This window comes from Leptonychotes weddellii, chromosome 7, assembly GCF_054177405.1.
Source record: "Leptonychotes weddellii isolate Sample4059 chromosome 7, ASM5417740v2, whole genome shotgun sequence".
In the NCBI taxonomy this organism is placed as follows: Eukaryota; Metazoa; Chordata; class Mammalia; order Carnivora; family Phocidae; genus Leptonychotes; species Leptonychotes weddellii.
The window spans coordinates 78,926,653-78,998,741 of record NC_138375.1 but is presented as its reverse complement, the minus strand read 5'-3'; positions in this window follow the sequence as shown (position 1 = coordinate 78,998,741).

The window sequence follows — 72,089 nt, the reverse complement described above, 5'->3', positions numbered from 1 at the left end:
TGTGGATGATTAGATTTTTATAAATCGACCTTCGGAAAATTGTCCTTATCCAGCTCTAGATTCATTCCCTGAAAGACAAGTGGACAAGGAAGAAAGGGCAGTTTGCCTAAGTCCCTAGGATGACTGGGATATGCCCCTCCAGGGAAGTATTATCACTATCTAAGTTAAGAGTCAATGCTTTAAAAGCTTCCAAATCAAATATGCACAAGGGGTATAATGTAGACTCAGGCAATCTAAGATATCTATATTTACTGAATGCTTATTCTGTGACTGAAACTATGCTATGCAGTTATCTCATTTAATATTCAAAGTAACTCTGCCAATTAGACATTATTTCTGTGAAGAAAGTACTGTGTAAAGAAGTTTTGTCATTTATACAAGGTGGCACATCTAGTATGTGAAGAAGATAAGAAAGGAACACAGTACTGCTGAACTCCCCAGCTGATGCCCATACACAGTATGCAAAGAAAATCTGGGGGAGTATGATGCAATCTAAGATAGCTATTTATAGTAATATGAAGGATATATGATAAGTATGATATGCAAGCTTTAGCATTCTTTAATGATGAGGTAAATAGAAGACCCTCAGGGAATCTTCACGGAAGGAGTAAAATAGTTTTGGAACTTTTTTGGAAGGGTGACATTTTTCGTACTTAAAAAATGGGAGAGAGGTATGAAACAGTAAGCATTTCTTCATTTCCATGATGCTAATTAAAATATATAAAGCTCTTAGCACAATGTCTGGCATATTTTAAATGCTAAAATATATTGTAATTTAAATAATGTTTAATAATATTGTTTAATATATTAATAATATCAAACACCAAAATATATTATTTGACATGATATGAGCAGGTAGGAAACATAACTAAGGTGGTTGGCATTTCCAAAATCAATGTAGTTTTACAAAAATTTGTCAGCATAGTTTTACAAAAATTTGTCAGCATAGTTTTACAAAAATTTGTCAGCAAAGTTACACCTCTTTGTTTCCACAGGAATCAGACTTACAGGCTTCAGCTCTTCCAGATGTGAAAAGGTATATATTGATTGAAAGTGTTGTGACAAATATTTTCCCATGTGATTTGCATGTTTTCAAACTCATAAAGTACATGAATGTGTTTGTAGACACGTGCTTATGTAAGTGTTAAAGCAACTTTCGTATTCAGAATCAACTTATCCCGGGGCAGGGAGAACAATCTTATCACTATAGCTTGCCCTGACGGGAAGTTAAGAAAGAGAGAGAGAGAAGGGGAGAATTAAAATCACCAGAAACATTAAAAACAAAACAAAGCCTGAATTTAGATCATAATATTTGAAGATTTTCAAAACTTATTGGGGATTTAAAGAGCTATTCAAGTTTTGTGAAAAACTGGAAAACAGTAAAGTATTTTGAAAAAAGCCTTTTTCACAAAAATATCACCCACACTGCAAATAATTGTTTAAAAGCAGAAATATGATGAAATTTCTACTCACATTTCATTATTATAGACTCTGATTTTACTCATGCAGGGAAACACACATCCCCTTTTAGGTAGGAGTAAATATTTTCTGTTAATGACCTTAAAAATTCATGTGTTCAATTTTAACAGTATTTCTGACTCTTCCATAATATTTTGATTTTCCTGCCCATTAATGCAATAAAATAACCTGTTTTTAAAACTATAAAATTTCTCTTTAAACACCAAACGGCTCTAAAAATCATTATTTTGAGGATTTCATTTAAATGAATCATAAACATATGGATTAGCTTTCACTGGATGACGATGATATTAAAAGTTAATGCAGTATGTTTTTGGTATAATACAGCTCATTTTTAATTCATCAAAAATGTCTGAAAAAACATTGATTCTATATTGTTCAAAACTATAAAATATGGCTGGGTGTGTCCCAAAGTTGAGAGAATTCTTTTCCAATTTTTTTAAGTCTCAAGAACAATCTCAAAATTTAACTTCTATAAGCATATTTTTATATTCAATATTGCTCTTGCATCTTTATTTTTTTTAAAGATTTTATTTGACAGAAAGAGAGAGCACAGCAGGGGGAGTGGCAGAGTGGAGGGAGAAGCAGGCTCCCCTCTGAGCAAGGAGCGAGCCAGGCGCAGGGCTCAATACCAGGACCCCAGGATCATGACCTGAGCCAAAGGCAGATGCCTAACTGCTTAACCGACTGAGCTACCCAGGTGCCCCACTCTTGTATCTTTAAATTGCTACATTTTAAAATCAACTAAATATTGTTTTACCTTAAATTACTACAGCTACATTATTTACCTAATAAATAGCATTTTGACCTTATCCCAAAAGATTTACAGTAGTGACTACATATGTTTCTAAGATTTTTGAGAGAGAGAGAATGCGTGAGCACAAGTGGGGGCGGGGGAGAGAAAGCGAGAAGCAGACTGCTGAGCAGGGAGCCGGATGCGGGGTTAGATCACACCCCTGGAATCATGACCTGAGCTAAAGGCAGATGTTCAACTGAGTCACCCAGGGGCCCTGGAATGACTACATATTTAATGCAGAAAATTTTAAGAAGCACAGAAGAGTCACTTCAGTTTCTTTCATAGACTTTTTATAGTTTGGGGGATGTAGGACTTTAACCTCCATGGTTAAGTTTATTCCTAGCTGCTTTATTATTTTTGGTGCAATTGTAAATGGGATTGCTTTCTTATTTTCACTCGCTGTGACTTCCTTATTAGTGTAAACAAATGCAATAGATTTCTGTATATTAACTTCTATCCTCTGACTTCACTGAATTCATTTAAGATTTTCTATGCTCATTACTGGAAGAGCCAGTATTGTTAAAATGTCCATTCTACCCAAAGCAATCTATGGACTTAATGCAATTACTATCAGAAGACCTACAATATTTTTCAGGGAACCAGAACAATTATCTTAAAATCTGTATGGAACCACGAAAGACCCCAAATAGCCAAAGCAATCTTAAAAAAGGAAGAACAAAGATAGAGGTATCTTAATCCCAGATTTCAAGATATACTACAAATTTTCAGTCATCAAAATAGTATGGTATGTATACAAAAATAAACACGTAGGTTAATGGAACAGAACAGACAGCCCAGAAATAAACGACAAATACATGGTCAAATAATCTAAGATGGTCAAATAAGGAGGCAAGAATATACAATGAGGAAAAAAGATAGTCCCTTTAATAAATGGTGTTGGGAAAACTGGATAGCTATATGCAAAGGAATGAAACTGGACCACTTCCTAATACCATACACAAAAACAAGCTTAAAATGGATTAAAGACCTAAACATGAGACCTGAAACCATAAAAAGTCTTAGAAGACAATTTTGTTGATGTGGGCCATAGAAATATTCTTCCAGATAGGTCTTCTCAGGCAGGGTAAACAAAAGTAAAATTAAACTCTTGGGACTACACCAAAATAAAAAGGTGTTGGGCAGCAAAGGAAACCATCAATGAAATACAAAGACAACCCACCAAATGGGAGAAGATATTATAAATGGTGTATCCAATAAGGGGTTAATATCCAAAATATATAAAGAATTCATACAACACCAAAAAAACAACCTGATTTTAAAAAATGGACAGGGGACCTGAACAGACATTTCTCCAAAGAAGACATCCAGATGGCCAACAGACACATGAAAAGATGCTCAGTGTCACTAGTCATCAGAAAAATGGTAATCAAAACTACAGTGAGGTATCTCTTCATACCTATCAGAATGGCTAAAATCAAAAACATAGCAAGTGTTGATAAGGATGTGGAGAAAAAGGAACCTTCGTGCATAGTTGGTGGGAACGCAAATTGGTGCAACCATTGTGGAAAACAGTAGAGGTTTGTCAAAAAAATAAAAATGCAATCATCATTTGATCCAGTAATTCCATTACTGGTATTTGTCCAAAGAAAACAAAAACACTAATTCAAAAAGATATGTGTACCCTATGTTTACTGCAGCATTATTTACAATAGCCAAGATTTGGAAGCAGCCCAAATGTCTATCTATAGATGAATGGATAAAGATGTGGATACACAATGCAATATTAGTCAGCCATAAAAAAGAATGACATCTTGCCATGTGCAACATGGATGGATCAGAGGGTATAATGCTGAATGAAATAAGTCAAAGAAAGACTAATACCCTATGATTTCACATATAAGTTGAATTTGAGAAACAAATGAACAAAGGGAAAAAAAGACAAAAAAAAAAAAAAAAAAAGACTTAAAAACGGAGAACCAACTGATGGTTGCCAGAGGGGAAGTGGGTGGGGGAGGATGGGTGAAACTGGTAAAGGAGATTAAGAGTACACTTACTGTGATAAACACTGACTAGAGATGAATCGTTATTAAAAAATGAGAGTACAGAAGAGTTCAAGGGAAGAAACACATGACAACAGCAATACTCACCATCTAGGTAGAGATAACCATTGTTAACATGTAATTATGTACACATTTTGGTATTTGCACCAAATACATACGAGTATTCCAGACAAATATACAAATATAAATAGTGTGAAGTCACACTATGAGGCCTCAACTTATAGGAGTACTGCTCTAAGTTCTTAGGGAAAAAGAAAGAAGGGTATCTGAAATATTCAAAAATAAAGGAATGGCAAGTGAAGCAAGGGAGTGAAAAAGGAAAAAAAAAAAAAAAGGAGAGAAAGAAAAAAGTGAAGGGGAGAGGGGGAAAAATAATAGTTTCCAAGTTGAAGTGATTCACCTGCCATCCCCTCCAAGAGCATCTTACCTGGAGTAAGCTGAAGGAGAAGCAAACCCATAGTCCTAGATTCTCATCCCCACTCCAGGAAGCTGTTGTTTATTTGTTGTTCAATGACTTGCCTGGAACAACTCTGTGGAGTCTGTCTCCCAGGGGTGCGCCAAAATGAAGACTCCTCAGTTTTGTTTTGTTTTTTTAATGATTTTTTTTTATTCTTAAGTCTGGCATCAATTACCAAAAAGTTAGGTTAGGATTTACTTTTGTGAGGGAGATAAAAGCTAGTGATTCATGGGGTGCAGGGGCTTTTGGTAAGTGGCAATATTCTATTTTTTGACCAGAGGGGTGGTTATGAGTGTTAGCTTTGTGATCAATCATTGAGTTATACAACTTTGTTTTGTGTAACTTTCTACATGCTTATTTATTTTACAACAAAAAGGTTATATTCATTATCTTGATTGTAGTGATGGTTTCATGGAGATATGTGTGTGTGTGTGTGTGTATACATACACACTCATATATATATCTTTAGCTGTAAATAAAGAAGAGCTTAAGATGTATTATTTCTTTAAAAGAGATCAGCACTATGTGTTGGGTAATAATCATAAGATTATTCAACCTCAAGAAATAAACTGCCAGTCCTCAAAATAGACTTTATTCCTCTATCTAGTATCTACTTTACTTGGTAGTAAGTATGAAAACTTGAACTGCACCTGGGAAGGCAGGGGTACACAATATTTTTTTAAAGATTTGATTAACACCTGCTTAAATATTTTCTCCCAATCTTTAATTAAACAGTTAAGGTAGGACTTCATTTCTAGATACACAATCAGACTGAGTCTGAGTAATACTCTACAGCTGTTAATTTCCCTTTCCAAAGAGAGTTAAACACCAAAAGATTCTTCACTTCCAAAAACAGTGCTCTTCACTTTCTGAAAGAAGCAAAAACCTCAGAATAAAAAAATACATACAAGTAGAGAAAACGATTCCAACCATTTTTTTAATTCTGAAAATTACAAATACATATTATTCCCTCATTCTAGGAGGATTGTCTAAAGATTCCAAAAAAAAAAAAAAAAACCTTAGCTCAATAAAATGAAAAGTGGAGATTTCTCCAAACATACCAACTATTAGTACCACCTTCAACACCTAAAAATAGTAACATCAAGAAATTAAGTTGCAAAATTTTAGTCCAGCCATCACTAAGGTAAGGACTTTATTATAACTCCTCAATTACCTTTAGCATCACCCAAGTTCTAGAAAGCAAAGTAAAAATGTATATAGAAGGCATTGATACTCTAAGTATATAATACTTAAGTCGATATTTATAAAATAGTTAAAGCCATACTATTTTTATAAGCATAGTATCAAATTTCTTGTCCCCTTTTCTGATTTGCAGAATTTTACAGCTCTTTCAAATCCTTGACCAGCTAATTTTCTTTTTAAATAGCACACTGTACTTGGGATAGAGAAAGAGAGGGAAAGGGAAGGGGCGGGTAGAGAAGGGACAGAGGAGGGAGCAGGGAAAGAGGGAGGGCAAGAGGAAGAACACCTGTGTGACACTGTCATCACAGCATCGCAGCAGGCTTAAGGGTAAAAGCCATAGTTTGGTTAAAGGAACAACTCTTTGCTGGTAATTTCCAAATCATAGTAGTGTGACCAAAAGCAATACTATCTCCTTGTGTATATGTAGATTGTCACTTGGGAAGGAAGAGTCTGATTCCTCATGAGAATGCTTTCGTTAATAAGGTGGCCAAGCACTCAGTTCTGAAGTCAGACCGTGTGCGTGAGTTGTGGCTCTCAAACTTGCTATGTGATCTCAAGCAAGTCACTTCATCACTCTGTACATTTGTCTTCTCATGTGTAAAATAAGGACACTAATCAGGCATACTTCATAGGATGGTTGGGAGGATTAAATATGTTCATGTATTGAAAAGGTTCAGATCATTGTTTGGCATATGTTCTATGTAAATGTTTGGTGTTATTCTTTTTACTATTATTACCTATGTGATGATTTTTGTTGCTTAATAAAATAAGAATTTGGTACAAAAATCCACATTTTTATTTATCTTGCATACTTCTTAACTTTACATCATTTATCCTACCCACAACAGTTAAGTTCCTATATAGTTCCAAGAAGCTTTAACACAACATATAATTTTTAAGGAGTTACTCTAAGAAATTGTGATTTATGCCATTATAGTATCCAAAATGCATTCATGAATCCAGATCCAAAATCCACTGAAAACTAGTATCAGCCCTTGAACTCTTCCAGAGGAAAAGGTCTTCTAATGTTTAGAATTAAAAACAAGTGAATCACAGAAGAGTTCAGAGACTTATCTAATCTGGGATCAAAAGGTCTTTAAGATTTTCTAAAATAAATTAATTCCATCCTAAAAATTATTAATATAAATATCCTCCATTAAAATATTAATTTTTAGTGAATCCCCAGTGACATAATAATGAATTTCAGTCAACATAATAGTACGTTATATATTATCAATATAATAACCATCTAGCCACACTTTGAGTTATGAATATAATGCTACAGTGAAGAGTGTAGAATAACAATAGAAGTCTACAGCTGTCATGGGACAGGTGGAACTCTCTGGTTATTGTCCCTTTATGTTAGTGTCAGTATTACCCTTGAGAAATCTGTGAAAACAAAGCTTAAGGTGAATATTTTGGGGAATAGTAAAATATTAATAAAAAGTATAATATTAATCAAAATAAGAATGCCTGACAACAGAAAAGTATTAATCATACCAAACTGTGTCAGATTACTTCAGTGAAGAATGTATACAACTTTAGTGGATATTGTCAGTATCTTACCAGATCCACTTAGTGGCAGATACACCAATCCCCAGCTGCTCTGAGTGTTGGCTATTAATGGTTTGTGAATGGCCTGTTCTCTGGACAACAGACCCCACCATTTGCGAGCTACTTCACCAAGAAGGTGCCTTCTCACCTGGCATGGCTAAAATCAGGTACAGCTTCAATCCTTTTCTCAGGTCTTGCCTCTAGAGAACCTAAGGGACCAATCATTTTCATTTCCTCCTCAAAATCAATCAAGAGGAAATAAATCTGGGATTTAAGTTAGAAGAAACAGCATTTAAATTTGTTAGTCCCTACAAAAGTGGTGCATCATTTTTTTTCCTATCATTATTATTTCAATAGGAATAAAATAGTCTTTTTTCAGCGTTGGAACACTTGTATGAATGGAAGTCAAGTATGTGTGTATGTGCCTGTGTGTGTGTGAAATTGTGTGTCCCTGTGTGTGCACATGTTTATACAGTATAATTTCTGAATCACAATTGTCATTCTCACACACACACATACACATGGCATTTTGCTATGTGGTCAGCTGATTGAAATCAACACATTTGAAAGTAAGAATTCAGGAGAAAATGGACTCAAAGTTTATCAGCATTATTTCAAACTTCCTTTCAAAGAGTTAATTTTCTATGACTGCTATTCTTGATGGATCTAAGTATTTTGCAAGTTGGATAGAATAAATTATATCTTTGTTACTCATCAAATACACCTGAATGACTATGGGCCCAGGAATTACAACATATTCACAGGTAATTTATAGGCCTCAAGTCAATTACCTATAGGGCTAAACTTAAAATTGCAGTTCTTTTCAGAATTTACAATAAATTATAAGAATTAAATAGACCTCTCCTCTTGTTTTTTATTTAAAGATTTTATTTATTTGACAGAGAGAGACACAGCGAGAGAGGGAACACAAGCAGGGGGAGTGGGAGAGGGAGAAGCAGGCTTCCCGAGGAGCAGGAGCCCCAATGCGGGTCTCTACCCCAGGACTCTGGGATCACACCCTGAGCCAAAGGCAGACTCTTAACAACTGAGCCACCCAGGTGCCCCGAGACCTCTCCTCTTTTACTACATTATCTGCTGAACTGTTAGAAATAGATATAGTCTTAATCTGCATAGTTATAATTCTCAAGGAGTTTGATATTGCTGACATTTTCAAAGATCTATGATCATTTAGTAATTAAATTATGCATCAATCCCTGTATAGATCAACTCTTCTCCCTCAGGTTAATAAGAAAAGGATAACAGAATAAATATTAAAGGAAGCAAATGCTGATCATGTTTCTTTCACTTGCTTGTCCACTGACTTATGGAAGGATAAGAAAATGCTATCCTTTCATGAATACAACCTCTCTTACCTGCACTTATCTCACCCCCCACAGGATTTTAGAGAGCGTGGCATATGGTCCTATTGTTATACACTCTGCCAGTTGGGCAAGTGGTGACTGATAGGATTCCTTAAGGCAGTTAGGTCCTGTAGGACTTGAGAGCAGAAAATAGAGCGAGTGAGGCCACTTCCTGTTGGCCGAACCAGCACTCACTTCAGGTCTCTTTTCTCTCAAGTCGCTATAAATAGAGTTATAAATTCCTGCATGTACGTGAAAGGAAGAAGGGATTATTGGATTTTCAAAGTGTTCTGATTTCACTTATTTTTGGTCCAACCTGCAATTGGACAATATCTAGTACTTTTCAAACTGAGGATGCACTGTTTAGGAAAGCTCTGTTTATTTTTTTTTTTTTAAGATCTTACTTGAGAGAGAGAGAGAGAGCGCGAGCGCGAGAGCACAAGTGGAGAGGGGGAAAGACAGAGGGAGAAGCAGACTCCCCACTGAGCAGGGAGCCGGATGCAGGGCTCCATCCCAGGACCCCAGGATCATGACCTGAGCTGAAGGCAGATGCTTAAGGGACTGAGCCACCCAGGCACCCCAAGGAAAGGTCTGTTTACATTGAAATAGGAAAATATTTTGATTCTAACACGGGATGCTTAGAAACACCAGGCTAACCCATGGAGGTAGTACCCAGATGGGGAAAGCGTGATGGGGGAGAACAGCGGAGGAAAGTGAAGGAGATTTAAGGGGAGACCAAGACTCAAATTGTTGAGGCACATATGATTTTTACAGTTATTGAGCTTACTGACAATTACCAGTATTTGTGTTAAAATTAACAAGAAAAGTCTGGACTTCAAAAGACCCATCAGATGGTTTTAAAGCAAAGGGGGATTTAGAGGGTTATAAATACAGAAATATCGAAGTTCAAAAATTCAAGAAGACAAGGAAAACAAATCTAACTTGGAAGTGATATCATACTTGGCAAAAGGACGAGGAAAGAAATATGACAAGTTCATTTGTTTCACAGAAAATTCTCCCTCTAATTCCCTCATTTTGGTGACATCTTAAAGAGTTAAAAAGTCCTTTAAATTCATCACCTTAGAATGTCTGTTTAAAAGGTTTTAACACCCCATGATGCCGCTTCTCCAAACTCTCCAAGGTATTAAAATATACCTATGAATATATATTTTAAGATGAGTTTTTTTTAAAGATTACAATCACAACATAAAGCCCTGTAGTAAATTCATCAGCAGATTCTTGAAGAAATTTCCATTAAAACCAGAATGAATGGATGGAGTTTACAAACAAATTTAATGAGCTATATATGCTTAGCTGCTGAAAACAGGAAAGCTGTTCAACTGAACCAAGATTAGAAAACCTTTCTTTCCCCGACCCTGACACATTTTAACTCTTAACTCTGAAGTCCAAGAGAATTATAACCTGAAAATTAGGCATCCATTTCTCTACTAAAAGATGTTTCTCCTAAGAAACTTAAAATGTCCCTCTGTAAGTACCTTTCATATATTTCCATTTAGTGGCTCAACTCTGATAACACAATTGTGCATAAAGAATGTGGGCTTTGAAAGAGGATTTGGGCACTTAGAGAAGCATAAACCTGTTGAGAGCCGAAACAGGAATTTCTGTGGAAATTTTTGTCTATCTTATATTGAGTGGACCAGGAATGTCCAAGAACCAACCAAGTAAAAGACTCTCAATTCAGCCCAATGTCTCTGTACCCCAAGAGAGCCCACCGGCCACCTGGTTGTACCTGTTGTACTCCCTCCTTACAACTGCAGAGCTGAGGAAGGCACTCAGTGAGTACCTGAGTGGATGGCAGGTGAAGTCAAGAACAAAATATTTGAATACATTATATGTGAAGATACCTATTTTAGACTAGAATGATGAATGAATAAAAAGCAATAATGGATTTAAAAGGACTATTATAAAATCTTAACAAAAGGAACATCATCCTGGCAACCATATCTTAAAACATACTTCTTACAAAACTCAGCAATTTTTTAAAAACCTTGGTATCCACAATAAAACATAAGAGGATATCACTACAAGGAAACCATACAGTGAAATTTAGAAAACAAAGATTCTTCAGGGGTTGGGGGTGGGGGGTGGGAAACAGAACAGTGAACTAGAGTTCATTTTTTTATTAATTTTACTTTGTACATTATATTGAACACTGAAAGACTGAAAGGAAAAAAGCTTAGCATAGAATAGCATTTCTTTAAAAATCCTTTTATAGGCTATTAATAGAAAAGTAGATATTGCTGTGGCGGTTTTGACTTGCATTTTCCTAATGATGAGTGATGCCAAGCATCTTTTCATGTGTCTTTTGGCCACCTGGATGTCTTCTCTGGAGAAATGTCTGTTCAAGCCTTCTACCCATTTTTTAATTAGATTATTTGGTTTTTTAGTACTGAGTTGTCTAAGTTCTTTATATATTTTAGATATTAACCCCTTATCAGATATACCATTTGCAAGTATCTTCTCGCATTTAGTGGGCTATCTTTTTGTTTTATTGGTGGTTTCCTTTGCTGTCCAACACCTTTTTTATTTTTTGTGTAGTCCCAATAGTTTAATTTTGCTTTTGTTTACCTTGCCTGAGGAGACATGTCTAGAAAATGTTTCTATGGCCGATGTTAACAAAATTACTTCCTATGTTGTCTTCTAGGATTTTTATGGTGTCAGGTCTCACGTTTAGGTCTTTCATCCATTTTGAGCTTGTTTCTGTGTATGGTATAAAAAAGTGGTCCAGTTTAATCCTTTGGCATGTAGCTGTCTAGTTTTCCCGACACCATTTGAAGAGACTATCACTTTCCCCAATGCATATTCTTGCCTTCTTTGTCATAGATTAATTGGCCATAACATCATGGGTTTATTTCTGGGCTCTCTAATCTGTTTCATTGATCTGTGTCTATTTTTGTGCCAATACCACACTGTTTTGATTTGCAGCTTTGTAGTGTATCTTGAAATCTGGGGTTATGATACCTCTAGTTTTGTTCTTCTTTTTTAAGACTGCTTTGGCTATTCAGGGTCTTTTGTGGTTCCACATGCTTTGGCTATTCAGGGTCTTTTGTGGTTCCACATATATTTTAGAATTGTTTTTTCTAGTTATATGAAAAATGTTGTAGGTCTTTTGAGAGGTATTACATTAAATCTGCAGATAGCTTTGGGTAGTAGGGACATAACCCCCCCAAAAAAACCCACCCAAGGGGCGCCTGGATGGCTCAGTCGGTTAAGCGACTGCCTTCAGCTCAGGTCGTGATCCTGGAGTCCCGGGATCGAGTCCCGCATCGGGCTCCCTGCTCGGCAGGGAGTCTGCTTCTCCCTCTGACCCTCCCCCCTCATGCTCTCTATCTCATTCTCTCCCTCAAATAAATAAAATCTTAAAAAAAAAAAAAAAAAACCCACCCAAATAATCCAATTAAAAATGGGCAGAAGATACTCAATGTCACTAATCATCAAGAAAATGCAAATCAAAATCACAATGAGCTATCACCTTACACCTGTCAAAATGGCTAAAATCAAACACACAAGAAACAACAAGTGTTGGTAAGGACATAGAGAAAAAAAGAACCCTGATGCACTGTTGGTGGTAAGCAAATTGGTGCTACCACTGTGGAAAACAAAATGGAGGCTCCTGAAAAATTAACAGAATTACTGTATGTTCCAAGAATTCCACTACTGAGTATTTACCCAAAGACGATCAATACACTAATTTGAAAAGATATATGCACCCCCTATGTTTACTGCAGCACTATTTACAATAGTTAAGATATGGAGGCAACCCAAGTGTCCATTGACGGATGAATGGGCAAAGATGTGATATTTATATATATATATATATACACATAAAAATATGGAATATTACTTAGCCATAACAAAGAATGACATCTTGCCATTTGCAACAACATGAATGAATCTAGAAGGTTTAATGCTAAGCGAATTAAGTCAGAAAAAGACAGATACCATATGATTTCACTTATATGTGGAATTTAAAAAACAAATGAGCAAATGAAAAAAGAGAGAGAGAAACCAAAAACAGATTCTTAACTATAGATGATAAACTGGTGGTTACCAGTGGGGAGGTAGGTGGGATAAAGGGGATTAAGAGTACATTGATCGTGATGAGCACTGAGCAGTGTATAGTCTTGTTAAATCACTATATTGTACACCTGAAACTAATATAACACTATGTTAACTATACTGGAATTAAAAAATAAAAAAATTTTAAAGTAGATATTGCTGAAATCAATAATGCAGAGGAAAAAGGCAAAGCGTTCCCAAAAGCAGAGGGAAAGGACAAAAAAGATGAAATCAAACAGAAATGAAGGTAGAGATCATACCTAAATGCATGGGGACCCTGAGAAAGAAAACAGACTAGAAGAGAAACAACCAAGATATATTAAGTACAGAAAATTTTCTAAGGTGGAAAAAAAAAAAAAACAAAGCCTGGGCAAAGGCTGGCAATTTCTGTAACATTTAATTATTTTTCTTTTAACTCAAGTAATACATATATAGTGGAAAATTTTTGGAAAGTGAGAGAACAAGAGGTACAGAGATAGGGTGTGTGAGGGAGAAAAAGATACACATATAGTGAGGAAGAGACGGGACAAAGAAAGAAGGAAAAGAGGGAGAGAGAAAGCATGGGGTGATCATATATAATCATAGCACCTTCATGAGAGAATCATGTTAAAATTTATGGCTCACTTACTAGAAATATTTGTGAGTGAATTCTGCTTCTTAGAACTCTGCGGTAATTCTGTTTATCTTTGTTACCTGTTTCCCCAACACACTTCAACAGCAGTATTACTAAAAATAATTAAATGACTATCTAGTTTGGTTGACTTATTTAACCAAGTTCCTATCTAGATAGTTACTTTGCAGTTTTCAACCACTGTATCATGATGCAATGATTTAAAGCAAAATAATGTTGCCATCCTTTTGTGCCAAAAAGTATGTAAAACCTGCTATCTATTTTATCCATACAACAACTTCATTAAACATTATCCTGTGGAGTTTTTATTTATATTAATATTAACCTTATCTCAGGGCACCTGGGTGGCTCACTCGGTTAAGCATCTGCCTTCTGCTCAGGTCATGATCCCTGGGTCCTGGGATTGCCCACAATGGGCTCGCTGCTGAGTCGGGAGCTTGCTTCTCCCTCTCCCTGCCATTCTCCTTGCTTGTGTTTGCTCTCTCTCGCTCTCTCTCTCTGTCAAATAAATAAAATCTTTAAATATATATTAACCTCATTTCTTGTGGCTGAGAAAAAGTTAGGACCACTGGAATCCCTGGTAAAAAAATCCTTATCTCATTATAAACAATTCTGTTATTTCCTTAAAGTAAGTTCCAAGGATAAGAATTATAGGGACAGGTTGAAAAATTTTAGTACACTGGTTGGACATTTCTATTTCCCTTTGAGAGAATTCTTTGTTCATTTTTTTTTTTTAAAGATTTTTATTTATTTATTTGAGACAGAATGAGAGAGACAGAGGGCACATGAGATGGGGGAGGGTCAGAGGGAGAAGCAGGCTCTCTGCCGAGCAAGGAGCCCGATGTGGGACTCGATCCTGGGACTCCAGGATCATGACCTGAGCCGAAGGCAGTCGCTCAACCAACTGAGCCACCCAGGCGCCCTCTTTGTTCATTTTTTATGAAGTGTTAGGTTTATGAGAGAATGAGAGAAAGCTTGTCTTTTTCAAAGTTGTAATCATTCATCTATTATGTTTCACAAATTTCTTATTTATTGAATACCTTTGTTTTCTAATTAATTTAATTAAACCTTTAAGATTGGACGATGAATCATTTTTCATTGTGAACTCTCTCTTTGGTTTAACTCCTATATATAAGGCATTCCTTGCTTAGGAGATCAGATAAATATACCAATATTTATTGCTATTTGAGGATTTTAATTTCTACATTTAATGTTTCCATCTGGAATTTGATATATTTTGGAAAGTATGCATCTCTTTTGATTCTATTATTCAAATAAACATCCCATCACCATTAATTGAACTCTATCCTTCCTGATTTTAAAGGTCATAATTATCAATCTCCAAATATACATATATATTAGTTTCTTCATGGCTGTGGCAGGAGAGGAAGAGTAATTACTGTGAAATAAGCCAAGAATGTTTTCCATAACAATGGCCTACTCTCCAAGGCAAAGACTTGCTTTCTTTTCTTGAAAAATATATTGGACATTATATTCTCTGTCTTCCACACCTTCCTTAGTTTTTTTTAAAAAAGATTTCATTCACTTATTTGAGAGAGAGAGAGTGCGAGAGAGCAGAGAGCACAAGCAGGGAGGTGGGGGGGAAGAGGGAGAGGCAGACTCCCCACCGAGCAGGGAGCCCTATGTGGGACTCAATCCCTGGACCCGGGGATCATGACCTGAGCCGAAGGCAGATGCTTAACCGAATGAGCCACCCAGGAGCCCCTCTTTAGTTCTTTTTCATGTCTATAATGTTATTCCTTTCCTCTTCATATTGTTTGAGAGTTTCTAAATGTTCCCTATATTTTTGATGTAATTTTCTGCAATATCCTCAAGCGTTCTATTGTTCTATTATATACGATATAGGAGTGATGTCCCTACTATAGGCTTGTTGAATCACTATATTTGTTGGATTAAAAAACTTGACACACAAGTCTAGAATTTACCAGTTTTAAAATACTGCTATCGGGCGCCTGGGTGGCTCAGTCGTTAAGCGTCTGCCTTCAGCTCAGGTCATGATCCCAGGGTCCTGGGATCGAGCCCCGCATCGGGCTCCCTGCTCGGCAGGAAGCCTGCTTCTCCCTCTCCCTCTGCCTGCCGCTCTGCCTACTTGTGCTCTCTCTCTGTCAAATAAATAAATAAAATCTTTAAAAAAATAAATAAATAAATAAAAAATAAAATACTGCTATCAGTGATAATGGAGTAAATGTATTTTATTATGTACTTCTCAGGAGTGAATTTTGAATTGGCTCTCAATGACGTGTCTGGTAGTATAGTCCTATCTCCCATATATCTGCTTGAAAAAAAAAAAAAAAACTCAAATTCTCTTTTAATGCCCTAAATTTCTTGTGGTATTATGCATTCTTCCCCATTCCCATCATTTTAAATCTTTAGTCATCATTTTAATGGATACCTACATGAGAAAAAGGGCGGAAAAGGAGGCAGGCAGGATTAAGAAATAATCCACACATTGGTTAAAAACATTTTTTAAAAACCCCAAAAATCAGCTGACTTCAAACTTCTCAGTATCAGTGGAAGCAAGAAAGGACTGGAGCACTATAGTGGAGTATAACAGCAAAGACTCAAGTCCAGGCTCTACAAATTTTTAAATTTATGACCCCAGGCAAGTTACATATTTTTTCCTAGTGGCATCATCTCTGAACAAGGACAATAATACCACCCTTATAGGATGATAGCAAAGCTAAAATGATACTGAGTACATAAACCACAGAGCACAGTAAATCATAAATACATATGTTATTAAATATAAGATTTCAAAGATTGTAAAATATACCACTATTTTATCGACTATTAAGTAAGGGAGCAAAAGACTGTCAATTAAACTGTGACATAATGCCTTAATGATAATCCTAAGTGACAATCCATCACACCAGCTTCTCGTTTGCTTTGAAATTAATTCCAGCTGCACCAAGATTTTTATGGCAGTTTCTCATACTTTCATTTGCATTCCTTTGAGTGTGACAGACAATATTTGTGCAAAAAAATCTGTAATAAATAAATAATTAATACACTTCAGTCCTCTACTTTAGGGTTTTGTCCTTTCTTTGAGAACATAAAGCACTGTTAGTTTTTACAAAAAAAAAAAAGAAAGAAACTATAGTCATTCCTCCAACAATTAAAATTTCTGCATTAATATCAAATTTATGCCTCTCTTCTCTGATCTATGACTTTCCTTATATTCAATAATTTTTAACTGCTGAATTAGTGTGTAATTATTTTGAAGACATTTGACATGGCATTTAAACTCAGTGTGGGCAGCAACACCAATGCATACGCTTAATTGAAGTAATGACAAAGAACTGTGACCACATTTGTGTATGCCTAACAAAACTGTCATTTCCATCTCAAAGTACCACCCCAAAATGCCATCCCAAAGTGACTGTATGAGGTTATTTTATGTTTCATCAGAATTTTAGAAATATTAAAACATAAAAAAATGTACATTTTAGAATTAATGAAATATACTCAGTAAATATTATCACTGTGTATTATGACAGAACATTGAGAGTCAAAGTTTATGTTAATAAAGATCTTCAACCCATTCAAATTTTAATTTTTTGAAAGGCATCAGAAAATTCTATGCAGATGAGCCAACACTCAAAACACGTACCTACTATGTACTGTTTTTTTATGAAAAAGATTACTTGAAGATTATCATCTATGAAATACCATGGTACAGCTATACAATGGGATATTATTCAACAATAAAAGAAGAAATATCAATTTATGTGAAAAGATATGATGAACTCAAAATGCATATTGCTAATTGAAAGAAACCATTTGGAAACAGCTGTATACTGTCTGATTCCAACTATCTGAGCTTCTGGAAAAGGCAATAGAATAGAAAGAGTAAAAATATCAGTGTTTGCCAGAGATGTCGAGTGGATAAGGTTAAGCTAGACAGAGTAGAGCACAAGTATTAGGTAGAGCACAGCATAGTTTTTAGGGCAGTGAAACTATTTTATATGATACTATAATGGTGAGTACACAGCACTACCCATTTGTCAAAACCCACATAATGTTACAGAACAAATGACAGGAATTACATTATTGAGGAGATCGAGGGATCCCAGGAAGGAATGCAAACTGGGACAAGAGAAGCTAACTGTATTACAAATGTATGCAATAACCTCACTAAAGAGGGTGGCTGTAAAAGGTTCTGACCTAAGTAATTTTGAACATAAACACAGTCCATACAATTAAAAACAAAAGTAACTGTGCATATGTACTCTGCTCTAGTTGACAAAATTGTTTCCCACATTGGTACTGGTTAACAATTCTGACAGTGATAGCACATGTAGACTAAAACTGAATAATTAAATAAAGGTCTGGTAGTATGAGACATTTCTCACTGTTGGACTAGAACTACAGATAAGCAAGAAGAGGAGGCTAGAATGATCCAGCTGTTAAGGGATTAGAGTTGGAAACATCAGTATGAACTCATGTTTAACTTTATATACAGATGGTTACATATAGAAATATTTATAAATGTGTGTATATACACAGGTTTTTACAAACACATTTCCTCACTCTGTCAGTTGAGAGGACCTAGAAAAAAATCACACTCCAGTAGCAATAAGTGCACTAGCACCCAGATCTTGGTTTCTAATGTCCCCTCCAATAAAAGGAACAAGGGTTCCTTGGAGAAATGGCTGATTCAAGAACAGGTTGGAAACATTTAAGAAGCACCCTGTAGTTCCATAAAGTAAAATTGTTATCTAAAAACAAAACACCAAAATCTTTTTTTGAAGGTATGTGAGAGGGACACAGGAGTCAACAGAAGGAGCCCCCAATGACCAATGCTAGAACAATTTAAGTGACCAAGTAAGTGGGCATTGGGTAACACAAAGTATGAAGAAAGTCCGTACTGATATAAATGACTGAATCAATAAGCAAATGGGGAAGGGATTAGACAAATCTCCCTTGCAAAATTTCAAATAATTTATGTAAATATTCTGCCCTTGAAAAGGGGAGAAGCATAAATCCCTACCCCTTAAGTGTGGGCTACATTTAATGCAAAAAAATGAGCAACTTTACAAATATTTCACAAGCCTGACAAATACTACCCCAGCCAGGTGATCTAAGTCAACAACAACAGTGATAAATCATGTTCACAGTAAGTACCTGTGATGATTAGTTCTATGTGTCTATTTGGTTTGGCTAAAGTAACCAGTCATTTAATCAAACACTAATCTAGACATTGCTGTTAAAGTATTCTGTAGATGTTGTTAACACCTACAATCAAATGACTTTAAGTAAAGGAGATTACCCATCATAATGTCGGTGGGCCTCATCTAATCAGTTGTATACCTTAAGAGCAAAATGAGTTCTCCCCTAGGAAAAGAAATCCTGCCTCAAGATTGCAACATCAAGGGCGCCTGGGTGGCTCAGTCGTTAAGCGTCTGCCTTCGGATCAGGTCATGATCCCAGGGTCCCGGGATCAAGTCCCACATCGGGCTCCCTGCTCGGTGGGAAGCCTGCTTCTCCCTCTCCCACTCTCCCTGCTTGTGTTTCTGCTCTCGCTCTCTCTCTGTCAGATAAATAAATAAAAGCTTTAAAAAAAAAAAAAGATTGCAGCATCAACTCTTGAGATTCTAGCCTGTGGCCCTACCCTACAAATTTCACAATTATGTGAGCCAATTCCTCACAGTAATTCTCTCTACACACATCCTGTTGGCTCTGGTTTTCTGGAGAACTCTGATACAGTATCCTTGATACAATGTGATAAAAAAATTGACACTTTGTCTCCATAGACTTCCTCTCAAAAACCCCTAACTCCATTTGCATCATTAGAAGAACAAGAGGCAAACTCCAACAGAGAGACATCCTACAAAATACTTTGCTAATACTCTTCAAAATTGTCAAGGTCACAAAAAAAAAAAAAAAAAAAAGTCTAAGAAACTATAACAGCCAAGAGGAGCCTAAGGAGATATGACAACTAAATGTAATGTGGTATCCTGGGTAGGACCCGGGAGCAAAAAATGATACTAGGTAAAACTAAGGAAATCTGAATACTGTAAGGGCTTTAACAATGATGTATCGGTTTTGGTTCATGAATTGTAACAAATGTACCATACTGACCTGACATGTTATTAATAGGGGAAATTGGCTGTGAGGGTATATGGGATTTCTCTGTAGTAGCTTCTCAATTTTCTCTAAATTTAAAACTGTCCTAAAAAACAGTCTATTATTAAAAGTAATTTACACTAGATAATAATCCTAGTCTATTGAGAAAGAAATAAAAATAATTCAAAATCTGGGAGATGTCAGTATAGATTTCTCATTTAGAAGTGAAATATACCAATTTTTAGTTTTGTAAGTATTTTAAGTAGTTTTAAAATAAAATGTAAATATAAAAGACATGAAAAAGAAAATGTGCTATGTAAAAAATGAACAATTTAACAATTTAAGAACACAAATATACAGGTTGAACATCCAGGTGTGTATTAGCAAAGTAGAAGAGGTAATGTTTGGGGAGTGGAATAATGGGAAAAGTAACATCTTGCTCAATCTGTGCCCAAAAGACAAAAGATTATTCTAAAGACTCAGTTTTCCTTGAATGTGAGAATTTAGATTAAAGGTTGCTTTTTTCTCCAAACTGCTACAAAATTTAAAAAGCACGGCAGTATCTATGTGAAAAGGAAACAGTAGGAAAATATGACAAATAGAAAGCAAAACAGAAATGACAGCTGTAGGATCAAAAGTAGTAGCCATGAAGATAAACACAGAAGTTTTAAACTTACTTATTAAATTCTAAGACTACAAATTTGGGTTAGAATTCTGCTTTCTGGAGAAATGAGTAAGATAAAATAAAACAGAAAAAATATTAAGAAATATAAAACAAATAAAAATTATCAGAAAAAATCTGTAAGATAGAGCAGAATGGCAATATTTATCTAAGGCAAATCGGAAATTCAATCACAGAGAAAACAAGGGAACAAAAAACTTTTAATTGATGAACATACACTATTTTCTAGTGACTAAAGTAAAAAATTCATTGTATACTTAAATGATATAATGTAGTCCAAAAAAATTCAGTATACAGAGCCATTTTTATTTTCAAATAAATGCTTAAGTGTTCAAATACTGTATTAGAAGTCTAATACCTTCCTATGGAGCACCTCTCCCAACACTTCAACTGTTCTCTTCTTTTTCCATCTACCAACCAGAAGAAGCCATATATTAGTTTACCACCTTCACTGCTTCTTGCTGACACATTGCTGTTCAAGACCGACTCTGCCCTCTGTCATGTCACCGCTTAGGCTCCCCTGGTTTTTGGATAGTCTGGCATGCTCTTAATGCACACAACTGGGATCCCAAGCGAAGGGACTTCAGACATCATTCCAGAACACATCGATTGCTCTAGATGCCCCAGCTGGGAAAATCACCTTGCATCAACCTCAAATTGTACTAGAGAAGCCCCCCCAAGACAACATTTTATGACAAAGATTTGACTTCATGCCAGATAAGACTTTTGATGTCTGAAATCACCATAAACAAAAATATAAGGGAAGTATAAACAACAACAACAAAACAAAAACAAAAAACCAACCAACCAACGAAACTGGAAACAAGGTAAAGGCCATGAAATAAGCAAAAGACACAAGCACCCTATCCCCCTCAACAAACATAACATGCATTCATGTACACACAAGCATACATCCACCTGACTACTAGGCATATGGGAAAATGCTTAACCTCTTTGGTAGAAAAATCCATGAAAATCATAAACCTACACACTTTTATTTAGCAAACTGGTAATTATTTGAAAACAATATTGTTATGATAAAGATCTGGTGAGATGGGCAGTGTCACATTCTGCCACAGAGTGTGAACTAGGAAGATGTTTCTGTGAGCAAATTGGAATATATGTCTAAAACCTTTATAATGTGCAAATGTTCCATGAAGTCAAGGTCTATAAATCTGTCCTATGAACATAGTTAGCAATGCACCAAATGACTGAAATATAAGGTATTTACAGTAGTATTTTTGAGAATAGCAGAACTTCAGACAACAATTGTTTAACTGAGACTGTTAGAGTTTTCCAAGATTGAAGACCCACCGGTGATATCATTTTCATTGTTTTCAAATTATTTTCAGTCTTCACCATTCTTGTTTTGTTGTTGCTTATGAGTTAAAGGTTGAAATACATAAATATTGAGTATCATATGTATGTTATGTTTACAAGTGTAGTCTTAAACATATGGTGGCAAAGAATTGAATGGTAACAGATAAACAGTTATGTTATAAAGTAATACTTGAAGGTAGTATGATTTATTAGGTTGTGCTATGATAGCTAGTGTTACAGTAATTTTGTCCATCTCAATGGAATTTGGTATTGTCTTAGCAAAAATTAATATCACCTTGGCTCAGGAATGCATAAAAATTTCTTACTGTAAAAGATGTCAATTATATATTTTTTTACTTTTGAAAATGACCTCTATGATATGTTTTTCCAAACTATATTACCCTCAGAAGATGGGGAAAATGGTCTGTATGGCTACTAGAATCAATAATGGCCATCAGTATATCTCCAAAAGAATTCTCTAATATGTCCCCACTCAAAGATGTAGGGGTCCCTGCCCCTCATAAAAACAAGACTTACCCAAGGGAGGAATGGATGAATATATCGAGGTAGGACATACCACTTTTTTCACTATATTATCACCAGTTTTACTCGAGGTAGAGCACTTGATTTACTACTCAGCTTTCATTGTAAACAAGGACCCAAGTTGGCTGATAAAGAGTTGAGTTTAAAAGCTGTGTCTAGAATAATATCTACAAGTTAGTACTCATTTGAGAACTATTTTTGGAATGAATAATTGGCCCCCACCTAATATTTAAGATACAGAAACTAGCATGGAGAGGAGAAAAGGACGGTGTGGTTTCACATAAGAGTCACCAATGCCTGGGACATGGCCTGGGATAGGAGTTTTTCCTCCTCTTTCCCACTTATTTCTCTTAATGATTATTACAAATAAGATCATCACTCAAATTTATTTCCTCCAAAAGAAAAGCTGACCAGGTCAAACGAGTATAGTATTATAGAGTGCCCATATGAGATATGGGTTTGCTGTGAAAAAGGCTGGGCCTTGCCTTACATCCCATGAACTTCTCTGTGAAAGAAGAGTCTCCCTGGATCGCTAATGTGTATTCCTGAGAACAGCCAAGCTATCAGGAGCTCCTGTAACCAAATAGCGTAGAAATAAACTTATGCTGTACATTCCAAATTTTCTACAATTAATTTTTTTCATCTATAATCACAAAGAAAATAAAGCACATATTCATTGACAAAAGCCACTAAACTTAAAGCCAAACACCACCACCTGGAATGATGTTTAAATATATTAGAATAATTCATTAAATGCCTAGAAAATACAACTCATACAGAACTTTAATATGAAGTGAACATAGATCTATGCTTCATCTGATCCTATGTATTTAAGTAATGCTTACATGTTATTCTATGCTTGGTTTTAAAATCACTTATTCTAAAATTACTGAGTAAAATAAACTGGAAAATTTTCATTTCATCTTAAAACTGCAACTGTAATAGGAAATTCCAAATAACAGAACCAATGCTTACTATTTATTCCAGGCAAAGTAAGAGGGAAAGTATGGCATAATTTGTGAAAGCACTGGAATTGCAACCAGAACATGTAAACATGAAAATGTTTTCAACTGCTTACAGCTCGTGTCCTCGGGTCCATCACTCACTTTCTTTGACCCTTGGTTCTCTTATCTCAAAACCAGGATAACAGTAACAACTCCAAAGTCTTGTTGAGAAGATTAGGTAAAGGAATTTGTTTTAAAGATGCTTAATTGACATTATTTCTCAGAAGAGGAACTCACTGTGTTGGAAGAGTAAAATGTACCGTGTTCACTTAGAATTAAATAATTAGATTCACAGGGATGGAAATTGGTCATGAGAACTTGGTGGAGGAAAAAAAAAAAAAACAGGAAGGAGGAAACCTCAGAACAACAGCTTCCCTGCCACATCCAGAATAGGATGAGCAAAGAACACAGCTGGAGTTTGGCAAAATAGAGCAGAGATCTAATGACACTAAACTGTGCACAGGGCATGGTCACCATGGCAATTAGCTTCTGCACCACAGAAATGATAGAATTTTAAGGGAAAAAATGTCAATGCATTAGGAATAGAACAATGAGTGGTCCAACTAGCTCCATCTTGAGCAGAAGACATTGGGAGGGTTGTATGCAGTAAGGCCTAAGAAGAAGGGAAGAATTTGCATTATATATTAAGTATTAGGTATAAAAGATTGAAACTAGGCCTATGTGCTCAAGGCATGGCAGCCTAGTGTATCCCCTGCTGTCTATTTGCAGAATAAATAAGCTGATTGTCTCCATGTTGTCTCCTCTGTCCTGTCTGATAACATTGCTACAGAAACTAAAAATGTCAGAAAAAAGATGCTATAAAACACTTTATTAATTTAATTGTTCATTATTGGTAGTACTTATATGAATAATATTATAATATTAAATGAATAATTTGGTAATATTTCATCTTTCTCTTTGTTCGACAAGGCTCTTCTAGACCAGAGTCAAAGGCAATGAAAAGGATATACCATTTCTAGTTCTTATTGTTGCTTGCTGTTATTCCTGATTTCTTTTACCCCAGGTCTACTCACTATAATATCTATACCCTATGGCAAACATCCCATTATCTGACTATTTTTAAATACCTTTGCTTTCCTGACCTTGGAATACATTCAGTCTCTGTTCCTTTCATTCAGGGCCCCACAAGTAAGGTAGCTCATCTGATAAACCAGGGAATCAGCACAATTATATAAATGACCCTTTCTCAAGGATACTGTATACATTTTAATACAGCCTTTCTAGATTTCATGACAAGGGAATGTTGAGAATGACTTGCTTTAAGAGGAAAAAAGCAGTCTACCCATTTTGCCTAAATGTGAAATCAGCCCAATATATAACCATCCAGATCTAGACTGAGGCTCATTGCTCAGCTGTTACCTGAGTTAAGGGGATGGTGGGAGCTGAGGAGGGGGTGGGCCATGGAGACAGAGAGAGAAGAGACCTGGGTCCTTCAGTAATTGCACGAAGCAGAATTCCATGCAGCACCATCCCCCCCCACCCCACCCCTGCCCCACCCACCGCCACCGCCACCGCCACCCTGGTCAACGGTTTGTAACACTGCTACTTCACTTTGGCCTGTGATGTGATTAAGGACTGAAGAGAGAAATTCTCCCACTGGCATTGAAGAAACATGTTGTGGAGAGAGACACGTACAGAGGATGGCAGGTGGCCTCTAGAAGCTGAGACTGCCCCCCTCCCCGACTCACCAGTTTACAGCCCGCAAGATATCTGACTTGCATCCTATAGCCGTAATGAACTAAATTCTGCCAACAACCAGAGAGCATGGACAAGGACTGTAAGTCTTAAATGTATTTGTAGGTCTCGCCAATACCTTCATTTCATCCTGGTGAGCGGAGAACCCAGCTACACCGTGCTCAGACTTCCAACCTAGAGATTCGTGAGATAGCACATGTGTTGTTTAAGCCCCTAAATTTGTCATAGTTTGTTCTAACAAGCAGCGATAGCAAAGCAGCGATAGTACAGTAGCTACGCCTATGTCGTAGATAGACAGTAGATAACATCTTATTACCAAGTGAGGAGTTGAAGAAACAATGTACAGCAAAACCATAAAATACAAGCATGTACTCAAACAGATTAGTCTTTCATGAAACAAAGCAAAATGAAATTATTTCCTCTTTTTCATCAATGGTACAGCAAGGACTGCAGAGGTTAATAATGCCTACTGGGTGTAATTTCAGAGAAAAAAAAAAGAATATGCCAAAACCCTATAATTCCTTAAATATTGTCATTAGTAATCACTAGCAGTTACTGAGTACCTACAGAAGGCCTATAACTGTGCACATACTTTTTCATTTAATCTTCTCATTATCACCACAATGCAGAGTTTTCCCCCACTTGGTAGATTAGAAAACTGAGGCTTAGGGAGTTTAGTGACCTACTTGAAGACATTCAGGTTATTCTGTCAGACCCCAAATCACTGATGGTTTTCCTATACTGCATTGCCTATGATAACTTTGCTTTAAGCCTTCAATCAAAATTAAAACACAAATACTAATGGAAAATGATAATGTGAACTAAAAACCAGTTTGGGAAGCATCAACAATTTATGTATATAGCACCTTCACACACACAAAAAAATCTCTCACTGTGATTTCAGGAGAATCCTGTGAGGTAGTCAGGGTAGGTATTATTGGTTTACCTATTTTATAGGTAAGAGAATTTTGGTTTAGAGAGTTATACCCAACTTGCCACTGGCTGGACATGATGCTGAGTGACAGTATTAGGTCTCAATCTCATGTCTGCTCTTCAGACAGAGTCTGATGTAGTGATCCACGATTCACTGTTTTCGTATAACACCCAGTGCTCCATGCAGTATGTGGATCACTACATCAAAAACTAATGATGTATTGTATGGTGACTAATATAATAAAATAAAAACAAAACAAAAAACAAATACAGAGTCTGTTTCCCCAAAATGGGATAGCTGCATGGAGGAGGAGGGCTGATGGGGAAGGAGGCTACAAAAATGGTGAAGAGAGCACCCATCTACTTCTTAGTTCTCAAAGGATCAGCCCTGGGATGGCTAGTCTACAAGACCAGCACACTGAAAACACTTATGTGCCTCAATATCAGAAAACCTAAAGCTTCTGCTGTACCTGTGAAGAGAAAAAGCTACAAGTCCTGGTGCTTTGGAATCCACCGTACTTTTATATAAAACAAGCACATTAGACCACTTTCATTTGTGATGATTAAACTACTTTCATTTGATAAGAATTGTCTTGAAAAAATTCCCAAAGCTATGCTATGATTTTAACAGTTAAATCTTTTTTATGTGGACTCTATTCTTCTACATCTGTTCATCTGACATCATTTGTGGAAATATAAAAAGAGAATAACCAAAACTAGAAACAATACAGGCTTCTCCATTGCACTGATTAACACTCACTAATGGTACTGATAAGAAGAATATTCAATCATATATTTTATTTTGCTAGTGAGTTGTAGTTAATAATATCACAAGTACTGTGATAATATTATGGAAGTAAATCCTATTTCTAATAGGTGGTAAAGCACAGTCAAATGCACCATCAACAATGTTGTCAATTAATTGTCAATTACTACTGCCAAGGTAAAGGCGAGCTGTTTGTTTTCTGAGCAGACAGTTCATTGAGAAGATTGTTTTAATTATAAATCTCTCACGTCCTTCCACATTAAGTGTCTTACTAGAAGTTGAATAGTCATTAATGTCTTACATAGTCGAGCCTTTGCAGCAACTGTTTAACAGCTATTTTGCAATTATAAGCAGCACAGTAGTTAAACAAAATTAGAGTCCACAATTATTTTTGTAATGAATTGGAAATAAAAAAATACATGCAACTCTCTGGAAGTCAAAGCATACTTAATTCTCCTTAGCTTCCCATGGAGTGAAGGGTTAATTTATTATGGAATGCAGTATGATTACAGTAATTATTGTGTATTTGGTTCTTGATAAGTGAGACTTTCATGAGTTTTAAATCCAGCATGGGAGAACATCTATGTGATTCCCTTAAAACTCCAGAAGGCACATTTTTATCTCTTATGTGCTGAAATACTGTGGGTACTCTTACCTTTAGCTAATGGACTTTTTACAAAACTAAGGACACTGGGTTTATCACTAAGAAACAATAAATACATTTTGGGTTCAGAATATTAATCCTGAGGAAGGACATTTTTTTTTTCCTTTCTGTAATTATATCATTATTTTAGGCTTACTGTACTCCAATAAAGTGAAATCATAATTTTTAAAAGCCCACTATGATTACTGTGCTTATTTCAATGCGTGTGGTACTTCATCAGCTCCCAGCTTGATAACACAATTGGTGCTATCTTGAAAACACAAGAACAAAAATGAGTTTTTTTAATCTCAGACTTTTCACACTGACTACTTAGAAAGTGCTACAGAACCCACACAATGTCGACAACCCAGGCCTAAAATGGAAACTGTTACCATTTTAATTCTACCTTCAGTCTGGGAATCTATATGCTCTTACCTCAAACGTTTCTTTCTGGAGAAGCTGAATTTGGCCACCTTACCTCAATTCTCTGTCCCATCCACCCATGCTATCACCTTAGAGCAGATAAAATTTGCAATCACCGTTGGGGGGGAAAAAAAAAAGAAAAAGAATGTACATGTTTATTATTGATGCCCTCTCTAGAATGTAAGCAACAGAGGTCTGGCACATTAACTTCTGTACTTTCAGGGCCCCATATGGGCTTGGTGTATGATACATTTTAATACAGAGATGTTAAATGGATAGATGAATAAATTAACGAGGGAGGGTTTGTGGCCCCAGCTTTTGCAACCTGCCGTCCATCTAGAGAAGTGGCAACAGTTGAGCCTGTAATGAACACTCTGTGAAGACAAGGATCAGCTCCCGCCAGGAGACATGTCTGAGAACACCTGGGCAATAGGGCAGAGTGCATCTCTCATTAAACGCACACCAGAACGTGGCTGTTAAACACTGCCACGTCACAGAGCTTGTTACCAGTTGCTGCAGAAGCACAAGTCATCGCAGCACCTAAAATGGCAACCAGGGGTGCAATCCAAAGGGATGTCTTTACATGCTGGAGAATATAAGGCAACTGCTAATCATGGATCTCTCTGTCTTATCCTTACACAAAATAGAAAATATAAAGATTAACAATAAGCCTGACTCATCTTTGAGGAAATTCTCAAGGAAGAGCTGAAGGAATGATTAAAGTGAATTTAATGTCATTTTATTCTCTATCCATGTGAACCAACTTCCCCATAATATTTCCATAGTCGAGGTGATAGAGAATTCACCCTCAAAGATGAACAAAACAGCAAAGCGCAGGATCACTCATGCTTGGAAAGAAGACCTAAGAAAGATTTGTATAAAACCAATAGTGCCAAATCATCGGGAGACATCAAAGAAAGCCATTACCAATGATAATCTCTTCCTGCTTGGATCCTCGGCAGCTCCCTCCTTAATGACATTTAGGGTCTATTTGATATTAGAGACACTTGTTTATTTGTCTTATTTTTCCCATGATTCTCTTGCCCCTGAAGGCAGTTCTGTGCCTTACCCCTTAAAGGTGTGACTGTCCTACGTTGCCTTATGTGGGGTGCACACTAAGTAGTTCCTGAAATAGGTTAAAAACTCCTTCACTATTTTGCAGATAAAGTATTGCCTCTAGAAAAACCACTGGTTATGGCAGTACAAGTACAAATCATTCCTTGAGGGTGTTCTCCTCTGCCCATTTCCATGAGCAGCTAGGAAATAACACATGATTAGGCCACTTCAGAGCAAGGCCTGCCTAGACTGGATGATTAGACCAACAGAACAAACACGAATCCAAAATACTCATTATATGTCCTATAGCATTTACACCGTATGCAGCACTTGTGCGTACAGCAAGCCGACTGCTCGCTGCTTCTAACCATCTCACACTTGGAACCATTCTCAAGTCATCACACGATACTGTGTGACTTAGACTTAAATGTACTTATATGGGCCCACTGGAAATACATATGTATTCTGCTAAAGAGTTAAAAGCCTCACAATAGAAATTTCTTTGGCAAAGAAGGAATATATATATATATATATATATATAATGCATATATATGTATATTATATACACGTATAATTCCTGCGGTATAGGAAAAACAATTAACAATTTTCCACTGCCATTTGGAAAACAAAATGAACTGAAGAAAAGGAGAAAAGGGGTAGTTAAACATGTTATGTGGAAGAATTACAAAAGCTAGATTGTAGTTTCCTTCATCAACTAGTCCACAGTAAGTCACAGATTACTAACAACTTATGCAAGTTTTACATGCTTAGTCCATCTGCTCTTCATTAAAAAAAAAAACTTGTCACCATAGCAACTGCCACATGCCATGGTATTTATGCTGCATCTGATGTACAAAGCATAGTTTGTGTAGGAAGGAGTGTGTGTATGTATATGATGTGGCAGCTGTCGTCTCTGCCATTTTGTTGCTGCTCTAGAATAAAACAAGTAGTGGTTAGGAATATTCATTTTAGTAGGGATACTAGTGCTCATTTAACTAAATCCTGACCAAAAAAAAAAAAAAAAAATCCGTATCTCATCATCACACTGGTCTGCTGACATGCTTTACTGAAAAGGGATCGTTTTAAATGGTCGTTTTAAGAGAAAACCCCACTACTTATCCTCATTTTTTTTTTAAAGATTTTATTTATTTGACAGAGAGACACAGCGAGAGAGGGAACACAAGCAGGGGGAAGGGGAGAGGGAGAAGCAGGCTTCCCGCGGAGCAGGGAGCCCGATGCGGGGCTCGATCCCAGGACCCCGGGATCATGACCTGAGCCGAAGGCAGACGCTTAATGACTGAGTCACCCAGGCGCCCCATCCTCATTATTTTTAAGACAGACTTGATACAGCTGAAGTTCATTTTCTAAAACAGTGACATCTTTTGTGTGAAATTACAATATATATTGGCCCTACTCGATAATGGTATTTATCTCTTAGTTATATCCTCTGCAATAAATGTGCAAAAGATGTCTCAGTTCCTTTGTTGTCCCATAAATTTGTTTTGTCGTCAAATTGCTAGAATTCAGTTAGACCTAAGATAGAGCTTGGAAATCATAGATGCTGCTGATGTAATTCTCCACGCTTTATTTTCTTGCTGACTTCTACCAGAGAGATTGGACACACTAAGAGTTTGCTTTTGTTCCTCAAAAGGTAAATGCTTAGAGTTCCAGCTTTTCTTGCAACTAGAGATGTCCATGCGATACAATTCCAGCCAATAAGAACTAATGAGAAGTCCTCTAGGGTTTATCTGGGAAAGCAGTACTCTCTTGGGGGAAAAAGACCCTAGTAGCACTACCCCTTCTTCTAACTACAATTGGAGTTTCAATGGTCATTTTGCAATGGATTGACAAGTATGGAGAGTGAAAGGATAGCAGAAGCAGATACTGTATTTTGGCATGGTGGAAATGCTGCATAAGCTTCTTTGTCCCTACCTCCTATTTACAATAATTAAATGTCATGGCTTAGGCCACCATTAGGGATATTTCCTGTTACTTACAGGTGAAAATGCATTCTTACGTGATGCAGAATTTTTCATTCTGCAAAGAATGCATTGTGTAATTCCTGTCTTGATAAAACAATCTATTCTATTTTAGAGATTATTTTATTTGCTGAAAAACCATACATGTGAGAGAGAGGACATATTTTATATCATGCCCTTGATTCTTTCTTTCATAAGAAGCTAATGTTTCAATAAAATGGATAAAAGCTTAGGTTAAAAAACAAAAAGAACTGAGTAAATCTAAAATTCCAACCAAATTAGAATCAATGCTTCAATCTTGAGACTGAAGATGTTTTCTGAAATACTGGTTTGGCATTTTAAACTCAATTTCAATAAAAAATTTTTTAACACCTCAGGATAACTTTTGACGTCTGCAGCCTCACAAGGATCATTTCTTTTAAGAAAGAGACTCATAGGGCGCCTGGGTGGCTCAGTCGGTTCAGCGACTGCCTTCGGCTCAGGTCATGATCCCGGAGTCCCGGGATCAAGTCCCGCATCGGGCTCCCTGCTCGGCGGGGAGTCTGCTTCTCCCTCTGACCCTCCCCCCTCTCATGTGCTCTCTCTCTCTCTCATTCTCTCTGTCAAATAATAAATAAAACATTTAAAAAAAAAATAAGAGACTCATATGTTTTCCTTTTAATGCCTAGTTCAACCAGATCAAAGTTTCAGACCCGATGTTCAAAATGTTACACATATGTTCTGAAGAAAGAATATAGACCAGACAAGCATGCAGGTGAAGCTTCAGTGGCCTCCAAACCATCTTAATGGAAAACAGCTTGTGGCTTTTCACCTTTGATGAAGGTTAACATGCTCTATTAAGGAATACATTACGGTAGTGAGTTAAAATAGTTTTGTTGTTGTTGTTTTAAGACTTTATTTATTTGAGAGAGACTGAGAGCGCACAAGCGGGGTAATGGCAGGCAGAGGGAGAAGCAGGCTTCCCGCTGAGCAGGGAGCCCGATGCGGGGCTCGATCCCAGGACCCTGGGATCATGACCTGAGCCAAAGGCAGAGGCTTAACCGACAGAGCCACCCAGGTGCCCTGAGTTCAAATAGTTTTAATATATATATCAAATATGAAAAAAGATAACTAATGAGCTAGCAGTAAGCTGAAAGCATCCAAAACAGGAAACTAAGCACAAACTGTAGCTAATGCTCCTCGGAGACTCTTCTGTAATCAAGACTTAGCCTGTGTCCCTCCCACCCTTCTCCTACACATATACCAGAAATCCTATTAGCTGTAAGGAGATCCAGTTACATCTAGAAATACTTTCCAATGATAGGAGACTCCAAGGTGTCTTCGATTACACATCCAGGGGCAGTGAAAGAGTGATCAGAGAGCAGAAAGAAAGCACATGGTTCACAGCCATAGCATACACTTTGTTCATCTAACTTTCCTATGTTCAAATTTCAAAGTATCTGGTTAATGACAAGATGTGTGGTCATACGGGGATGGCCAAGAGCCAAGAAATATTGCCCACTTAGAAAGCTGATCTATGCCCAGGATAGATGAAGTTGAAAATATTTATAAATGAATAAATCTAATATAATTTTTAGATGTAACAAATTTACACATTTAGTTTATTCATTTATCCATACATACAATTATCCACTTATTCATTCAATAGTTACTGACCTCTCTAGGTAAACTACTTTAAGCCCTGTCTAGAATTATTTCCTTCCCTAAAAAATTGCCATCTATTTTTCTGAGAGATAGGAAATAAGTAATTTTGAAAGCATAGACGATCTTTGAACGCTGTTGCACATTTTAGGAAAAATAGCAATTATTTTTGCTTTTTGGAATCAATAGCTCCAATGAGACTATAGCTAGTGAAGCATATTACTTTTCCCATCCTATATTTATACAATTTTATTATAACCTAAATTTAAATGTTAGAGAAAAATTCAGGGGATGGTATGAAACAGGACATAATTTGTCAAAGCATTCACCAACCTGTAATGGATTCACTGTTAGAACTTGCTGAAATCTTCTTTTGGATGTCCACGCAAGAGCAAACAGCATGTATACACAGAGTGGAAAGACATTAGCCAAGTTTATATAAAAAAAAAATCTCTAAGTGTATACATGTTATATATATATATACACACACACATACATATATATCTTACTACAGTGTATACTGCCAGATGGAATTTCAGGTGCCTACATCATCATAGCTATTATTAAATTATCCTTTGTGATGATACCTCAGGTAGTCAGGACTGTTACACAACAGGGAGTTAGGGAAACATCTCAGGTTTTTAAAGCTATTAAAATTTCTTGCAGGTGTGTTTGAGAGAAGCACAGCACAAATTCACTTGCACACTATGAGGATTAGAGACTATGCAGCCCATCCACAAGGGGCAATTAACACAAACAGTGTGGAGGAAGAAACAAGCAGAGTTGCAAACTAAACAGAACTTACATTGTACTTGTATCCCCCAATTATATTGCAAAGCACAGATGTTTAATCCACAAAATGAATGATATTGGCAGTTTTAGGCTATGATATAATCCTACAGGGTCTACCTTTCTAAATACCTACTTTCTACTGATCTTGTTCTCAAGATTGTGTTTTCTCTTTTCTCTGTGATGTGTGCCTATTAAAAATATGAAGAGTTTTACTCACCTACTTGTTGCAGCTAGCAAAAGCCTCAATATGCCACATCTGGAGTAGAATTTCTTCTGGCAGTCACTTCAGTTAAAGGCTTACAGGAGCATTTTAATAAAAGCCTTTCTAAGGTCCAAATCTGGTATGTTTACAAGAGGCTAGCTCTTACCCCTGATACTGTTAACTTCAAGAACAAAACTGCCAGTTATTTTTATCAGCAGAAATGGGCTTATGCGGGAATAAGAGAATTGCAACTCGGGACAAACAAACCACAGCAAAACAAAGCAGGGAGGAATGCTCCTTTATAGAGGAAAGGGGGAAGTTGTGAAGGCTTTATAAACAAAAAGGCCTTTGGCCAAAACGTGGGAGTTCTATGTATACTGGTTTCTCATTGGCTGAGTTGTGACTCTCTGTCATTGGCTGAGCTGTTGCCAGGGGAGCACGAAAGCCCTGTTTCCTCCTGCTGGGATAATAAAGTAGTAACCCCTGCGGGCCCATTTCTTTCTGTTCTGTAAACAATGATCTGATTTTCTGATCTGCAATTAACGATGAGTGGTAGGGCATGAGAACCCCGCCCCCACCTCCTGAACCTCCCAACTTCATTTTAGTGAGGTTCCCCTTATTAATTTTTACAATACAGATTAAAGTTCATTCTAATTAGTCCCAACACCAGTGCTCCAAAGAAAAGCTGATTTCCCCCCAATAAGTGGTGCCTAAGTCTATTTTTCTAAGAAAACTCAAAATCCTTATTCCTACCCCACGTTCCAAAATGAGTTATTCCAGAAGAACAACAGAGAATAGCTTTGACTGCCATACCACACCTGTCATTTAAGAGAGCTACATTAATCAATAACACCTGAACAGTTCAATTACTAAATAAGAAAGCAAAGAAATGGAAAAAAGATTAATAGGTCTTCTCCAAAATTAGACCCCTAAAATCAAAGAGGAGCCATAACCTATGATGATTTGAAAAGACTATTAATGCTTGAGTTAATATATAATTATCAAACCCTTTTATTTGTTTTTTTTCCACATACAGCAGCCGGTTTCACTGACAATTTTCCTACCCTGAGAATTTTTCACCTTTGATTAATGACACTTAATAAAAATTCCAGCTAGTTGCAATGAAAAGAAAGAGAGTCACTTGAACCAATGGTGAAGTACCTTATAGAGCTAGGCTAGGAAAGGTTAATGGCATCATTACTTAGGTCTTTGGAGTACACATATCCCTCCCGCGGATTATGTTAGGCAAGTTGGATAGTGCATTAACCCCTTCCAAACTTGAGGTACATTGAGAATTGTTCATTTTGAAAGATAATTAATATTTATAAATACAGCCCATTTTTTCCCCAAAGGATTTTTGACATTATAGTAACATAGAAAACAATCACATCCAATAGCATAATAGTAAAGAGGAAAAAAAATGCTTCAAGAAAAGAAAACCCAAGTCCTGGGTCCACAAAGTAAGTATAAACCAACTACCTAGGAAAAAAAGTTTATTCTTCATATACTTAGCCTGCGAGGAATGCATCCTGAGAAAACTCATACTTCATACAAAGAAATGGACAACATTTTACAGTGCCACAGATTTCATAGTTTGTTTTTTTTTTTTCTAAATCATACCTTGATACTGACCAATCACACTGCATCATGGTACTACTCAAATACATATATAGATGTATATATCCTGCAGTGAGGAAAACTGGCTATTCATTAACCAAAATTCAATGAACCCCTACTTTGTGACATTCATTGTTCTAGGTGCTTGGAATACATCAATACACAAAATAGACCCCAAAAATGTCCTTGTGAAATACACATTATAGTGGGGAAAGTAGATAATTAAAAAGAAACATAACAAATAGGTAAAACTAGAGTGTTGTAAGTTCTAAGTGTGAGGGGAGATAATAGAACTAGGTAAGTGCAACTGAGAGTGACAAGGTAGACTATTTTAATAGGAAGCAGTTGCTTTTTAATGGGCCAGTTAAGAAGGCTTCCACCGTGGTAGCTAACATTAGCCTTGTACTCAGCTACTCATAATCATTTTGATTAGTTAGGAAACACCTTTGCCGGCTGTCTCTCCATTTAGCCTCTAGGAATTCCATGGTCTCTTAGCCATCGATCTACAGACCAAAGTTACTCTAGCCTCGTTGATCAGTAGACGAATTGTATCCATCCCACGTTTGATGGTAAAGAGCAAGGTGAGGCTGTTCTCCTCTAGCAAAGCAGAGGATGGCTTCTGCTGGCCTGGAGGATTCAATGACAACTGGGGGTTAAAAGTTTTCAAATATATCACTATCTCCTTTCCTATCAGGTCATAAGTCCTGCTTCTTCTCCATCAGGATCCTGACTTTTAGCATAAGATCCTTGCTAGAAGTGCATTCAGACTCTTTTGTACCTCTGCCATTCTTGTAACAATTTGGGGGCCTGATTTTATAGTATATTAAGCCCTCTAGATGCAGGAGATCAGAATTTCTTTAGATACTTCCATGGAAGCCTTCTGGATTTCATAACTGATCTAAGACTAACTGTATCCTTTATCAAAGCCTCTAAGTCAGTTGAAAAACCAGGTACCTCTACACTGGTTATGACTGCCATGCCCCTTTTTTTTCGGGTGCTAGAGCATTGTAAAAGCCAGCACTTTTCTCCCTGCCAACCTGACCAGGACGTCAGTCCACCGCAGTGATAGTCTAGGAAATTGTGACAGTTCAATACACCAAAGATTTTCCACAACCTACTTATTATGAACAATTGGGTCCTTGTCTTCTGCTGGCCAAGGGATAAAACACCAAAATCGTGTCCTAAAAGCCTGTTTTCTAGAGCCAAGTCTGTTGCAATCATCTTAGTCAGGGCTTCCCTAAAATCTGACCCTAAGATAAGGGCTTATATATCAGAAGTTGGAAAAAATCCCAGGAATAACGGGGAGCATGTGGAATATGAGACACGAAAGGGAGAGAAGCCAATAAAGGGTATATGAATGAGAGAGGCATTGCTGCAGACAAATAGGGGTCAATCCTGTGAATTCTCTAAGAACCCACGGAATAGACCACAGACCCATCCCACTAGAGGACTGAGTAGTTGGGGCATTTTTTTACCGAATTCTATCCCCCTTGGTTGTGAGATTCCTTGGAGTAGTTAGCTTTTCTGCTCAAGGTAGACTGTGGCTATTGTGGTGAAATAAGTTTCAGAGAGCTATAGAATTCCTTCAGGAAGGGAGGAAGAGAGTGGTAAGCCCCCTTGTGAGATTAAGTTGTCAGTATGCATGCTGGACAGTCTACTACACCAACAGTTATCTTTAAGTGGGTGAATGGATTATGGCTCAGGGCAGCAATAGCATCTGCAGAATAGCTTTTACTCTAAATTTAAAAATGCACTCTTAACGTAACAAAATTTAGTATTTTGCAATACATTTCCTTTTCTCCAGGACAACATAAAGACTGGAACATCTTAAATCCATTTATTCAATTCAAAATATATAAGCTATTGCTGTTATTAATGATATTAAGCCAGAAATATATTAAAGCCCATAAAAATTATTGTTGTTGTTGTTGTTGTTTTAGCCACACAATATGCATTAGATTTACCTTCACATTTAGCATCTTTTTTCCCCTGTTTCTGACTTCTCATCTGGAACTGTGTTCCTTCTACTTAAAATATATTCTTCAGAACTTTCCTTAGTACGTACAGCCTGATAGTAACTAATTCTTTTCTTCTACTATTGTTGATCTGAAAATGTCATTTTGCATTCATTTTCAAGGGTGTTTGTGACACTGTGTATAAAATTCTAGTTTTGAAACTTGTTTTTTTTTCTAGTACATTGTAAACATAACTCTTTTGCCTTCTGATTTCCAATGTTGCACTGGAGAAGTAAACTCTCCTTGTAACTACTGTTTATTTAAAGGTAATCTCCTCTAACTGCTTTAAAATTAGTCTCTGGTTTTCTGGGGTGTCACTATGTGTTTAAGAGAAGACAAAAATTTTTTTCCCACTTGTGACTCATTGGGCTTTTAAAATATGAAGATGGGTGTCTTTCATCTATGCTAGAGTACTTTCAGATACTTTCTCATCAAATATCATCTATTCTAGTCTCTCCTTTCTTCCTTTCTGAGATTCAAATGAAATGAATATTAGATATTCTCTCTGAATCTTCTAAGCTGTTTATCCCTCATCTGTATTTTTTATCTTTATATTATTTATACTTCTTTCTGAATAGTTTCTTCTGATCTATTTCTAGTTAATATCTATCTCTTCATTTTCTCTTAAATCCATAAGCTTAATTCTTAAATTATTTTATCATAGTTTTATACTATATCATTTTTGTTTTCTTTTTAAATTGCCTATTTTTAAGAAGACTTTGGCTTTTTAGAGCATTTTTAGAGTCAGAGCAAAATTGAGGGGAATGTGGAGAGTTTTCCAACATGCCCTCTACCCCCACACTTGCATAGCTTTCTCCATTATCAACATTCCCCACCGGAGTGGTATATTTGTTACAAGTTGATGGACCTCCGTTGACACATAATTATTCAAAGTACATAGTACACATTAGGGTTCACTTTTGGTATTGCACCTTCTATGGGTTTGGACAAATGTCTAACGACAAGTATCTTTCATCATGACATCATACAAAGTATTTTCACTGCACTGAAATTCCTCTGTGTTCTGCCTATTCATCCTTCCCTTTGCCCCACAACCCATGGCAACCACTGATCTTTTCAGTGTCTCTATAGTTTTACCTTTTCCAGAATGTCATATAGTTGGAATCATATAGTATGTAGTCTTATTAGGTTGGCTTCTTTCACTTAGTACTATACATTTAAGGTCCCTCCGTGTCTTCTCATGGCTTGATAGCTCATTTCTTTTCAGTGCTGAATAATGTTACCTTATCTATGTGTACTACAGTTGGTTATCCATTTACCTACTGAAGGGCATCCTGATTACTCCCACATTTTGGCAATTATGAATAAAGCTGATATGAACAACTTTGTGTAGGTTTTTGTATGGACATAAATTTTCAACTCCTTTGGGTAAATATCAAGCAGTGTGATTGCTGGATTGTATGGTAAGAGTATGGTTAGTCTTGTAAGAAACTGCCAAACTGTCTTCCAAAGTGGCTGTACCATTTTGCATTCCCAAGAGCAATGAATGAAGTTCCTCCTGTTGTTGCCCATCCTCACCAGCAGTTAGTGTTGTCAGTGGTTTAGATTTTGACCATTTTAGGTATATACTGGTATCTCCTATATTATTTTTATAGTTTCTAGTTTCCTGCCAAATTATTCAATCTTGCCCCTTACTTTTTTAAAACCGTAATTAGAGTAGTTGTTTTCTGGTCTGAGTCTGAGACTTCCACAATCTCATGTCTTTGTGGATCTGTTTCCATTGTATGTTGTTTCTGATGTTTTGTACTTGCTTTGTCATTTTTAATTGTATAATATAAGTTTTATTTAATAAATTATTTGGTAGATGATTTTGCTATTTAAAATAATGGTAGCGTCTTTCACAGATTATCTGTGATAGCTTCTGAGAGTTGTTAGAGAGACTTGGGGTTTCCCTGACCCTAAGTGATAAAATTCTGGCTGCAAGTCCCTATAATATCTGATTTCCTTCTAGTTCACACTTCCTTGAATGCATAGTTCTTCATGAAACCAGTGTTAACTGGAGGCCGGAGTATCCATCCTCATCAGAATCTGAGGATCATCCCGGATCTGAGACCACTAAAGGAACAGGTTAGTTTTGCAGCTGCTCTTTCAGAATGGGAAGACAATCCCAAAGCAAAAGCAATTTTGAGCAGTTTATCTGAGTTGTCCAAAATCTTGGCCTGACTATTCCTCATTGTCTTACAAGCTCTTTGCTACTTTCAAAAAGATGTCTTTTTAAAACTTTGACCAGGTTCTTCAGTTTTTCTGAGAGAGACAACTGGTTTGGGTCAACCAGCTATTACTGGAAGTGAAATTCTCAAAATCATGTGTTTTTCATTTTGATCAGAGAACCTTTCATATGAATATTTTTATTAAGCCAATATCCTTTAATAAGAGAAAAGATTAATAAAATTCTAAACATACCTAAAGAAATACAGAGTTTTATTTACTTGCAGTCACTGTATGGCTGATGCTAAGACACAGCAGAAAAAAATAAATATACTACTACTTAAGTATAGAAAGAGTAATTTTTACTGAGAAATAATTGACGTATAACACTATATAAGTTTAAGGTATAAAACATGCTGATCTGATACATTTATATATTAGCTAATATCTCTATCACATCAGATAATTATTTCTTTTTTGTGCTGAGAACATTTAAAATATAGTCCATTAGCAACTTTGAAGTATATAAATACAGTATTGTTGACTGTAATCACAATGCTGTACATTAGGTCTCCAGAACTTAGTCATCTTCTAACTTCAAGTTTGTAACTTTTGACTAACATTTCCCTAATTCCCCCACCCACAGTCCCTGGTAACCATCATTATACTCTCGCTTTCTGCAAGTTCAGCTTTTCTAGATTCCACATGTAAGCAGTATCACACAGCATTTGTCTTCCTCTGTCTCACTTATCTCAGTTAACATAATGCCCTCAAGTTCCATCTACATTGTTGCAGATGGCAGGATTTCCTTCTTTCTTGTGAGTGAATATATATTACTTATTATTATATATTACTACATACATATATCTCACATCTTCTTTATTCATTCATCCATTAACAGACAGGCTATTTCCATATCTTGGCTTTTGTGAATAATGCTGCAACAAACATGGGGGTGCAGATATCCTTTTGATATCCTGTTTTCATTTCTTTTGGATATGTACCCAGGAGTGGGATTGTTGGGTCATATGGCAGTTATATTTTTAATTTTCTGAGGAACCTCCATACCGTTTTCCATAGTAGCTGAACTGAGTACATTCTCACCAATAGTGCACAAAGGTTCCCTTTTCTCCACATCCTTGCCAACATTTGTTATCTCTTGTGCTCTTGAATATGGCCATTCTAACAGGTATAAGGTGATATCCATTATGGTTTTGATTTGCATTTACCGGATGATTAGTGAGGTTGATTTTGTGTACCTCTTGGCTATTTGAGAGTTATTACTAAATTTATCTACTGCCATTCCCCTCTGAAGTTGTGCTTTGTCAACTTTGGAACTAATCAAACATTCATTTGTAAGTCCTAAATCTCTTGTTCAGCTGTGAAATGTATAATTATTCCACTGAAATGACGAACTCTGCTCCCTGTACAAGGCAGAGTGAGCAGGGGCCTTAGGGAGAAGAAACCTAACAGAATATCCTTAGCTTTAAATATACAAAAACACTCTTAGACTCTAAGTAAATATACAATGTTAGATTCATCCAAGAATATAGGGCTGTCTTCATTTTAAGAAGAAATTGCTGTTATTATTATTGCTACATTTACAGATCTCTGGACATCTGCAGCCAGGCAGAATGTGACAATCTGCCTGGTGGGATTACAGCATATATAAGGACAGCCTTGTGAGCAGTCATAATGAATTAAGACAGCCCACAGAATTTGCCCCCAAATATTTCCTTTACTGATATTCCATGGGTCATATTTAATTTCTTCAAAGCAATAGATTAGGGGATGAAAGTCATAAGTACTGTCTTCAAACTGTTAATGTGCTTTTGTCCCTATTAAGTATATTTACATAGACAAATTTGTCTGATTATCTGCAAGGTGCAAAGAACTGGCCTGAATCAAAAAGTTGAGGAAGTTTCACTTAGAGAAGTCAACATGACAAGGGCATGTTCAAAGAGTAAGAAAAGGGAGGTATAGGTGAACACAATAGACCAGAGAAAGAAAGCTCATCATCACCCAGTCCCTCATTTCTTCATCAATTTTTCCATGTGAAATGTGTAAATGGGCAGAAAATCAGTGAAGATAAAGAAAATGTTCTGAACAAAGACTAAAAGTGTTAAGGTAATAGAACCATTGGTGGTTTGCAAGGAATTAAAAGTGGGGAATAGAGAAGAGAGCATGACAATTCAATGACAGAGGAAGAAGGCATATTAGATGGTTTAATATCTTTTGAGCCCTCATGATGAAGAGTAACAATATCATTTACAAATATAGCAAAGTCAGTTTGGGGAAATAAAATAAGGAGCAATGATTTTAGTTTTGAAAATGTGAACTTTGTAGGATATCCATTCTGCAATGAATTAAGAAATGAGGATCTGCAGCTGGGACAAGATGTTGGTGATATGTGTGTGGCAGACATACACATATACATAGAATGTGAGAGTACATCACTTTAAAGGAGCCATGTCAGGAAGAAAGAAAACAGAGCTAAAGATGATGGAGTGTCTCCCATCTCAGACTTTGATTCCAGGGAACATGACTAAGACAGACACCTTGTGTGGGCAGAGTAAAATCAAGAAAAAGGTGGAGCAAAAATTGTCAGAGAGATATGGCTATATCCTAGAAATGGTGAGAGAGAGAGAGTCTTGATTGAGGGGAGAAAGTCACTGCTGTCAAAGGTGGTTATAAAAGACAAAAACAAAAGTTAATTAGAAATTTTGGATGACAAAAATTTGAGGGTACAATTTCATTAGGGTAGTATAGATACCTTTTCCCAAGAAATTTTGATGTAGAAGGATGAAAATATTTTGGATGATTGCTTGAAGAAATGGGAGGATCCAAATCCCTTTATTCAAAGCATATGTGTAAAACAGAAAATCAAATGAAAAACAAGAACACAGAGCACTACTGCTTTGGAGTAGTGACTAGAACAACTCCATAACATTTTTGCCTTCTTCAGTACCATCTCTTTCTCTCCTCTCTCCTTCACTGATTTAGAGGAAGAGTAAGGAATTTTAGGGAGAAATATGAGGGAGATAAGATTAAAATAAAAAGTAAGAGGTGTGAAAATTCTGAGAGGATTTATGTGTGACAGGGATCTGAGCCTCACTTAGTTTGGATATTCTCAGAGATATAATGGGAAGGCCCTTGGAATACCTATAATTCTGCCTAAAATACTCATCAAGCTAGGATGTAAGGTTAACTTTAAACTAACCTTTACTAAGGTAGAATACGGAAATCTAGGTAGAAATGGTGATCTCCACCCCTTGAAATAAAAACAAAGGAACAAAGTCAAATGTATCTTTCAGGTTACATACATCTCAGATGGAAGTTAGAAACAATATTAAGTTCTTTATACCTTTCTTCCCTCTTCTTTCTTATAACCTATGACCATGCAGCCCAAATGAAAAGGACTGACATGCTTAGGACACAGGGGCTTCAGAAAAGGGGCTGCTGAACAGCAAGGTTTGGAGAAGAACCTTTATGATACATCACATATTGACAACTACCAAAGGGAAGGGGAGCTTGGTGCAATGTTGGGGCCAGGGACCGCCGAGCCTCCTAAAAAAAAGATGGTGTGTCGCTGGTCTAAATTGAAAGTCGAGTACTAGGCTGAAGAACTTGAAAGTGGTGTTATGAGGCCCTAGCTGGTCTTGTTGATAGTAGAGAGATAAACAAACAAACAAAAAACAGAGGGGCAATGCCAGAAAAATTGTTGTGCTTGATGACCATCTAGATATGAAGATACTGAGAGAAAAGATCAATGAAGAATGAAAACCTTCATATCCTGCATAAAGACAATTTTAATTTAAACACAGTTTGGTGATGAGTTTGTTTTAATAGTACAATATGATAAACTATAGCCAATATTCTCATGAGTTCTATCGAGATATTTTTCTACATTTATATTTGGGGGGGTTGGTCGTATCTTTCTATAGAACATGAGAAAACATGAAGAAGGAAGTGCAAAGTTGGAAAGCTTTTGAATCCTAAACTTTAAGGAAACTCTATAAGTGAAAATTTAGGGTGTTTGTTCCATGGTCAGGCATTAAATTTGCTTAAAATCATATGGACTTGTTTTAGAATGTATAGGGTCATTCCTAGTGCTATAAAACCAGTAAGATTTTATCAGTAAAACTGTGGATACTATCAACTGATTTGAATATAGACGAGCAGAAAGGCCTTAAGAGTTCATGAGGAGTAGCATTTCCCTTGCACTTTTTTTTCTTTCTTAGAGAAAAAGAATTATTTTTGAGTATAATAAAAACATTATCAGCTACATTTTCTTTTTTATAGAACAGATGTTCTAAGGGCTCAGAGGACAGGAGTTACCCCTGTTCACCTCTTCACCACATCACCATTAGCCACTCCAAGACTGCCCTGGATAATGCAGAAGAGGGTCAAGGGCAGAGGCTTCTGAATTCATCATGAATTGATTCACTCTCCCAGCTGAACACATCTCTCCTGCCTCTAGGACAGCACGTCAGCAACAAGGAATCATTGCAACCATGACTCCCCCCTTAATGGCCCAGGCTTGGGACTCAGCCCTGCCCCAAAAGATGCAGGAGGGTGCAATGAAGGTAAGATGAAGCAATCTCGATATTCTTCCCCAGAGCAAGAATGCAGATAAGGGGCAAGGATGAAATGCCTGAAATACAACTGACAATACACCGTCACAAAGAAGACAACACTAAAGTGAATAAGCATAAATTGATTACAAAGCTTTCATTATTAGAACCCACAAATGAATTCTATTTGTAATTAGGAAACAGATTATTTAATACTTAAAGTAAGTGACTGAGTTCACATTTTATTTAGAAGAGTATCACTTTCTCTCTCTCATAGAGGCCTCTCACTAATCAATTTTAAAATAACCAGTGTTCTTCCTCTAGTCTAAGGGATCCATTATCCCTTAGTAGTACAGAATAATGTGGTATGATTATGATTGTATGATTCTGACCTGTTTCATAGCCCCCTTAAGTAAATTCTTCACTGTATGCCAAAAGGATCAATAAAGCAACACTGGGTGGTACTAGAAGGGTAGGCTCATGGCTATGAGAGCAAGAACTCCTTGATGAGATGGCTGCTCTCCTACTCTGACAGGTATATCCACTCCCCAGTGGACCATGGACTTTATAGTTAACCCTAAGGGATAAGAGAACAGGAGACTTGGAAATGTCATTGTTTGAGGAAACCCCCTTTATACTTGATTTATACATGTAGATGGACGTGAATTAATATAATACACTCTTGTATTCCCTCAACTTCCTTATTCTGCATCCCAGATAAGAAGTGAACAGGGGTGGCTTCATAAATCTGTAGCCTGTATACTTGCACAGGGATCCACACTTAGAAGGGCTCATATTTGATTCAATGCTTTACTGTTACCATCTTCAAGTTCATAAAAATTTTTGAACAAGGGGTTCTGCATTTTCATTTTGCACTGGGCCCCACAAATTAAATAGCCAGTTATGGGAGTGGAGTTGTGGAAAAGTGTTAAATTTGGGAGCAGGAACCATGTTATTAATTAGCTCAACCCTTCTCTCCTCCTCTCTTTGGGATCAGCCCACTTGGAGAGCATATGATTGGATCAATTCTCCACTTGTAGGAAGCTTAGTGGTAAAGAAAATATTCTTGTAGGCAAGATTGTGGTTTTCCAGGCTGTCTCTGATGGGGTGGATAGGTCTGCCTAATTCTGGGGCACATATTAGTCATATGCCTAAATCTTGTTTTCCATTAGTGCTGTTACTATTGAAACTGATACTTTTATTTCTCTCTACCTAATTTTTTGTGTATCTCTTGTTTGGTTTAGAACTCAGGCAGGTGATAGAGTGGTTCAAACACCAATGAGAACTACATGTCTTCGGCAGAAAGCATTTTCCATCTACTGAGATGGTTGGCAGCCTTTCAGGAGTGAAGTATTCAGTTACAGAACCTTGTTCTTGATGGGTAAAAGATATGTAAGAATGGCAAATGTGGTTAGAAAAGAAGTACACACAGATCCCTATGCTCAAAAGTTTCTGCCCTACCACTCAAATCGAGATTTGTTTAGATTAATGAATACCATCATTTAAACTTTAAATATACCTTGAAGGAGTAAGTTCATGAAATCTTCATAATGTGGTCTTACTTTAATAAGATTTGTATCCTTCTAACTGAGATAAACCAACATGGTGAACCGGCAACTTTAAGTAGAAAAAAATACATTTTTAAATAGTAAATGGGAAGCATAATGTTCCTGGGAATCAGGGAGAGGGTCTTCATAAGATTGGGAAGGGAAGATGATCAAAAGGAGAAGACAGCCAACCTTGCAGTTTTTCCTAGTTCCCTAGTGATCTCGGCTTCCTACCCAAATCCCCCAAGTCCCTGAAAATCAACTCCTTTGAGAGCTTTTCTACTGTTAACACAGGTGGACAATAGCATGAACTACAGAAAAATCAATCAGCAAACTTCTAAACTAGCTGGCACCATCAATCACCACCCAGAGTGTGATGCATTAAAAACTACTACTTTCAGAATATCAAGTCTCTGTTTTCCCTGTGGGCTGATGCATCTTCTTTGGCCAATGATAAGGTCAGGATAAACAATCCAAAAAAAATAGGCTACTAGGAAATCTTAGAATGACTACAGGGCACGAAGAGAGCCCGTATTGTCCATTTCCTAGCCTTGGCTGGGGCTTTCATCCAAGAACTGATGATCTGTAGCACTGGTGAAACAATGTGGATAAGCAATCACATAATATTTTTTTAATTTAGATTTATCTAATCAATCAGCGGGGGAATGGCAATTCAGCATCCCTCAAACAATTTTACACATAAGCCCTATTCACTGACCCTATGTCATCAGTATTTTCATCAAGAACCTTCACAAACTCTTTAGAGGAAGCCACAGCTTTAAATACTCTTGAACTCATTTACTCTAAATTTTCTCCTCATAATGCTATTACCATAGAGTGGGTCCTATCGATAAATTCATCTGGAATAGCGCTGTGTGCAGCTCTGACCAAAGATTCAAGGCTATTTGGTCATGTGCCTTTTTGTTCTTCGTTAAAAGGATACAACCCATTCCACACATCTAACAGTTTTCTTGCTTTCTCTCTCTTTCTCCACAAAACTCTTTCCTTCAAGTTGGGCAAATCTTCACAATTTCTACTGAGTAACAAACTCAATCTCTTGATGCCTTTCCATCCTGCGTATATCACACATCTAAACATCTTTGCTAAACATATGTTACCTTTTTGTTTGCTTCTATCTTTTTATTAAAATAGCTTTACATAAAATGTAACGAGTCAAATGACTGACAAATATAAAGAAAAGTTATTTACCTCAAATTGTGCTTTTATGAAACTGCTTGTTTCCTCTCTGGTTACCAACCTCAAAAATATGGTGCCAAAATCAGCCAAACAAAGTCTCCTCTTTGCAGTGAGGCTCATTTCTGTCTGGTTGTGCTGTACATTATGAAAGTATACATTCTAATGTCAAAATTCACCTTAAAAGACAAGTGCTTTCCAGTAAGTCAAATGGATGTTTCTGTATCAACACAGTTCCTTTCCAGAATATGACCAAAAGGGGCCCATCATTTGGTTTCAGAGATACACCACAGACTCCTTGGTATCCCAAAATTATCTCAGTGCTATACCAGGTTCTTATGACTATTAATGAATAGCTCCAGTTGGAGGACAGAGCACTCCCAGTGGAAAGAAGGTGGTCACTGTGCATACAAAAGTGAGTAGAGACCATGAAGCTCTCTCATGGCTGCTTGCAGTGGTTTGATTAGGGACACACTGAAGACATCAAGAGCTACATTTAACCACTGTGAAAACCTCTTCCAGTCTCATCGCTCCAAATGGGAGTTAAAACTGACTTCAGGAAACTAAGGCGATAGCAGGACATACCTAGATGATTTATTAAAATAAAAGCCAGAAATTTCAGGAAAAAAACAGGTCAGATTCCTTTTGTATGAGTTTCCTGTTGCTGCATAGCAAATTGCCATACCATTAGTAGACTAAACATTCAATAAATTTATTATCTAACAGTTTCTTTGGGTCAAAAGCCTGGCACATTTTAGCTGGATCCCTTACTCATGGTCTCACAAGGCTTAAGGGAAAATTCTGGCCCGCTGTATTCTCATCTGGAGAATCAATAAGGAAAAGTTCTGCTTCCATGATCCCTCGGGTTATTGGAAGAATTTGTTTCCAACTGAGGTCCCTATTTTCTTGTTAGATGTCAGCCAGGAATTATCCTGAAACAACTAGAAACCAAACTCAAGTCCTTGCCGGGGGGCTCCTTCACTGGCTACTCATGGCATGGCTATTTGCTCCCTCAAGGCCAGGAGGAAAATGACTGACTTCTATTTGTGACCTATAAACTCTCTCTAAAACTTTCACCTGATTATGTTAGGCTTAACCAGGATAATCCCCATTTTGATTAACTCAAACTCGACCGATTAGGGACCTTAATTACATTGGCAAAATCTCTTCAACCTTTGCCATATAATGTAAACTAACCACTGGAGTGATATTTCTTTTATGTATAGGTGGTATTTTCATGTACACATTGAAGGGAAGGGGATTCAGGGCATGTACGCCAGGGGCTCAGAAACTTAGGGCCCATGTTACAATCTTGCCTACGACATCTGTATACAATTAGTCTACTAGCATTTCAAGACTTTTAAGAAAAAACAAAAATAGTATGCCTGCCTCTGTTACCTATAAACTTGATCAAGTGGTGTGCTTAAGGTCTGTAAGTGTTGGGAGTTTGGGAAAACAGCCATCATTATTTCTCCTTCTTCTGGCTTCCTAACCAATGTGAGAAGGAGACAAGAACTAAGTGGGACCAAAATCTAGCAAAATTACCAATGGTGAAACTAGTTGGGAACATAGCAGGATCTCCTTATCTCCTTTCTTGATTTAGACTTTGTTATTCCTAGTCTGTTATGGGGGTAGAGCTGGGGGATTTGGAAGGTAATGGAATGCTAAAGCAGACTCTCTGTCTCTTTTCCACATGAAGGGAACTCACCTGTTTTGCTGGTATCTAAAAGAGAAAATGAGACCAGAAAGACATGGACCTGGCTTGGCTTGGTTTGAACTTCTAGGCAGTGGGTCTACTCTCTAGTTAACAAGGCTCGTTGGTCAGCATAGACTACGTTGTGAAGCAGGAACAAGAAATCACCACGCCTTAGTGGTTAACATACCTAAGGATACTTCTTGTTCATGTTACAAGTCGAACACTGGTGAACAGGGCTTTTCTATTTATCAGTCACTCGGGGACCCAGGCTAATGGAAGCCTTTTCTGGACCTGTGCTTCTTCAATCACTGCAGGAGCAATCAGAGGAGAGCGGTGAATCACCTCCTGGCTCTTAACATTTACAGTGCAAAGTAAAACACATGACGCTTCTGCTCAATTTTTATTGACCTGAGCAGGTTACATGGCCACAGTGGGAGGCAGGAAATACAACCTACCATGTGCTTTAAAGGTGAGAGAACCACAAATATTGGTGGACAGCATTAACAGCTACCACACACGGCTTAGTGAATGTCAGTCCTCTCCCACGGACAGCACTGGAACCAAGGAAAGCCCCAAAGGTATTTACTCTTGATACTGTCCCCTACAAGAGAGTAGAGTATGTGATCTCTATCGGAAATGTGAAAAAACGAAATATAACCATTTCCTCTTAATAGTAAGTACAGGCAACAGAAAATGCTATGAGACAGCCCCATACTGCCACACCTCACCTTCGTGGACATTGCTTCAGGGAGAAACTAGCAAATGCAGCTCTCTCGAGGCTGCCTTGCAGGCAGCTGACAGTGGTCCTAGCCCCACGTGATAGGCTCCAAATAGGAAGAGGGAGACGGTGCCTGCCACATTTTAGGAGGCTGCCTTCAAAATCAGGCTGCGTGTCTGGAGTTGCTGTGCCGAACAGGATCTGTGAGCTGGCTCTGTGCTGGGTGAGAAGTGTAAAGCCTGGTGCCAGAATGCGAGTGCACATCAAAATCCTGGCACGGGTGCTCTTTAGAAACGGACAGAAGACCAACTAACATACGGCTCATTCTTCTCACGTCATAAATGGAAGGCATTAATCACTGGGAGGCCTCCCAGAAATTAAAGTTCATCTATTGGTTATGGGGTGTCAAAAGGCAAATGTGGAGTGTTTTAAATTTGCTTAGTTTTCCTGCGATATAAAATACAGGTTTCAAATGCTGGCTTTATCATCAAAACAGGCTCCTGGCCCTGCCAAAGCTAACATAAAGAACCCAGAACTCCACACAGGTTTCTCATTTATAGCATAATTTCCTCCAAAGACAGCTATTTTAAAATGTAGATTAACCCTTAATGTCTACATTTTCCAAACTGAAACTTTAAAACAATGAAGTCCCATCTGCCAGCACTGAAAAACCAAGGGGCAAAGGAGTCACCTATGGCTCTCTACGGTGAGGGCTGGAGTCCACTGCCTGGCCTGCTGACCCTCCGCTTATCGTCAGGTGCCACCCTCCACCCCTGCGTGGAGGGAACCATGGAGAGGCAACTGTGGTGCTCTGAAGCATGAATTATAATCATCTGATCAAAGAAGAAAGGAGTTCATAATCTGTTTTTCTTCTTTGGGAAAATCCTCAAGTGAGCGTGTATCATGACCACCTAAGGGAAACAATTCAACCAAAGGAGTAACTCCTTAAGTGATCATCATCCATTCATCAGACTAGTCTTCAGGGTGTAAATATGAATACATGCAAACCAATGACTTCACGTTCATCTCCAAAATGGAATTCTATATTTCTCGATCTAGCCTAGTAACTTTTGCTTAAGGAAGGAGTGATAGTTTAAGGCACCACAGAGGGGGGGGGCCTTGCTGGCTCAGTTGGGAGAGCATGTGACTCTTGTCTCAGACTTGTGAGTTCAAGCTCCACATGGGCATAGAACCTACCAAAAAAATGAATAAATAAAACATTTTTTTAAATACAAAATAAAAAATAATAAAGAGCTGCAAATGGGTGACCTGTGTGTGTCGTGTGTGTGTGCATGTGAATGTGTACACTTACCCGCAAAATGTCATTACAGATTAAACCTGAATGACATTATGTGAGGCATAAACTCTCAATTTTCTACAAACCTCACCAGTCTTTATCATCTCTCTCTCTCTTTTTTTTTTTTTTGAGAGGGAGAGAGAAAATCTCAAGCAGGGTCCACACCCAGCACCAAGCCTGACGTGGGGCTTGATCTCACGACCCTGAGATCATGACCTGGGTGGAAATCAAGAGTCAGACACTTAACCAACTAGCCACCCAGGGGCCGCTAGTCCTCATCATCTTAAAGTCTGATTTACTCAAAATGACACTTGTTCTAGTAATACAGACATTTGCGCATGTGTGTCCCACTTTATTTTTTAATTAGTTAAGCAACATTTTTATTTTTTAGTATGTTAATAAATTTTATTTTGTGAATCATACACGTTACATATATATTTAACTTACAAAATAGTAAACTTATTAAAATCAGTTGGTTTATTTCATTTCTACAATTTTTTTTTAAATTTTTTTTTTAATTTATTTATTCATGAAAGTCAGAGAGAGAGAGAGAGGCAGAGGGAGAGAAGCAGGCTCCCCGCCTAGCAGGGAGCCCGATGTGGGACTCGATCCCAGGACCCCGGGATCATGACCTGAGCCGAAGGCAGACGCTTAACCGTCTGAGCCACCCAGGCGCCCCTCATTTCTACAATTTTAACAAATGGGGAAATAATTTTTTTTTTCATCATGATAAGTGTACTCTTTAATCCCCATCACCTATTTCCCCCATCCCCCACCCATCTCCCCACTGGTAACCATTAGTTTGTTCTCTGTAGTTAAGAGTCTATTTTTTGGTCTCTCTCTCTCTCCTTTTGTGTGTGTGTATGTTCTACTTTTTTTTTTTTTTTAAGATTTTATTTATTTATTTGTCAGAGAGAGAGAGGGAGAGAGCACAAGCAGGGAGAGTGGCAGGCAGAGGGAGAAGCAGGCTCCCCGCCAAGCAAGGAGCCAATGTGGGACTCGATTCCAGGACCCTGGGATCATGAGCCGAGCCGAAGGCAGATGCTTAACCGACTGAGCCACCCAGGCGTCCCTGTGCATTCTACTTTAAAGGAACTTATAAAGGAAGACATCGGCACATAAACATGCCCCAGAATTGTGTTTACCTTTGAGAGCTTACTGAACTAAAGACAGAGTAAAGATAACACTCCATATGCAAAAATGCAAAGGACTAGTCCTTATGTTCTTGTTTGGACCATTCCCACAGCATGAAATTTCATCTGTGAAATGGAATAACACTGTGTTGAAGTTGAGCACAACAGACATGAAGGATCTAAACCCAGGGCCCAGCACACAGTAGGCACTCTATAAGCATCAGCGAGGATGGTGATGATATTTAAGCTGCAGAGGTACTTGTAAGCAGAGAAGTGACTAAGAGCTTAGGCTTTAGTGTCTGCTATTTGACCTGGGTTCAAATCCCTGTTCCACCATTTACCAGTTGTGTGGCTTCATAGGGGCATGCATTGTAGAATGAACAGTGTGTGAGGTGTTCCAAAGGAGAGGAGTAATTAGAAGAGACTTCACTGATAAAAGAAGAAATAAGAGCACTAAGGAGGACCAGTCTCTAAGGTTTAAGATTTAGAGGCATGAAATTAACAGAAATCCAAGAAAGATAAAATTTTTTTTTAAAGATTTTATTTATTTATTTGAGACAGAGAGAATGAGAGACAGAAAGCAGGAGAGGGAGGAAGGTCAGAGGGAGAAGCAGACTCCCCGCCGAGCAGGGAGCCCAACGCGGGACTCGATCCCGGGACTCCAGGATCATGACCTGAGCCGAAGGCAGTCGCTTAACCAACTGAGCCACCCAGGCGCCCCGAAAGATAAAATTTTTAAAAAGAAAGGTTATTAATACCACCAGATCATATTAGATAATAAATAAGATTATTGTCAACAGGCCCATGGAAGCTGAAACAGAGGACTTTAAACCTAGACCCTTTTTTGGTGTCACTCTCTGAATTTCTACCCTGATGTGCTGTTGAACTGGAGTAGTACAGGTTCTTCTGAATTCTAAACCAGGCTCGGGACTCAGGGTCCGAACGCAAAACTAAAGGACTTGGCACAGGAACCCCAGAGACTTTACTTTCCTGGACTTTGCCTGCAGAATCAGACTTTCTCTAGAGAAATCATTTTTAACAGGCACAGAACATAATAAAAAGCTTCAAACCGATTAATAACTAACAGTAATTGCTAGAAAACACCTTCTTCCCTCAGCACTGAGTACTTGCTGATAAAAAATGTTTTTTAAAACAGAACATTTGAATACAATCACTAATGAAATGTAAATATTAAATAAGATAAACATCCATCACAGAATCATCTTTATCCTCCACGCTTGCGAATTTATCCCTGCCCTTTATTTCTCTTCCAAATACTCATTTTACTTTTTCTAAAAGTGACTGTCTATCATTGGATTAAATGAAAGCCTTTGGAGAATAGAAGCTGCTGCCACATACCTTTCTTTACACATGCCTCTAGTGAATTCAATTTTTTTACCTTATTTGGCTTTCCAATCCAGTGAGAAGTAACTTATTTTAAATAAAGGAGGAAGTCAACTTACCCTTAAACCCAGAGGTTAATCTCCATGTAAGCCATCTTTGGCATATTTAATTGGTATGGGAAATTTTGTTAGGACAACTTTTGCAGGGGCTTCATCAACTGCTCTTCAGAAAGCCCTCTTGGATTTCATGAAATCTCCACAGTCTTCGTGCTCAAAATAACATCTCTAGGCAAGGGGTTCTGTTCGTGTGTTGTGAATATAGGGTTTTCAGAGGTTCATATAGAAATATTGCATAAATTTCAGGGGAAGATTTCAGTTCCTAGGATAGGTCCACTTTTTGTACCAAATTCAATAGGTTCCAAATGGTAGTTTCATCTAAGTCCTTATTTGGCAAATATTTACTGAGCACTTACCATGAGCAGTATAGGGAATATGAAGATACTAGGTATTAACAACACAGGTCTTCAGGCAGAAGGAAACTAACATTATTGAGGGTCAACTATGTGCTTTACTATTAGATTGATGACGTTTCTACCAGCACACTAATACAGATAATACAGGGCTGCATATACGTTTCACATAGACTCTGTAGCTATTTAACATCTGGTATGAGTTCAAAGGATTGGAAGTCATTTGTGGCCGACCATAGAGGGCATCAGGGAGCAGGTGCTGTTTCTACTTGGAAAACCTAAGATTTTAGTTGATGTCATTGGAGGCTACCCAAGGAGATGGAGATGGTATAAGCAGTCACTAGACTCTGGAAATCTAAATATGTTTAGGGAAGGAGTGTAGTCTAAGTTCCCTAGAAAAAAGAATCCTCATGTCACAGAGGTGAGTTGGGAGCATATGGGGAGGTCTTTAATGCCAGTGTGGGCCTTTTTATTAACTTGGTAGAGAGGTGGATGCTATAAAGGTTTGATAATGATATGTTTTAGGAAGATCAGTCTGTCAGAGATGCATATGAAAGATTGGATTAAGAAAAATTGAGGGGGGTAGTGTGTCCTACTGGAAGACTAACAACTAAATAATCTAAGCATAAAAGGTTAAAGATTTCAGTAAGATACTGATTTTAAGTTTCAGTATCTGGGAGTATAGAGGTAAAATTAACAGAAATAAAGCATCCAAAAAAAAACAGGTTGGAAGGGCAGGGTGAGCGTGGTTTTAGGTTGAGTTGGAGGTGACCTCAGTATATATATAGAGAGAGAGAGAGAGAGAAGTGGTGCTTAACTAGGGCATGTCCTATACACACTCAGGATGAGGCAAGTTCCATCCCATGATCTGCAACAATGAACAGTATTACAAATTTCCACGACCACCACATACAACAACACTGATTAGTGGTCTTTGGGCATATTCCTTCTTCAAGTTCAACTGTGAAATGGAAATAAGTGGAACTTCAGTAATTCTTTTGATAAAATTATGAATATTTGCTAACGCCTGAGGAGTGCAGCAGTTAGTTTCATACTTTTCAGAAATGCATAAAAGAAATAAATAGAAAAACACAAGTCTTTCAGGTCTGCTTGATTTGTTATTGTTCAGGGGGAAAAAAGCTGTAATTATTTCATCTAGTTAAAAGAGAGGAGATAGTCTAGGGCTACACTGAATAAACCAGATTTAGATAAACTGTCCAAATAAAAGGAAACACAATATCATAAGTTAAAATTTTATACCTCCGAGCCAAATAGTTTTAAAAATTTCCCTATCCTTGCAGTTTACAAAATACCCAGATGCCAGGTAGAGAGGTGCCTTTCCCTCACTGGCTCCTCATCCTTCCCACACCCCATGTCACCTTCATTCTGCCTCCTGCCCCCTCCTATATGGGCAGCACAATATGAACAATGTTTGTCTTATTGGTTGCAATATAATTATTTAACATAGTAAGTAGAAGTTTAGCTACATGTCTGCCACTAACTTCACTTGTAGTAATATGATTAAGTTACTGTTTGCTTAATTAACCTCTGGATCTGACTCATCATAAGGATCTCATAGTTTGGACATTTTTAAACAACAAAAACAAGGGTATCAACCTAATGATACACACAGAAATCACTTTCATGTGTTTATTTGTATAGGTATCATTGCAATGACAAATCCATAGAGATTAAACAAGACTGAACAAAGGATAATTTGCCAGCACCTACCTACTGAAAAATTGGTCATGCCTATTTTAGCTAAACAGACATACAAACTAAAGTCATTATCTGGGCAACTAGAGCTTTGAAAAATGCTATAACTACTTGAGTATTTCAGGAACCATTTTCTTGGTAGTAGGTATGAATTTTCTGGATAGTTATAACATTTCTCCAACTTTACCTTGTTGTAGATCCTCATCTTTACACTGAAAACCTTGTGTAACACCCCAGACTCTGTCTACTGCATTGTTTCCACTAAACATGTTCAAAAAGTGATTGATCATATATCTTTAGCACTCCAGAGGAATAGAGAGTGAGAAGTAATCTTACAAATATATTGATATTAACTGGTTACAGGAGCTACAATTTTGCTTCAAATGCCTGTCACCAAAATCTCCATCTGAAATCACCCATTTTAGTTAATGACACCATCTTTTTTCTCTGACCCAATTTCATAAATATAAAATATAAATAATATCACAAATTCCCAAATATGTTTCATTATACCCATCTCTCCAGTTCCACTTTAATAAAGACTTTAATCAACCTATATACAATTTTCAATTGATCTCACTGCCACCGGACTCTTCCCTCTCTGACTTTTTTAATGCCTATTCGCCAAACTAGTCCTCTCAAAAATCTGTTTAATCATGATTTCCAAAATTTACAATAATTTCTGGTACTTATTTTTTTTAAAGATTTTATTTATTTATTTGAGAGAGAGAGAGAGAGAGCACATGAGAGGGGGGAGGGTCAGAGGGAGAAGCAGACTCCCCGCTGAGCAGGGAGCCTGATGCGGGACTCGATCCTGGGACTCCAGGATCATGACCTGAGCCAAAGGCAGTTGCTTAACCAACTGAGCCACCCAGGCACCCAATTTCTGGTACTTATTATATGTAAATCCATATCTCCAACAATCTGGTCCTACCTAAATAATTTTTTCTGCCTACATCATTTTATTTTCCATGATCTTCCAATATGTGCCTTCAACTCAAGTTTGCTGAGTTTCATTCATATTTTCTGCCTGTTCTCCAACAAGAAATGCCTCTCATCCTTAAGAACCATCTCAAATATGGTTCTCCCTGGAATGTTCACTTGCCTTACACACTGCACAAAGTTTCCTCCTACTGTCCATTTCATTTATCCTACAATTTTGGATTCTGCCTTGTGTTATTTTGTAATTCTTAAATGGAATAAGTTCTTTCATACACAAATTCAGTTGCCTTCATAAAGAATAGCATGTTATATTTGTATCTGACACAACTCAAAACAGAAAGGTGATCACATAATGATCATTCAAACCATTAGTTAGATAATTTTCGATCAAGCTGGTGCAGCCACTCTGGAAAACAGTATGGAGTTTCCTCAAGAAGTTAAAAATAGAGCTACCCTATGACCCAGCAATTGCACTACTGGGTATTTACCCCAAAGATACAGATGTAGTGAAACAAAGGGGCACCTGCGCCCCAGTGTTTATAGCAACAATGTCTACAACAGCCAAACTGTGGAAGGAGCTGAGATGTCCTTCAACAGATGAATGGATAAGGAAGATGTGGTTCATATATACAATGGAATCTTACTCAGGCATCAGAAAGGATGGATACCCACCATTTACATTGATGTGGATGGAACTGGAGGGTATTATGCTAAGTGAAAAAGTCAATCAGAGAAAGACAATTATCATATGGTTTCACTTATATGTGGAATATTAGAAATAGTGCAGAGGATCATAGGGGAAGGGAAGGAAAACTGGGAAGAAATCAGAGAAGGAGACAACCATGAGAGACTCTTAACACTGGGAAACAAACTGAGGGTTGCAGAAGGGGAGGTGGGTGGGGAATAGGGGAACTGGGTAATGGGCATTAAGGAGGGCATGTGATGAGCCCTGGGTGTTATACGCAACTGATGAATTATTCAACATTACATCCGAAACTAATGATTGAATTTAAATTAAAAAAAAAACAAAGGTAAGTTGAGATCATATGCTATTCAGTCTGATAATGATTTTCCCATTTCCCAAGTCTTATTTTACTAGTTGGCACTAGTCGTCTCATTTCCCTCCATTTGTTTTATATGTGTTAGTTTTTAATTCTACTTTTTTTTTTTTAACATCAGTATTATTTATTTATCCCATTCTTGTTTCCAGAAAATTTCAAGGTGGCTTACAAGAACACATGTTGGTCTTGCTGCACATATTAGAAGTAAACAAGAAAAAAAAAGAAGAATAAAAATGCTATCTAAATTCAAATCTAAATAAATAAGATATAACAAAGTGCTTCAGTAAGCAGGTAAGTGCCATGTTCAATTTTTCAACTTGCTGAGATCACCATGTATATTTGATTTCCTTTCTTTGTAAGCTTTAAGAATATCTTCCAATGGGGGCACCTAGGTGGCTCAGTCAGTTAAGCATCTGACTCAGTTTTGGCTCAGGTCATGATCTCAGGGTCGTGAGATGAAGCCTCACAATGGGCTCCCCACTCAGCAGGGAGTCTGCTAGAGATTCTCTCTCTCCCTTTCCCTCTGCCTCCCCACTCATTCTCTCTCTCTCTTAAATAAATAAATAAATAAATAAATAAATCTTAAAAAAAAATACCTTCCAATGTATTTGGTTCAGTAGTGGTTTGTTTTGTTTTAGTATTTTTATTTTTCCATTGTTTTAATTTTAATAAAATCTGTAATTCCAAAGATTTTAAGAGTCAAATAGTTCTACAAAGTTCATTATGAAAAATAGCAGATACCTACCCCTACTCCCACATTTTTCCCTCCTTGTGGAGACACTTTTTATCTCTTTATCTCTTTAGCTGATTATGTTGTTATTTATCACCATTTATATATGTCTCTCATATGCATTTATTGGTATTTTTAGATGATTAGTTTGATATAATTCACTATATGTCTAAGTAACATGATTTTTTTTTTTGCTAATTTTTGAGTGAGTTTTAGGTGTCATTTATTTACTTACATACTACATAAAATTAGCATTCAGAACTCTTTCCTCCCACTCCTTTATTACCCCCAACTCAGAATCATTCCATGTCCCACATCACCTTATTTATATTGTAACCTGTTTAGATTAATATCCAAAGTATATATTATTATGACAATAAATTTAACTAAAGCTGATACATATAATAGACTTACTATTTATGCCAGTTTTCTTTTTCTGTAGTTTTCCTTACAGTTATCACATATTTCTTGTTTTATTCATTTGTTTGGTTCCTTCTACATTTATTACTAATGCAACTCCAAACTCTGACCAGTTACTGATAGCCTAGAGGTTCAGATGCATCAGGTAGGCTATCAATTTCATCTACTTAAAAAGGAAGTTTTCTTGGAGCCTCTGACCTTATTCTTTCTGAGCAGTTTCCATGTACAGGTAGTGTACAGCTTTCATTTGGGAGCTTCCCTGCACTACCCATCTATGTTGGTGGATCTCCAGCTCTGCAAATCTCATGTCTTCATTTTTCTTGTTTTTCTCCTTTGACTAGTGGCACACATTCTCCCATCTTTTTAGATAAAGAAATACATGACTTGAGAAAGTGAATAGTTGAAAATATCCTTGATTTTCCCATCACTGATAGCTGGGCTAAATATACACTTCTAATTAGAAATTAATTTTCTTTAGAATTTTGTTGAAGTCAGTTCTCTATTGCCTTTTATCTTTCAATGTTATTCTTGAAAAGTCCAGAGTTATTCTGATCATTTATAGTAGACTTTTTTTCTCCCCAGAGTCATATAATACTTTTTTTTTCATTTGTCTCCATAGTTAGGAAATTTTCTGATGGCATGCTTTGGTATGACTCTGCTTTAGACCTTTCTTGGTATGACTCTGCTTTAGACCTTTCTTGGTATGACTCTGCTTTATACCTTTATATAGAAACTCAGGAAACCACTGCAATCTGCAAAAAAAATTTTCTTGGCTTATTCCAAGAAAATAATGTTTTATTTCCTTGTTTTTCTTTAAATTTCCTATGGAATCCTTATTTTTCAGATATTGGACCTTCTGGGCAGGTCCTCTAAATTTCTTTTCTGTCCCGTTTTTAGTCTTATTGGCATTTTGCTCTACTTTCTGGGTGATTTTCTTAAATTTATTTTCCAATGCCTTATTAATATTTTTTCTCTCAAATTTTACATTTTCAACTGTTCTTTTTTTCTCTCTGTTTGTCCATTTTTTCAGTACCCTATTCTTGTTTCATGGTTAAAATATTTCTTTTTTTTTTTAAGTTTTATTCTTCCTCATCTGTTTCCTCTCTCTCTTTTTCTGATGGTTTTGCTGATTCCTGTACTACATGTCAGAGGCTAACATTGTAATATTTGGTTGTCTGTCAATATTTGTTAGGTAGTTACACCATTTTTTTAAAGATTCATTTATTTATTTGAGAGAGAGAGAGCACGAGCAGAAGGGGCAGAAAGAGAGAATCTCCAAGCAGACTTCCCATTGAGCATGGAGCCCAACACCAGGCTCACATCCATGTCCCATAAGATCATGACCTGAGTCAAAACCAAGAGTCAGATGCTCAACCAACTGAGCCATGCAGGTGCCCCAATAATTATATCATTTCTGTTTCTCAGTTTCTAAATCCACTTCAAGAAAGGAAGTACAAGTCTTCTAATATTTAAAGATGAAGAGTAAAGGAAAAAAATAACAATGTATATTACATATAACTTTACCCTGATAAATTTGAAAGTCTGGTTGAAAAAAATTAAAGTCAGTCAAAATAAGCCTTTTTAATAATTAAAGGAAAATAGTCATTTGCTGCAATATTTGGGAAAACTTTTTACTCTAAAGGAGAAAAGACTTAAAGAGAAATCAGTTTTCTAGCCGCCAAATAGTTTGCCAGATAAAGAAAGTAGAAATTTTTGGCCCATAGAGTGCTTTCAGAGCAAATGAAATTTGTAGTTCTCTCCAAATGTTCTGTAGGAATTTAGATTAAAGTTAGAAAAATGAAAACCTCATTCACAACTAACTAATTTTAAGAGTCTATTAATATCTAGAATCTGCATATTCTTCAGGAGATAGGTAGGTAGGTAGATATACAAATACATGATTTTATTCCTAAAGACAATTTATCACATCTCTGGCATATTAGCTAACAAAGAAAGAAAAATAAGCAGATTAGTCATACAAGCACTACAGATAATTATTTTCAAATGACCTTCACATAAAGAGTAAGTTCTAGAATATAAAAAAGCCTAAAGTCCTAAAAATTAATAATTTTTGTAATTATTATAATTAATATAATTAATATTTTTAAAAATTGTTACTTGAGACAGATTTAAAAATAATTCTCAAGCCTACAAAGAACCATAACAACACAATTCAAAACCAAACAAACTGAGTTACCAAAAATTTTTAAAAATCACTAAACAATACAAAAAAAAACACCCCAAAAACAGTAAACCATGCAAAAGAATCAAAATTAGAATGGTATGTCTTATCAACTAACACAGAGTTATTCTGGGAGTTGTTCCTTATTTGATTTCTCTTTGAGTCATAAGCACAGTAAATATGAAAAGACTGACAAATACACTTTACTAAATCCCAAAGAGTTTACAGGTATTAGCTGGAGAATTTTTAAACTTTAAAGTAATGTTTGTAAGAGACAATAATGTCTTGGATTAATTCAGTTGGATGTGGATTTCTTTCCAAAATGTCCAACAAAATTGATGAAAACGAAAATAATCTGAAGCCATTTAATACCTCTAATTTGAATAAAGAGTTTTACTAAACGCATACACATTAAATGCTATAAGAAGCAATAACACTGTAAACATTTCTGAGATATGCATTCTTTTATCAATGCATATATCAAATATATAGCACTATATTTTAAAATATACAAACCTCCAGCACCCTCCTCTTTAAATTTTTCAACTAACTTTAACTTAGAACTTGGTGACTCAGAAGAAGGCCATTGCTAAAAAGGCAAAGGATCCCAGCAAAGTCTAGGCCTGTGACAAGGAGGCTTTCTCCAGTCTAAAAGGAACAGCCTCAAACTCAGTCATCAGGCCGTGTCTTCACTGCCACAATGAATGCTGTTTTGCTTCAAAGAGTACTGGGAATGACATGAAAAGCATGGCCATGCTGAACAACAGATAGAGCTGAAGATAAGGCCCTTCTCTGAAAAGAACTGTTTCCAACAAAATACATTCAGTTCATTTGACTGAAGGCTGGGCATTACCATGGAAAGGGAGTCATGTTTGAAAGTGAGAGAACTGAATTCTGGTCACATCTTGGTCACTAATTCTAGGACTAAAGCATTGAACCTGCCTGTGTGCCAGTTTTCTCATTGTAATGGATTATGGTATATAGTGAAATCAGGTTGGGAAGTTGAATGAATTATAGAAGAAACTCCTATTAAACAAGAATAAATTTCAACAGCACACTTCATTGTCCAAAATGTCATTACCAGAGGTAGTCATACTAAAAGAGACGTGGCAATGAGAAAAATTAGATGAGGGGAGGGGAATAACAAGGAGGGACAGGAGACCTACTTGACAACCAATTGACCTCATTTATGGAGTGTGGAAAGAATGGAGATCATTTCTCAGTCCAACCATTTCTACCATCAGCCATCTGACACTACTAGGCAGAATGTAATGGTTTTCTTTCCCAAGACTATGAAGGTGAAATGATCAGTTAATCAACCATCTTCAATCTAGATATCTACCTACACATAATTTATTTATTAAAAGATCTCTTTCTCAACTATTTGGAATAATGTTCCTCAAGAAGAAATATTTAGTTTAAACCTTTCAAACTAAATTATGAAGTAAAGAAATGTTTTTACTTTGATTTTTCAAGTCTCCTTGCAGACACTGTTAATCTTCAACTTTATACAAAATTCACAGTCATGACTTTTTATCATTTAAATCAAGGGTGCTCAATGTATTTTCATTGATCAAGAAGAAGACTAGAAGCTGTTAAAAATGAGATTTTGAGAGGCACCTGGATGGCTCAGTTGGTTAAGTGTCTGACTCCTGATTTCAGCTCAGGTCATGATCTCAGGGTTGTGGGATCAAGCCCCACACTGGGCTCTGTGCTGGGCATGGAGCCTGCTTAGGATTCTCCCTCTCCCTTTGCCCCATCTCTCTCTCTCCCTCTCTCTCTAAAAAAAAAAAAAAATGCAACTTTGAAAGAGACAAAAATAGACTCCCCAAAGGATATACAATAAAATTTTTCACAGATTGTTCATAATACCATACTAAACAAGAAGGTATTGTCATTGCAAATATCTGCATGAGAATGCAGAGAATAATTCCACCAGATTTTTACACCAGAATTCTAACAATTCTAGTTATGGAGGTACTGTAAGCCATGGCTTCTGTAAATGGTACAATTTTATTTTTTGTTGCCTCTTTGTTTTGTAATGATATTGGCTATGTGCCTGGTGCTTTTTATAAGTACATTTCTAAGTAATATTTAAATAATTTAGCTTTATTATATGGTATTTACAGGAACAATAATATTCATTTAAAACACCATTTAATACTCTATGCAGTCTCTAGTTCCTTCCCCTTTCCCTTAATGGTCAATGGAAAAATTACTGTAAAATTTGAGGCATTAATAAATTTACTAGATGCTTCTTTTCTCTTTCTCTAAGGTTAACTAACTTGTTTTTAAATTCAGCATTTGTTAGGTTCTTCAATTCCAAGATTAATTTTTTTTTGTTGCTCTAATGTAATGTTGCATATTCATTTGCAAAACAAAGACACATGGGCAAAAACTTCTGCAATATTGTCTGTCTAGGGACAGCTCTGAGGATTACAATATGCTCAGCTCTCAATTTTTTGAAACAACTTAGGGATGCAATCTTTAGTTGAATTTCAAAATGGATTCTAATTTTTACATGGATCCTTCTGGCAAGGAAATTCTGGGTACCTTAAGGAACTGAAATAAAAAGTATAAGGCATAGATTCTTGAAATCCCCCCTCCATCTAGATGAAAATGAGCATAGGAAAACATACTGTGATAATCCAAAACATTCATTATGAAAATCATGTAAGATTTGAAACTCTCTCTGCAAGCTGCATTTGATTACAAACTTCTCTTGGGACTATGCCTAGGTATTCTTGGGCTTGTGACCAGACTACATTGCTTAGCCTACCAACCATTACTGAACATGCTTTAATATCACTTAACTCCACAAGACCTATACTGTGGAAAAGTCCACATTTGGCACACTTTCTATACAGCCCTGATTTTTTCCCCAAAATTTCATATTAAACTTAGTAGCATTGTTAAAATGCTTGCTGCCCATATCTTCTGTAACTGCTGCTCTTTTTAGATTTCTGAACGCAACACTTCTTTTTCCATTGGCACTCCATTAATATTAATCTCTCCTTGCTCTGTACCCATAGGTATCTGATGGCAATGCTAGCTCTATTCACACTGCAAAAGAAAATGCCCTCAATTTCATCCAGTAAGGACAGTAAATGAGTGGCCTGGAATGAAAAGGAGGCTGCAGAAGGAAAGATGCAGGCAAAAGGGAGACGCAGAGTCATAAAGAATATAGTTATTTGGATTATGCTATATTGAATCTTATGACCATGTATATTCATTAGAGATGGTATATATTCAAAAAATATCTAAGTCAAAATAGTTTTTCTCAGGCAGAGTATGGTCTGGGGCATGAACTAGAAGGGTACCCAATCCTAAAGGAAAGTTGTAAAGAAGCCTTTATATTCATATGGCAAGGGGCAAGGAAGGAGAAATTTTAGATTAATAGTCATATAAAACACACTTTCATATAACTTAATGTCTGTGTTTCAAACTATAGTTCCTCTTTAATTCTTAGAGGGTGATGATAAACTCCTAACTTTAACATTTGAGATCCTCCTTAGTTTGACTCCAAACTACTTTTCCAGCTAACTTAACATGTCATGACAGCTAGACAATTCTACAACTTTGTTTTAATATTTCTTTTGTCTCATCATCCTTCCTCTAAAACATTCTCCCCTGGTTTCTTTACTTAAGCAAACCCCACTAATCTTTTAAGATACAGTTAAAGTTCTTTGATATTTTTCCTGCTTACCTCAGTTATATTTATGAACTCTCTTCAGTGACCTCACCTTCTTCTAACATCCTAAAACCCTGTATACTATTTATTTACTCATTCAATAAATGATTATTCAGTTCCTACTGGTATAAAAGTACATACCTGTACAAACAGCGAAAGTATAGTCCAAGATTACAAGCTAGAAACATAAGACAAAGTCATATACAACTACAGTTCAAAACATAAATGGCATAGGTAAAGTATAAACATGGTGCTATGGAATGTTAGAGAAGGAAAACTACATTTAGATGGAAGAAATAAATATAATTTTAGCAGACATACTTCAAGTATTTCTTGAAGGTGTGCCTGGGTGGCTCAGTAGGTTAAGCGTCCGATTCTTGATTTCAACTCAGGTCATGATCTCTGGGTTGAGATGGAGCCCCAAATCAGGCTCCATGCTGGGTGGTGGAGCCAGCTTAAGATTCTCCCTCTCTCTGCCCCTCTACCCCTCTGCCCCTCTGCCCCTTCCCCCTAATTAAAAAAAAAAAAAGTCATTCTAGTTCACTCTTCCTTGAAGTACTTTTAATATAGTGCACTATGGAATTATATTTTCACCTCACTTGCACTCCATTTTGTAAGTTAGCTTACTAACTGTAAAAAGTGACCTTCTTAGTTAGTTTACCTTTGGCTGAAAGTAACAAGAAATCCTGATTCAATTAGCTTAAACAATAAAAAGCTTATTTAACAAATTTAGGAAATCCAGACATTGCATAGTTTCAGGGTTAGTTAAGAGATCATTAAGATTAGGTACAAGGTAAGGATGGTCCCCTCTCACCATTCCTTTCCAACACTGTACTAGGATTTCTAGCTAAGGCAAGAATATAAGAAAAGGAAATAAAAGGTATACAGATTGGGAAGAAAGACATACAACTTTTTGTTTGCAGGAGACATTATTATCTATGTAGAAAATCTAAAAGAATCAATAAGAAAACTCCTGGAACTGGGGCACCTAGGTGGCTCAGTTGGTTCAGCGTCCAACTCTTGGTCTCAGCTCAGGTCATGATCCTGGGATCCTGGAATCAAGCCCTGCATCAGGCTCTGTTTTCAAAGAGAAGTCTGCTTGAGGATTCTCTCCCTCTGCCCCTCCCCCCCCACTCTCTCTCTCTCCCTCTCTCCCTTTGTCAAATAAATAAATCTAAGGAAGGAAGGAAGGAAAGAGGGAGGAAGGAAGGAAGGAAGGAAGGAAGGAAGGAAGGAAGGAAGGAAGGAAAGAAGGAAGGAAGGAAGGAGAAAGAAAGAAAGAAGAAAGAAAGAAAGAAAGAAAGAAAGAAGAAAAAGAAAACCCCTGAGGGGCGCCTGGGTGGCTCAGTTGGTTAAGCGGCTGCCTTCGGCTCAGGTCATGATCCTGGAGTCCCGGGATCGAGTCCTGCGCCGGGCTCCCTGCTCAGCGGGGAGTCTGCTTCTCCCTCTGACTCTCCCCTCTCTCATGCTCTCTGTCTCATTCTCTCTCTCAAATAAATAAATAAAATCTTTAAAAAAAAAAAAAAGAAAACCCCTGGAACTAATAAGGGATTACACCAAAATTGCAGGAAACAAGGTTAATTTGCAAATGTCAATCATTTGTTTATATACCAGCAATGAACAAGTAGAAATTGAAAGCAGAAACACAATATAATTTAGATTAGCACCCAAGCAATGAAACACTTAGTTATAAACCTAACAAAATATGCACAAGATCTATAGTAGGAAAACTACAAAACTCTGATGAATTAAATAAAAAAAAAACCAACAACTAAATAAATGAAGAAATATTCCATATTCATGGATAGGAAGACTAAATATTATCAAGATGCCAGCCAGTCCTTTCCAATTAGATCTATAGATTCAATACAATCCCAATCAAAATGCCAACATCTTATTTTGTGGACATCAACAAACTAATTCTAAAGTTTATATGGAAAGGCAAAAGACCCAGAACAGCAAACCCATTCTTGAAGGAAAAGAAAAAAGTTGGAGAACAGAAACTAGGTGATTTCAGGAATTACTATAAAACTAGAGTAATCAAGAGAGTGAGGTATTAGTGAAATAATAGACAAAGAGATCAATAGAAAATAATAGAGAGCACAGAAACAGACCTACATAAATATAGTCAACTGATCTTTGACAAAGGAGCAAATGCCAATACAATGGAGAAAAACATTATTTTCAGCAAATGATGCTAAAACAAGTGGACATCCTCATACAAATTAAAAAAAATGAATATAGGCACAGACCTTACACCTTTCACAAAAATTAACTTAAAATGGATCACAGACCTAAATCTACAATGCAAAACTATCAAACTCTTAGAAAATAACATGAAAAATCCGGAGGATCTTGGGTTTGGTAAGGACTTTTTAGAAGAAACATCAAAGGCACAATCTACAAAAGAAAGTATTGATAATCTGGACCATATTAAAATTTAAAACTTCTGCTCTGAGGAAGACAGTGTCAAGAGAAGAAGAAGAGGACCCACAGACTAAAATATTTGCAAAAGACACATCTGATAAAGGACGGTTATCCAAAACACACAAAGAACTGTTAAAACTTAACAATAAGAAAATGAACAATCCAATTTTAAAAACTGACCACAGACCTTAGTAGTCACCTCACCAAAGAATATATACAACCAAAGAAGATGTACAGATGGCTAACACACACATAAAAAGATGCTCAACATCACTAATCATCAGGGAAATGTAAATCAAAACTATAATGAAATACCACCTCACAGCTCTTAGAATAGCTATTGTCAAAAAGACAAGAAATAACAAATGTTGGTGAGGCTTTAGAGAAAAGGGGAACCCTAGAGCACTGATGGTGGGACTTTAAATTGGAGCAGCCACTATGGAAAACAGTATGGAATTTACTCAAAAAATTAAAAATAAAACTATCCAGCAATTCCACTTCTGGGCATTTACCCAAAGAAAACAAAAACACTAATTTGAAAGATACATGCACCCCCATATTCATTGCAGCATTAGTTACAATATCCAAGATATGGAAACAGCCAGTGTTCATCAGTGGATGAGTGGATAAAGGAAAAAAAAAAAAATATATATATATATATATATATATATATACACAATGAAATATTATTCACCCATAAAAAAGAATGAAATTTTGCCACTTGTGACAACATGGATGGATCTCATGGGCATTAAGATAAGTGGAATAAGTCAAGATAGAGAAAAATAAATACCATATGATTTCATTTATATGTGCAATCTAAAAAACAAAACAAATGAACAAACAAAAAGCAGAAACAGACCCATAAATACAGATAACAAGCTGATGGTTGCCAGAGGGAAGGAGGGGTGAAGGATGGGCAAAATGGGTGAAGAGGAGTGAGTGAGAGAGGTACAGGCTTCCAATTATGGAATGAATAAGTCATGGGGATGAAAGGCACAGCACAGGGAATATAGTCAATTATATTGTAATAGCATAGTATGGTGACAGATGGTAGCTACACTTGTGGTGAGCATAGCATAATGTATAGAGTTGTTGAATCACTATGTTATATGCCTGAAACTAATGTAACATTGTGTGTCAACTGTACTTCAATAAAAAAAAGAAGATATATGAATTACAACTATGCATATGAAAAGATGCTCTACATCATATGTCATCAGGGAAATACAAATTAAAACAATATGAAATACCACTACACACCTATTTGAATGTCCAAAATCCAAAGCACTGACAACACCAAATGCTGGTGAGGTTGTGCAGCAGTGGGAACCCTCATTCACTGCTGGGGGGTGGGGGAGGATATGCAAAATGGGACAGCTATTTTGGAAGACAGCTTGTTGGTTTCTTAAAATCTAAACATAACCTTCACATATGATACAGCAATCATGCTCCTTGGTGTTTACCCAAAGAAGCTGAAAATATGTTCACACAAAAACCTGCACAAGGATGTTTACAGCTGCTTTATTCATAAATGCCAGAACTTGGAAGCAACCAAGATATCCTCAATTAGGTGCATGATAAATAAACTGTGGTACATTTAGACAATTGAATATTATTCAGCACCAAAAAGAGATGAACTATCAAGCCCTGAATAGACATGGGAGAACCTTCCATATGTAGTACTAAGTGAAAGAAGCCATTCTGAAAAGGTTACATCCTGCTTGATTCTAACCATATGACCCAGAAAAGTCAAAACTACGGAGACAATAAAAAGATCAGTGGTTGTCAGAGGGTAAGGGCATGCGAAGGATAAATAGTCAGGGCACAGAGTGTTCTTAGGAGAGTGAAAATACTCTTTATGATACCACAATGAGAGAGACACATGTTATTAATACGTTTCTGCAAACCCATACAGTGTACAACCCCAAGAGTGAACCTTAATGTAAACTGTGGACATAGGATGATTATGATGTGTCTGTGTAAGTTCATCAATTGTAACAAATGAACCACTCTGGTGGGGGGATATTGATAATGGACGAGGATGTGCTCGTGTGGGGGCACAGCTATATAGGAAATCTCTGTACCTTCTCCTCAATTGTGAACCTAAAACTGCTCTAAAAAAACAAAGTCATTAAAAAAACATCATTCACGTATGTTTTACATCAGTACCCAAATTTTGCAAGAGTTCTATGAAATGGATTATACATTTTTATGTTATTAAAACTCTTCAATGAATTTCCACCCACTACATTTAGAATAAACTCAAACTCATTAATGCAGCCTAAAATAAAATGCTAGTCATTTCTAACCTCTCCTATCTCATTTCATACCACTACAGCTCTTGGCACTACCCTCAAGTCATACTAGCTTCTTTCTTTTCTTCATCTATACTAACTCATATCCCATATTGAGTCTTTGCCCTTGGTTTTCTCTTGGTTGGAAACCTGTAGCCTCAGTGTTGTGCAGCCTGCCTCTAGGAAAAACTTTGTGCTCACATCATCTCCTCAAAGAGGTCTCTTCCGACTATCTAATCTAGATTCCCTTAATCCTTATATACCATATCACTGTTTACTATCTTCACCAAATTATCAACTTTAAAAATTACCTTGTTAACTTTTCTGTATACTCCTTTATCTTTGTCTATGTCATTCCTCTACAGTATAAGCTCTATGAAAGCAGGGATCTGGCTTATCTTATTTACTGCTGAATTTCTAGCTCCTAAAGCAATACCTAGCATGAACTAGTCACTCAACAAATATTCGTTGAATATATGAATATCTACTTTCCTGTTTTCTCTAAAAATGTTTATTTTTTAAAAGATTTTATTTATTTGAGAGGGAGAGAGAGAAAGAGACAACATGAGTGGAGGGGAGGAGCAGAGGGAGAGGGAGAAGCAGGCTCCCCGCTGAGCAGGGAGCCCAAGGCGAGGCTCGATCCCAGGACCTGGAGATCATGACCAGAGCTGAAGGCAGATGCTTAACCCACTGAGCCACCCAGATGCCCCTAAAAATATGTTTAGATGAGGATGGCAAATGTGAAGTAGAAACTGTTGTGTAGAGAGACAAAGATATGAATTATCTTCTAACATTAATTTTATAACATTTTTCATGATCAACATTGTATTTCTGAAATCTTTTTCTACTACCTATCTCTGTCAAAATAACAAGCAGCATTTTTAAGTGAGCACATCTTTTAAAATAAGTCTAGAAAACAGATTTGGTTTCAATAGCATTTTTGCCCTTCTTATTTGGGAAAAGACTCTCATCTACAAAATAGAACAGAAAGAATCCTTGTGAACTTACATGTGCTGCTTTTTCCATCCCAATGCATTTCTACCCTGCCATGGAACATTAAATATAAGAAAGTCATGGAGGACCTACGGGAGGTATAGGTAACTAGTTAATGCCCTTTACCTCCCTAATCTTCCACTCTCTCTGTATTCCACTCTGTCACAATTCATCAGATCATGAATGATTCTGTGCATTCATAAATATTGTCTAAATTGACCAAAGTCTTAGTCCCTCAGAAAGCAAAGGCTGAAACAAAACCTCATGTACTACTATTTTATTAGAGGATGCAAACCCAGAGAAGCATAAGTGACAGAGAGCAGAATGAGGCTAGGAAGAATAGACAAGCTAAAAATTGGGTATTTCTATGGAGCTGGTATCAAGTACAACTGGTTGTTGAATGTTGGAAGACCCAACACGTTCACTATCAAAATGGAAAGTCTCTCTTGGTCAACAAAAGGGGAAGATTTTATCTACTAGTTCCATTCACCTTGGTCAAAGGTTTGTTCTGCAGAGTGAAGAGTTCTGGTCTCTAGTCCTCTGTTCCTTCCCTCCTCCCATCTGCACTTCTTGGATTATACTTGTATAAATGCTAAGCTGCTCTACTGGGGTCTTCTACCTCAGTATCAACAAGGAAGCCAGATGGCAAGAGGAGAAATCCTCAACATGATCATAAGAGGATATATGGTCAAGTGATGTCTGCATGTAGTCTGTCAGAGTCTAAGCAGAACTGGTCTCCTCAGTGGTGCCTGAGACAGGACAAGTTGACCAAACAATGGAGACAGATAAGTACTACAGATCTCAAGTGTGCCTGGTACAATTACCCACTCCACTTTTCAGTCCTGAGTAAGTAATCTTATCGTAAATCTTGGAAAAAGCCATAATTATGGAAATTGAAATCGAAAACAATAGAATAAGAAATATCTACCTTTAGGGGAAAAGACTCTCCATTTATTGACTGACGGTTTTGTGACAAGTATTGGGCTGAGCATTCTTTTAAGCACTTTCCATATGTTAATTTTAGGGCAGGTGACTGCGAGGTCCTGCTGTTGAGCAGTCCTCTCAAAGCTTCTAAGAATCAGAAAAGCTTTGGACTTTGGGCTACACAAAGGAAAATGGGGGAAAAATGAGAAAACAGTAAAGCAGAAAAAAAAGTGAGAAGAAAGAAGTAGTTCAAGTAGCTGTAGTGACTGTCCCTAATTACTTTAGGAGCTATTCAGAGACCTCTGTGCTGCTGATATTCAAGCTTTGACCTTAAAAGAGGATCTAGACAGAAGAGGAAAGTGAACAATCATTTAGAAGTCAGGGACAATTCAAATCAGCTATAGAACTCCAGCCAGAAAACACAAGTAAACCTTAATCAAAATAACTTCAAAAACTTGATTAAAATCAAGTACCATAAAAGAATCACTAATAAGTACAAGCCACAATATTAAAGAGGCCTGAATGCCTTGCATAACCAACTCAGGATGGTGAAAGACAGCATTATTATCTTGGTGGCTTTTTCATAGAATTACAGAGTCAAAAGGAACTTTGGTGATCATGGGATCCCAAATCTTCGAATACAGAGAAGGAACTATAAACTTGAGGAAGTGAGTGACTTGTCCAAAGTCACATAGTAAGCTAATGGCTCCAACAAGACCAGAACACAAGACTCCCAGTCTTAAGATGCCAGTGCCTTTCAATAACCTCAGGAGATTTAACTTTCCTAGGGAAAACACAAAGTAAACATTTTCCTCCACTCAAGAAATAGTTTAATTAAATTAATGAACAGGGTGAAAATAGGACTTTCAATTACTTTTAAGTTATATATGTATATATATATAATCCAATATATATACATATATATGACTAATAACATTTTAGGCAAAAGTACACATGCAAAGAAATGTGTATTATTGTTGATATTTGAACACAAATTTTTCTTAGTCATAAAAAAGATTTACTGACCTAATGGGAAATTACTAGCTAAAATCAAACCCACAAAGAACCGTTGGCTACTCGTCTCTTTGTTTCCTCCTCTTCAAAGGCTCCCCTAAATGCTAAATCTATATCTATTCATAGAACAATGAACTGTCAGCTTCTGCCGCAATGTACCACATTATCTACATTGACCAGATCGCTGCAGAATCTTGGCAAGGACTACTTCGGTTAGAAAACTAACTCATTGCAGTCAGACACATATTTATGCTTTATTTATGTCTATTGGATGAAAGATTATTAAACAGAATGGATGTTAAGATTGCATTAAAAGGTCTGACAGAAGGCAGAACTTAAGAGTGAAGACTGTCCTCCCTTTAACTCAAGCCAGTGCAACTCCCTGTGACCAACCCCGCATAGACATACAGCCTGCTGGTTTCGTGACCACGTTTGTCCAGCAGAAGCAGAGGGCTCCCGACTTAGAGAAAAATCTTGCCCTCCTTTTAAACAGGATAATAAACAACCTTATTTTGTTTTCTTTCACCACATTGGTAGTGCTTCTGCTGTT